Source organism: Monodon monoceros, unplaced genomic scaffold (genome assembly GCF_005190385.1).
Source record: "Monodon monoceros isolate NGI ecotype Baffin Bay Population unplaced genomic scaffold, NGI_Narwhal_1 Super_Scaffold_6, whole genome shotgun sequence".
Lineage (NCBI taxonomy): Eukaryota > Metazoa > Chordata > Mammalia > Artiodactyla > Monodontidae > Monodon > Monodon monoceros.
Window position 1 is genome coordinate 89,402,913 of NW_021703783.1, and position 69,811 is coordinate 89,472,723.

Genomic DNA, 69,811 nt, shown 5'->3' on the forward strand with positions numbered 1-69,811 from the left:
GATGTCCTTGGATTAAATACTTGGGCAAAAGCACCTCATATATTTGTCCATCAACTTCACTTTGTAGCAGATTTACATTCCGTCTGGGATGCCGGATTGACTTCAATGCTTTTTTAAAGCCTACAGCCTAACAAAAATCTTTCCCCAGTCAGCATTTTTACCGTATTTAAAAATATAAGTGTTTGCAGTGAAATGATGCAGGCTCTGGTTTCTTTTCTAGGGAAGAATCTAACTTGGCTTTGGGGGATGATGTTGTAATTGGTCAGAGAACTGAGGATCCTAACTGAGGCTGAAGCCTCATCAGGGCTGATACTCTAGACTCCAGAGCTTTCCTCTTCTCATCTTGAGTCATCCCACCCTACCTGTATCACAAGACATCTGGTTTGGTGGAGTGGATTAATACACTTTTTGAGGGTACCTTTTGTGGAATCAGCATCTCAATGCTTCTCTGCCTTCCTGTGGGAACCACACACTTTCTTAGGTTTGGCAATTGCTTGGTCTCTTAATTTCTTGTAACCCAGTGTTCACATGAAGGAAATTCATAGAGATGGTGGTGAGGAGATGGTTGCTTTAATGGTTTAATATTTAGAGGATGGCTCAAAGGAGGTGGATTTTCAAAACGCCACACCACTGACTTGCTGTGTCATCGTTTTCAGCCTCAAGTTCCTCATCTGTAAAACGGGGAGAGTAATATCTAGTACCTCTTAGGGTTGTGGTGATAATTAACGTAGGCAAGATATTTCATGCATGTATTAGTTATCTATTGCTGTGTAACAAATAACCCCCCAAATTCAGCAGCTCAAAACAACAAATTTATCTCGAAGTTTCTGTGGATCATGAATCAGGGAGCTGCTTTGCTGGGTGGCTCTGGCTCAGAGTCTCTCATGAGGCTGTGTGTGAGGTGGTGACCAGAGCTGCAGTTATTCAAAGGCTGGACTGGAATACAATCTGCTTCCAGGCTCACTCCCATGGCTGGTGGCAGGGCTTAGTTCCTTGCCATGTGGGCCTCTCCATACTGGATGTCCTTTCAAATTCAGCATGACAGGTGGCCTCCCCCAGAGTGAGGGACTCCAGAGAGAGAGAGAGAGGGAATGCACAGCCTCTTGATAGATGAATGCCACAGTCTTTTTTATACCCTAATCTTGAAAATGACATCCTGTCACTTCTGCCGTATTTTACTTGCTAGAAGTGAATCACTAAGTCCAACCCACACCTAACAGGAGGGGGATTAAACTCCACGTCTTTGTGGGGGAAGTATCCAAGAATTTGTGGACATATCTTTAAAACGACCACAGCACAGTTCTGGGCACGTAGTAGATACTCAATCAATGATTAGATGTTACGATGAGCTTAGCAGACAAATTCACATCTTGGTGAGTTGATTTCCAGGCAGACTTTAGGGACACCCCACTTTTATCAAGCAAAAGGAATTTGGGGCTCATATTAACCCTGAGATGACATTCACTTTCTTGTCACTTGGGAGGGAAGACTCTTCCGGAGATCTCTGTTGTACTGGGTCCGTCAGCCCAAAGAGTCTAGGAGAGGAACACACACTACTTAAAAAATTCACTTCTCAGGATCAAGCACATTTTCTCCCCTGACACTCAATGCAGTGTCTCCCCAGCTGGGGCCAACGGACGATGCCACGGGGACCACCTGGACCAAGGAGGCAGAGCGTACCCTCTGGGAAGGGCTCCCAGGCCCTCTTGCCCCCAGTGACTTTACATTCCAAAAACAGATGATTTTTAAAAATAAAGGAATTTATTTCACCATAGAGCATAAACCCAAATTTAGGCAAAAGAGGAAAAAGAAAAAAAAAAAGACCTCTACAAACCTAATACTACCACATTTTATGATATTCTCTTTTCAGTTTCCCTTGTATATGATTTTCCATTTTTATATAGTTATAAGCAGTTGCAACTACAATTTTATATCCTGACTGTTTCCACTTAACTGTCACACATGTATTTGTATTATACAGTCCTTTACCACTTTTTAGAGTTCTTGAGGGCTGTATAATATTCACTGGCTGAATGTACCATAGTTTACTTAACTATTCTCCATTTTTCTCATTTATTTCAATCAGTTCTTAATATAATAGATATTTGCTTATTTATTATTTTTATGTGTGTTGTATTCTGCCATAATTATTTTACCTTTTGCCTTTTAATTTTTACCATTTTCTTTAAAATAGACACATTAGTCATTAATTTGGTACAGGCTAGATGGTGTACCTAGAAATATTAAAACTTTTCTCCTGGGGAATTACTCTGTTGCTTCTAAACTTGGAAAGCCCTTTCTTTTTTTTTTTTTTTTATAACACCCCCTCTTCACCTCCAGTTTCTATATAGCTTTGAAAAATTCACCTGGAATTAATGTTGAAGTATAGTATGAAATAGGGGTCTAAAATGAGATTTATTTTCTTTCGCACAATTACTAACCCATTGGTCCAACATCACGTATTGCACGGTCCTGTACAATCTTTCCTACTGGTTTGTGATTCCCTTTTTTAAACTTAAAAATTTTTTTACATCATTCTTTTTTTAAAAAATTAATTTATTTATGTATTTATTTTTGGCTGTGTTGGATCTTCGTTGCTGCGTGCGGGCTTTCTCTAGTTGCGGTGAGCGGGGGCTACTCTTTGTTGCAGTGCACGGGCTTCTCATTGTGGTGGCTTCTCTTGTTGCGGAGCACGAGCTCTAGGCACGCAGGCTTCAGTAGCTGTGGGACGTGAGCTCAGTAGTCGTGGCTCCCAGGCTGTAGAGCACAGGCTGAGTAGTTGTGGTGCACAGGCTTAGTTGCTCCACGGCATGTGGGATCTTCCCGGACCAGGACTCAAACCCGCGTCTCCTGCACTGGCAGGCAATTCTTAACCACTGCGCCACCAGGGCAGTCCTGTGATTCCCTTTTAAAATCACCTCCATCTTACTTAGAATAGGCTCTACTTCTGGCCTATTGTTTCACTGATTTGTCTGTTTTGCATGAGTAGCTTTATAATATTGAAAAAAGAAGGAATGAATGAAGTCAGGCCTTGGCTAGAAGAAGAACTTGTTCTGGCTGGAAACAGCTAGATCTGCTAGAAGGCTGTCCCGACTTGACAAGAAAAGGAACTGAGGCAATGAAGTAGGAAATGTGAGTTCATACAACACAGTGGGGAGACAGCAGACACCAAAGATGGCATGTGTAAGGCCACCGCAGGGGGCCAGGATTTACGAAAGAGGCCGGGGGTGGGGCAGTTGCTAGAAGGGAAGCTCTAGACAGGACAGGACTCCAGCAAATGCAGCAACGATCTTCACAGGAAAAAGTAGTTCTTTGTTTGAAGCCATCTATTCATTTGCAGGAAGAATACCAGGGAATGTGTATCTCTCATCAGCTGGGCAAGAGCTGAGTCATGTCATATTAAGCACGATAAGGCTGGTGATATGTTGATGGAAGTAACAATTTGGCACATGACGGGGAAAGCAGCAGATGCCACGTGGTTAGGCGTCAGTAAACTATTTGTTACAGCACCTCGAAAGTTTATTGGAACCAGGGGGTCAGCCAGCCTTCAGTAACTGGGTAGGTGAGATGTGTGTAACAGGGTTTGATATTATGGGTATGGTCCTAATTAAGAGATTTATTTATTTATTTTTAAAATTTTATTTATTTTAATTTTGGCTGTGTTGGGTCTTCGTTGCTGCACGCGGGCTTTCTCTGAGCTGACGAGCCACAACTACTGAAGCCTGCGCGCCTGGAGCCCGTGCTCCGCAACAAGAGAAGACACTGCCATGAGAAGCCCACACACCACAACAAAGAGTAGCCCGCACTCGCCGCAACTAGAGAAAAGCCCGCGCAGCAAAGAAGACCCAACACAGTCAGAAAAAAAAAAAGGATCAGTGAGAAAGCAGTCACCTGTGATCCTGGGCTTTGAAAAACCACCATGATTATTTTATGTACAACTGCTTTCCCATGGCTTACTCATCAGTGGGACTAAAATGTCTGATGGGAGAGTAAGAAGGGACAGATTGCTCGTGAGGAAGGACAATAAAAGAGCCAGAACAGCTCAGGGAGCCAGAAACTAAATTCATCACTGTTATCTTACAAATGCATTTATAAATGATTCCTTATACATGCTGAGCCGGGCTCCGTACGAACAGTGGCGTGAATCACCTCCGAAAGAATGCCCCACTGAAAGACAGCACGGTGACAATTTTACAAAACTTGATCGGGCAGGGCAGAGGCGAGGCGCTGTGCAGGATGCCAGAGGAAAGGGGAGTAGGATGAAAGAGAAGAGAACACGGAGGTGGAAGGCAAGTGAGCGAGGGCAGTCCTGGGGAGACAGCAGCTTGCGAGAGACCTGATTAGATAAGACAGCCCTGCAGGGAGCTGTCCTATCTCGGCCTGACAACAGCCCGAGGGCCTAGGACAACCCCGCTGCCTCACTGGGATTCTGAAAGCAGAGATGGGGGCAGGGAGAGGCAGTGTGGTGAAGCCGGACAGGCTTTAGGGCTACCCGGATGGGGACTCCTGGCTGGGACCCTTGTAGCAGCAAAAATAGAAATGAGAGTTTTCTTTCCTGATAAACAGAGAAAACAAGGGAACAGTGAACAGGCTAGGGAAGCAACTTAAACAGACCTGAAAGAGTTAAGCAATCTTGGTTAGTTTTTAGCTGTTAGAGTAAGAAACACTTGTCCTTCGCAAAGCTAATTACTCCGTATGAATTACACTCTGCGCCTGGCATTCTTGTCCCTCTGCTCTCCCTTGTAACATTCTTCATTTCAGAAAGGTCACGGGCAGATAACCTCAGGGACACCAGACCCGGTTGCTGAGCCGCCTGACGCCAGCTTTGGCCGTAAATTTGCAGAAAAAAAGAAAGAAATGCAAAACCTTAATTACTTTGAGCCTTATCACCTACCTCAGACCACGAGTCCCAGCTCTACAACCTTGCCCTATTCCCCAGAGAAGGGGGGCACAGTTCTTGAGGCACTAGCCTGCTGTGTTTTCCCCTTTGCCTGGCAAAGAATATAAAGCGCTCTTTCTTTTTCTTCCATAAACTCTGTCTCTGTATTTCTGTTTGGCACTGGTGCAGAGAGCCAAGGTGGTTTTTTTTTGGCAACAAAATTTGGGGGCTCATCCAGGATATGCTCGCGGGCAGGCAGCCCCGCAGGGCCCCTTGGCTTGATTGGATGCTCGGGGATCTCTCTCCATGCCAGCCTGCCAGCCTCCTTCAGGAGAGCAGACGGTTGGGGGTTTCTCTGAGGCCAGATCGCCAGGGACTCCTTGCTGCAGGGCCGTGTCCCACCTCACCCGATCCGCCGTCAAGGCTGCAGATCTCCAAAGCTGTGGCGGAGAACAGGGGGGACGTTGCCCTAGCAGCTGCCGAGGCTTTTTTTTTTTTTTTTTTTTGCCTTAAGGACACCTTCTCTTCCCTTCCCCGCACCAGCCAGCCCGGACTTCTACTCCGAGAAGACTTTGATCCTCTTGGAGGATCAGAAAGATTCTCACAATTACATTTGTTATGTCGCGACACACCCGCCAGCATATGTGCCCCAGGGCGCATAACTGAGGCCTTTTGACTCTGTCCATTTGGGGAACTTTGGTTCTAAGTTGGGGAATTCTTGCTGTGAAGGGAAATTCTGTTTGTAAGGCACCGTTTTGGACAAACGTCACTTGGAAGTCATGTTTGGGGCATTTTGCCGTTTGGCTTTTGATTTCTGGGCATCTCTTTGCCATCCTTTTGGGGTGTCCCTTTGCTCTTTGTTTTACTTTGTGACTTCCCGCTGGCGAGGTTTTGGTTTGGTTTGTTTACTTTGGTTTGAGCGCACAGACATCTGGTACTAACTTTTTGAGCTAAAATGGGAAGCGCTTCCTCTAAGGTTCCACACCCACCTGGGAACACTTGGAGAAAAATTTAAATGACTGGTCGACCTATAGCTATGATCCAATGGGGAAAAAAAATGGGTCTCTTATAATTAGATCTTTATTGCCACAGGATGGGGAAAATGGACCGAGGTTCCCTTATGTTCAGGACTTTTCCCCTTTATTATAATCCTGCTCTAGGTGGCTCCACAATCAAAAGCCTGAGGGATCAAAAAAAAATCTCTCCTAACATTCTAAATGATCCCCTTCCAACTTCAACCAACTCTCAGGAGGGAACGAAGCTTCCCCAACTCCTGCAAGTTCCCTCACTCCTCCAGAATCTTCTCATCAAACTAAGACCCCACCTCCCCAGAGAAAAAAAGCCCTGCTAGGACATTTAATCAGCCAGTCTGCCCCTGTTATTAGGGTCAATTTGAGCACTATTTGGTCTATATTTTAGCTATGAAACTATGACTACAGAAAGAGAAAGATGATTTTTGACAGTTTGGCCACAATATTCTTTAGACTCCAGAGAAAATTGGTTAAAATAAACTTTTTTTGAAATTGCAAAACCAGTTCTTTTTGCATGTGCAATGAGAAAAAGCTAGCTTGTTGAAATATTTTTTTTTTTCAGAATCCTGACCCTGAGAGAACACAAATATGCCTAGGAGAAAGCTTGAAGTGAATTCTTATCATGTCCTTGAGATACAAACACAGCCCACTTTGCCTGAGACTTCAGCTTTGGGTTAATTAGTAGAACTTCAAGCGAGGGGAAAGAAAGGGGCAGAGACATTTTAAGCCCCAAGTGGAAAACTATGAGATCTGTGTTCGTCTTGATACATGTGTGTATCTCAGTATGTGTCTTTGTCTTTGGTTAATGTTGCTGACGTTAATTTGTAAATGAGCTCGATTTCATTGACTTAAAAGTAAGCGCTTACAAATCAAACAATTCTAAATACAAGGGAAATTAAGCTAACCGAATTCTAGGTTCTCGTGAACTGGGAAATATTCAGTATTAAATTAATACCTGGTATTAACGTTTCTTGAACAAATTAATACAGATATGTCTTTAGAGTCATCAAGTATAATAGTTTTATTGTGCCTAGGTTTAATATAAACTAAATAAGATCCTATTATATCTGTTGCAAATTTGTCAGCAATGAAAGTAACTTGATGTGAAGAAATTTTTAAGACAAGAAAATACAAATGAGATAAGAGCTCTGGGTAAACTTTTTAGGAATAAGTATGTTTTAGGAATGTCAACTTAAGAATAATCCTTCCAGATGCTCGAAAACTTGAAAATTTAGAGTTGTGCTAAATTAAGTTAAATGATGGAAGTTTATTGAATAACTAGGCCATTTCCAAATAAAATAAGATACTAAAACATCCCAAGGAGAGATATTAAACTAATTAGGTTCATTGGGTATGTTAAATTACACGGGAAGTATTGTCAAATGAGTAATAAATCTTCTTAGGTTATATTATATGGTAAATGTTACTAATATAGATACTCTAGAAATTATATGGGATTCCTAAAGTTCTGATATGTGCCGGTAAAATGTTATCAGTCATAAATCCAGTTATTATCTTAAGGTGTTGTATGTCACAGCAGTAGCCAAGTTACTTTGTCAAATTACATTACATTGTAATCAGATTTTAAATGTGTCTTCTTAAGTCTTTTATCATTATAGACAGTTATGGTTTTATTCTGATGCCTTTGCAAAAACACTTCCTCTTCAAGAAGATTTATAGAAAGGGCTTTTGATAAATACAAGTTTCTGACTTGTACTGAACTGGGTAAGAAATTGAAGAATTCTAGAAAAAACCTGATGGCTTCATAAAAAGTTAACAAAAGAACTAAATGAACTGGTGAATATGGTTATAATTTTATGGTTTCTATCTGAAAAATTACTGGTTTGAATCTATGTTTTCCAGGTGTGAGGAAAACCTTCCCATCAAGCAAATTATGGCTTACAGTAATTTGGTAAATTATACTTTTGTAAGCAGAATTGAAACATTTATATTTTCTCTCTGCCTGCTCCCTCCAGAGATTGGAAACTCTTAGGTTCCCAACAGCTTTATCAGATAAATTAGGAAGGCTACATCACTAACAGGTACAGAAATCTCAAGTTATTTTGGGGACCTTGAAAAGGAAGGAATTCACCTAAATCTGGTAAGCGAAATCTGTGACAAGCCCTTGGTGTGACTTTCCTGGTCCTGAGAGGTCTTTTAACAGTTTAATCTGAGACTCCTTATAAAAATTTCAGTGAGCAAAAAGACTGTATGATCGATTACAATTATATAAACCATCAGGCCATGTTAATTGAGAGTAGACTGAAATTTGATTCTCTCTCTCTGTTAAGAGAACAAAATTTTCTTGGAATGCTGCTTTAATAACAGACTATGTAAATTTCTTTGCCTTTAAGTGATTTGTATTTGCTTTTAAAATCTTTTGTTACTTTGGTAAAGTAAATAAGTATTATTTCACAATGATCTATGAAGATTTTGGCACATGTAGATAAAGTTCATCCTGCTTCTACAAAAATTAACCCCCCATTGTCAGACTTTTGCTATCCTGATGTCTTTGTAACGTGGCAACGGTCTACTCCTAAGTCAGAGAATTTAAAATGAGTTAAAAATTGCTGTAAATCAAAGAGTCAGGGCTATGGAAAATCCAAGACGGCTGCTTGGCTTTTTCCAGCTCCATGACAAACCTCATTTTTATGTGATGGGTTAAAGCCTTCCCTGGCTGCAGGGTTAATGCCCTCACAATGCAAACAAAAAAATTATGCTTCAATGAATATTAAATTCTAGTTTTGTTAATTAAGGTCTGTGTTTACCAAGACTCACTTTCTGATAGTTCCTTGCTGTTATGTTATACTGCTAAAAAGTGTAATAGAATTATTAAAGGACACTCTAAGTTTGTTTCTAAAGCTTATCTCAGTAATCTGTCTTTGGATGAAGATCAGATGCCCCAGACCTATAACCAGGGGATTATGCATATTGGAAAAGACATAATTTTTTTTTTTTTTTTTGCGGTATGTGCTCCGGACGCGCAGTCCCAGCGGCCATGGCTCACAGGCCCAGCCGCCCCACGGCATGCGGAATCCTCCCTGACCGGGGCACGAACCCATGTCCCCTGCATCGGCAGGCGGACTCTCAACCACTGCGCCACCAGGGAAGCCCTGGGAAAGACATAATTTAAAGGACTATCTCCAACCTGGATGGAAGGACCCTTATCAGGTAGTCTTAACTAGCTCATTCACAGTGTAACTAAAGGGAATTAACTCTTGGATTAATTTTCACTCACAAAGTGCCCCTGTACTGGACTGACCTTTAGAGAGGTTGCCTGATCTAAAAATCACCTTAAAACAATGCTCAAACAAGGAAACTGTACTCACACCAGGATGAAAAGATGACAATCAGAGTAGACAGACCAGGGCTTCCCTGGTGGCGCAGTGGTTGAGAGTCCGCCTGCCGATGCAGGGGACGTGGGTTCGTGCCCCGGTCCGGGAGGATCCCACATGCCACGGAGCGGCTGGGCCCGTGAGCCATGGCCACTGATCCTGTGCGTCCGGAGCCTGTGCTCTGCAACGGGAGAGGCCACAGCAGTGAGAGGCCCGCGTACTGCAAAAAACAAAACAAAACAAGAAAACGATGATATATAGTTCCATATGAGATCAATGATTGAAATAGTGTAACTCTAAATATGGGAAGAAGCTACAAGAGGGAATATTGTCCTGGACCATAAGAGACTATGAAGACAGGTGGTCCAGAGACTTTGGGATGCTAGTAAAGGCCTAGTCCCGTGATAGCACATTGAGTGGCCTATCAGAAAAATCTTCGCCATACCTGGGAATGAGCATTCCTAGCACAGTGAGATGAAATGGTCATGAAATGCTGCCCCAAAACCATGGTCAAATTTATTACCATGAAGGGGGCCCTGCTGACTAGAAACTAGCACTTGCCACCTACCTCTACAAAGATTAAATCATGGCCACTGCAGCTGGTGACCTTCAACACCCCCTGAAAGCAGTTCAGGGTGGAGATCAGGAATGAGGCCCTCTGTGCTCTGGGAAAAACTGGCAGAGCGGGCCTTCAGATAGATATTTTCAGAAAAATTTTCATGAGCCCAAATTCTTGCATCTTCTCATAGCTAGAAAAACACTAAAATTGTTAACGGTGACCACTGCTTTGGTTTATGTGTTAATACCACATCAAAGGTTAAAACCTAGTTGGATAAACCTAGACAACTGGCTACCTGGCTTAAGTGATCTGTATTTTTTTTAAATCTTTTTGTGACTTTGGTTAAATGAGTAAGTACTGAGTCACAGTGACCTGTGATCCTGTTGTGTTTTAAAACATTTTTGATATTTTTAACAAACTTCCCCAATATTAAAATCCAACTAAAGCTCTTTTAGCCTACAGCTGACTCTGGGATGTTTTGAAGGAACATCCTGAGACATCTCAGAGATGAATGTTAAACTAATTAAGTTTATCGGGTATGTTTAATTACTTCAGAGACGTTGTCAAGTGATTGGAGATGAACCTTAGGTTACAGTGTATGGATAAATGTCATTAATATAGATATTCCAAAATTTATATGGAATCCCTAACATCTGATATGCCCTGATATAATGTTATCAGTCATAATTCTAGTTATTATCCTAAAATGTTATGTCACAGAAATATCCAAGTTTCCTGCCAATTGCATTGTACTCAGATCTTTAACCATGCTATTTTAAGTTTTGTCCTGATGCTTTTACAAAATGAAGATTTTTAAGAAGACTCATAAAAAACAAATACAAGTTTCTTTTTTTTAAAAAATTAATTTATTTTTGGCTGCATTGGGTCTTCGTTGCTGCACGTGGGTTTCCCTAGTTATGGCAAGCAGGGGCTATTCTTCGTTGCGGTGCGCAGGCTTCTCATTGCAGTGGCTTCTCTTGTTGCAGAGCATGGGCTCTAGGTGCACAGGCTTCAGTAGTTGGTGGCACGTAGGCTCAGTAGTTGTGGCTCGCGGGCTCTAGAGCACAGGCTCAGTAGTTGTGGTGCATGGGCTTAGCTGCTCTGCAGCATGTGGGATCTTCCTGGACCAGGGTTCGAACCCATGTCCCCGGCATTGGCAGGCGTATTCTTAACCACTGCGCCACCAGGGAGGGAAGTCCCCAAATATAAGTTTCTGATTGCCTTTAGATAATACCACTGAACTCTGTAACAAGACCTGATCACTTCATCCAGACCAACAGGGATCAGTTACATGGGCTGAAGGACTGATGAACATGATTTATAACTTTATGACTTTGGGAAATATACTAGCTTTAATCTTTGTTTTTCAGAAAAAACCCTTTTCTCTTATGCTATGATGTACAACAAGTTGATAAGGTATACCTTTGTAAACAAAGATGAAACATTTATCTTTTTCTCTCTACCTGTTCCTGCCAAAATTTGGCCTCTCCAGCTGGCCCTCCTGTGGACTTGATGGTTTATTGCAACTGGATTACAACTCGTTATACTAATAATTGTTTTAATTTGTTCTTTGTTTCCAAATTGTTTGTACTTCGTGTCTCCCTGCTGCACTAAGACTTTGTCAATATTACCAGCTGCATTACTTATATCCTGTCTATTTTATAAGATTGTCGTCTCTCACAGTACCCAGTGTGTAACCAGGCCTCCAACAAAATTGATGATGGCTAAACATCTTGAGGAAACAGATCACATTTATGACTCTTATAGAATAACTGTAATAGTGTGATTCTAGGTACGGGAAGGAGCAAAAAGGGAAAACATTTCCTGGATCATAGTAGACTAGTAAGACAGACGATCCAGAGAATCTTTAGTTATCAACAGGGCCTAATCTGGAAACTAGCACCTGGAGTGACACATCAACAAAAATGTTCACCCGATCTGGGATGCGCCTCCCAGTGCCGTGAGACAAAATTTGGTCATGAAATGTCTCCCAAATATTGGTCAAATTTCCAACCAAGAGGAGGATCTGAGAAATGCGGTATTTCCCGCTACATCAGTAAACAAAGGATGCCACACTCGTCAGTGATTGCAGCCACCACTGATGTGAGCTGGTGAGCCCTGAGGGAGCTCAGGAAGGAAAGAATACCTGCCTTTGAGCAGCCATCAGACTGCAGCCACTCCCCACGGTGAGCCCCGAGGAAACTCAGGATGTGAAAACGTAGGATATTGGCCCCAGACAGCTGAGGTGCATATCAAAAGAAAGATTTCAGTGAGCCCAGACTCTTGCATCTTCCCATACACAGAAAGGCACTAAGTTCCTAAACTTGGGATATCTGGTTTTCTTTAATTAACAATAATCTTTTGATGTTCAGACCACCTGCCCTTGGTTGCAAAACTTCTGTATAACCTGGCTCCCCGCTCACCTTGTCGGAGCAGTTCTTTCAGGGTTATTTGACATGCTGCCTCCTGGGTTTGAAGTCTTAAGAATTCCCGCTGAATAAAACATAACTCTCAACTTTTAGGTTGTGAATATTTTTTAAGTCGACAACTGGAAGGAAAAGGAACCACTGGGCACTTGATGGGGACAGAACTGAGGCCAGCCTGGTGCTCCGTGACAGCTCATTTGCAGACAAGTCCGGTGTGGAAGGCAGCTCCCTTCCATCTGGCAGAAGATGCTTTCTCTGGTCCCCACTTCCCAGGCACCTCTGAACCGAACAGGAGGGGAGACCACCGAGTGGCCGCCCTTCAGCCCTTACGTGCCCTCCGTGTGGCTTTGGTGCGGTCACTGCGATGATCTGAGGTGTCTCTGGCAGTCACGTCGGTGGGAGCACTGAACCGTGGGGAAAGGGCAGGGCCGACTGTGGGCCTGGGCGGGAGAAGCCTGGCCATCAGAGCTCCTCTTTGTTGCTGTCGAAGGGTGAGACCGGAGGCCCTGGAGCCAGAGGGTGCTGTCCTGGCCCGTGGTCGCCAGGTTGCTGGCCGCTGTCCCCCCGGCCCACAGTGGCATAGTCCCACAGGAGCCCGCTCTCCACGCCGTGCTGGCGGAGGCTCTCAGTTCCCACGAGCCCCTGTGTTCTCAGGTATCCCTGCTGGCAAAAGGGTGGCAGCTTCTGGCGTGTTAGGGCGAATAGGAAACAGGACTCTGCACAAAAGCAAGAGGAGACCGGGCTGAGAGGTGTGGGGAGAGGTGCAAGGGGAGGGGGTGCCAATGCCCCAGGGGCCTCACCCGGTTCCCTCCATCCGCTGAGCCTGGGAGCTGACTTTTCTGGGTATCTCACGTCTGACCTGGGTAGCCGTGGATCTCATCCCTCCCTGAGGTTCCAAGACTGGGAGGCTGCCTCAACATTTTGGAAAAACAAGGCTCCAAAGGAAAGGAAAGCAAACCAAAGAGACGGCTCAGCTCCCAGAGGTGGGAGGCCCGCATGCTGCTGTGCGTGGCGCCAGCGGGGTGGGAGCTCGGCCACCCAGGAGCAGCCCCTCAGCCTTCTCTTCCAGGAGCCACCCCGGGGGGGGCTGGGAACTTGGTGGTCAGTTCCACTTTGAGCTCCGAGTTCCCTGCAAAGATTTATCCCCTCAACGATGTCTGAGCTGCAGATACTGTACGTAAGCACGATTGTAAGCACTGTGGGGGACGTAAAGACAAAACTGCTGGACCCTCGTCTGTGCCACAGCAGAAAGTTGGTGTGTAGGTCAAATCTGATCAATGAAGAAAGAGCTGTGGATATGTGTTATTTAGAAATATTAAGAGACAACCAGAAGAACTAGAACTCATTCCTTCTGGGGAATGGGAATGGAAGTGGGTAAAAAAGCCTTTTAGCCAAGTACTTATATAACTTTGACTTAAAGAACAGAAAGGATGAAACAGAGGCGGGCTCAATCTTCTAAGGGATTTAGAGACAGGATGGGAAGATAGAGTGAGTGTCAGAAAACCATCTTGAGTCTCTTGCCTCAGTGAATGGGCACATTACCAAAGGACACTGTAAGGCTCACACGAGTGATGAGGCTGTGAGGTGCCACAGGAAAACTATTTCCTACTTCACCTCTGACTTGTAGTACAGAGGGCCCCTGCCAGAAGGGTCCATGACCATCCTCTCTGAGCAGGGACGGCAGCAGATGTGGGAGAGGATGGAGAGGGGCAGTAAGGTGGCCTTTCAGCAAGCACCTCCTCCTATGACATACGTCACCCCTTCTGCAGGGGCCGGGGGTGGAGAAGCCCAGCACATCTGGGTCCAGAACTAGCGGCTGCACATCCACTAACCGGGTGGAGGGAAAGCCCCCCCTCTGCCAGCTGGCCCTTTGTGGGGAGGATTCCTTCAAGTTCAAGGCAGTGACACTCAGTGGCCTGTACTGTTGAGTCTATCTAGGGGGGAGGAGCCAGGAGGCTGCAGGGCCTGTGATGATGGGTTGGCAGGAGCCATAACTCAGGGTAGGAATACACTCCCTAACAGGCACTGGCATCTCTGTGTACTCCTGAAACCTCGAGAAACAGACAGAGGTTTTGCAGCTGAGGTCTCCAGATCTATAGTGGGTAATTTCATGTGTAAGTGTATGGTCAGAGTTTATGTCTGCAGAATGCTAGTACTTCAAAGCTGCTTAGCTCTGCTCTATGAACTACCCCTGTTTGAGCATCTACACGCATTTAGACTATTAACTTAAAGTATTGTTTTAAGCCATCCCCCGTAACATATACATTTTTATTTCAAGGTAGACTGAGGGATGAAAGAAGGACACTTGCTCTCTGACCCGTAGGCCAAGGACTGACCTTCTCTAACCTGGTTTGATATGAATAGTGCGTGAAATACAATCACTGTTCAACAGATGTTTGCTGGACAGAAAAAAGGAGTGGGTATCCTGGTAATTCAGGGGGTTAAAAAAAAAAGACAAAAATTTGTCTTGTTTTTGTCAGTTCTTCCTGTGGATCGTGAGACTTCTCTCTCCCCAAGTCCCTCTCTGGGTTTGACTGTCAGAGCTATCTTCCATCCAGTTCACCAATTTTCCCTTCATCTCTGTCTAATGTGCTACTAACCTTGACGTTGAGTTTCCAATTACAAATTTGTATTTTCATTTGCAGAAGTTCTATTTGGACCTTTCTCAAATCTGCCCAGTCAATTCTGGTAGTCCTACCCTTTCATTCTATTTTCAGTAATCTCTTTTATTTACTTACAGATTTTGGACATACTTTACATCCTCTCTCTGACCATTCCATTTCCCACAGTCTTTGTAGGTTTCATCCTACAGTGTGTTGCTTCTGCTGACACTCCCTCATGGTAGTTCGTATCCTTATGTGTAAGTGATTTCTGCTTGGGAGTTCATGTTCCTGGGAACTTTATCTGGGGGAATTCTTTGAGGCCTAGTTTTAAGGTATGTGTCCTCACAGAAGACTCACACTGACTTCTGTGATTTCTGCACCACAACGATAGTGTGAACTTTGGCCCCAAACTCACATGAGTGAGGCCTAGTGGATGGAAATTCTCAGGGGAGATTTTCCCCCCACTCTACCCAGAGCCAAAAAGCGTGCGTCTCCTCTCTCTCTCGGGAGTGCTTTCTGCCTTCTACTTTACCTACTGAGATCCCAGCTCTATTTAAAGGTCTCTGTACGGACATCCTACCCTGCTCCAGCCTCGTCTTCCCAGCTCCAAGTGCTGGTCAGTTACCCGGGCTCTAGGCCACTGACAACCAGCAGGTATCTCTCATCCAGCGGTGGGTTTGTGCTTTTCTTGGTGTTTGGCCTCTGGGGTGTTCCCTTATTTTCCTGCCGGTTTTTAAAAAAAGACATTTTATTCAGTGTTTGCAGGTGTGCTGTACTGGGAGGGGGTTTCTGTGAACACCGAGTCCTCCCGTCGTAGGAGATGGAAGTCTTGGGTCTGGGTTTCTAGACGCACATCCTAAAGTTCCACAGGGCACGGATCTACCTGGTCTTCTTCACCCTCCAGCTCAGCCCCTTTGTCCTTCGGGAAACTTAAGTTACCTGCATAGAAGCTCCGGAGATCGGTGTCTAAGCAGTTCTCCAGGAAGCGCCTCAGGGGCAGAATGTGCCCCACCGGGGCCGTCCAGTCCGTCAGGAAATCTTCCACGATGTGGTGGATGGCCGTGGGCCGCGGCAGAGGCCAGCCTGCAGGGCGGAACCTCACCTCCTGCTCTGTGGGGAGGAGAAAGGGCACCACGTCAGAGCCGAGCGCGGGGCTTCCGTTCCCAGGGCCACATCCCAGGTGCCTGCCCCCCAGCCCCTGGCGCTCAGCCTTCCTGATGCACCTCTGCATGGGCCATGGTCATGAGCCTGTTCAGCTGTCCTTCCAAATGTCTGGAAGGTGGACGTGAGGGAGAGGGACTCGACTAGACTCACCCCCGCACTGTCAACGGGCAGAGCTAGGACCAGTCACCTGAACTTGGTTTGCTTCTAAGACTTACGTGAGCTGAGGTCTATTGTGGCTGCTTTGAAACTGGCCTTTCTGTGAGGAGACTCGGGGTCCTGCATCCAAGGGGTCTTAGGGCCCCTCTAGTCCAGTTTCCTACCTGGTGCGTGCCCTTCTGTGTGTCCCTGCCACAGGGCACCAAGCCATGGCCATCCCTGCATCGGGAGACTCTGGGAGGTGGCCCATCCCACCCTCGGCAGCTTTCACGATGCGCTGCTCCTTTAGAGTGAACGTCAACCTGCGCTCCTGTCATTTCTACCTGTTGACACTACCTCCGCCCTTTGGAACGACCTCTAGTTTTAGATCATCCTCTTCCAGGGGACATCCCTTAAAGTTTGGAAGCAGGAGTCGTGTTCCCCAGGTTGGTCATCATTCGGTAGCTACTCCGTGCTGGGCACCACGCTGGCGTTGTGCTGTATCATCTCATTAACCCTCATCCTACAAGGAGGGTACCATGGCCACCCCCATTTCACACCCGAGCAAGCGGAGGCTCAGCGGGGTTAAGTAATGGTCCAAGGCCCCACAGCGAGGAAGGGACAGCCTGGGAACACTGCCCAGCCCTCCCACTCCCCTCCTGTGCTAACCAGTTCCCCTTCCCTTTCCTGTTCCTTCTAAGAGTCAGTCCCCAGAGCCCCGCTCCCCACTCCACGGTCAGCCTCCTCTGGAGACAGCAACAACAGTGTCCCTCTGACGACGTGGTGCCTGGAGGTGATCACGCCGCTCCACACGTGGCGTACCCAGGTCGACGTGTGGGCCAGAATTTGGGAATAGCATTTATCGTTCTTGGGCCCATTTAGGCTCTAGGCAGAGCCCCTAGAGGCCCCCCTTCTGTCAGCTGAGGGTGCTGCATGACAGCTTAATGGCGCTGGGGTGGTCCGAGGAGTGCCCTCACTCGGGGGACAGTGGAGACCCAGCTCACCGGTGGGGAGGTGCCTATAGTAGTAGATGACAGGATGGAGGAAGTTAGACAGCCAGGCGTCTTCCGTGTGCCCCACAGAGCGGTCATAGAAGAAGACGTCCTTGTCGGGCCCAGAGAAATTCCGGCCATACTCCATATTGATGACGAAGAGCCCGTGCCTTGCCCTTCTTCCCGTGATTGTCTCCAGCTGGGCCAGCGCCTGCATGGGGAACTCCTCCAGGTACTCAAAAGCAGTGGCATTCCTGGGGACAGGGGCAACACGGCGTGGGTAAGACCCTCAGTGCTGCGGCAGAAGTACCAGACGTGGGCGTGCGTGCATGTGGTGTGTGCGTGCGCCTGCCTCTCCTGCCTAGAAGCGCCCGTCAAACAGCGTACAGACACTGATCAGGCCTGCGCGTCTCACTTGAATATTACTGTTACAGCGGAGCCCTGACTTACACTGGGGAGAGAAGACAGAAGACGCTGAGTAACCTGAGTGGGTATCTAGGGAGAGGGTGAGCCAGGCTGAGAGACCAGTGATGGAGAAGCCCTAGGAGTGAGTGAACACCTTGGCATGTTCAAGGGACAGGAAGGCGGCCAGTGTGGCTGGAGTGGAGCGAGGGGGAGGGGAGGGGAAGTCGGCGGGGGCAGGTCAAGGAGGGCCGTGTGTGCCACGATGGGAATGTCGGGTGTCATCTGGGCTGGGAAGGGAAGCTGTGGGCCTTGGGAAGATAGTGAACAGAACTGAGTTCTAGTGATTCAAGTTTTAAAAGAATCACTCTGGATCTTCCCTGGTGACAGAGTGGTTAAGAATCCGCCTGCCAATGCAGGGGACACGGGTTCGAGCCCTGGTCCGGGAAGACTCCACACGCCGCAGAGCAACTAAGCCCGTGCGCCACAACTACTGAGCCTGTGCTCTACAGCCCACGAGCCACAACTACTGAGCCTGCGTGCCACAAGTACTGAAGCCTGCAAGCCGAGAGCCCGTGCTCCGCAACAAAGAGTAGCCCCAACTCGCCGCAACTAGAAAAAGCCTGCACGCACCAGCAGCCAAAAAAAAAAAAAAAAAAAGAATCACTCCGGCCACCATGTTGAGAGCAGACCACGGGGTCAAAGGTGAGAGGCCGCTGTATCAGTGCAGGTGAGAGATGCTCATGGACCAGACCAAGGTGGCAGTGGGGGGGCTAGTGAGAGGCAGATTCTAGACACAGTTGGAAGGTAGAGCTGATGGGACCTACGGATGCTGTGAATGGGTATGAATGAGAGAGGAGTCGAGGGTGATGGGGGTTTTGCTCTGAGCACCGCTGAGTTTCCTGCAGGTCCCCGAACCCGATGTGCTGCTGCACTCACTGGCTTTGGAGCAGGCTGTTCCCTCTGAGGCGTCTCACCTGCCCCGTGTCCTTTCAGAACCAGCCCCACTGCTCACTGCCCCCAGCTCTTCTTCCTTCCCTGCTCTGCGTGGTTTCTTCCTCAGGGAGCGTCCTCTGTGATCTGCTACTCATCACGTGATTGACAAGGAGCCGACATGGTCTGGCCCAAGGAGCTCTTAAATCCACGCAGGTGGTGATCCGTCATCACTGCCGTTCACTGCTCATCTGTTTGGTACCAGATGCTTTTCTACCAGTTATCTTTACTCCTTCCTACAGTCCTGCGAGGTAGGTATTATTAGCTCTATATTGCAGGTGAGAGAAAGGCTCAGAGAGGCTAAGTAACTTGCCCCAGACCACACTGGTGGAAAGTGGCAAAGCTGCAGTCACACTCACTTCTTGTCTGTCTCTCTGTCAGCGGAGCTTGTGGTGTTGTCGTCACTGGTTTCCCCAGAACAGACTGATCCCCAGCCTCCCTGCCCACCCCACCAGCCATCTTCATCTTAGGAAAGAACCTCTGGGCTCTTCCACACATGCAACAGGAAGAGAGGAGCACGACGGCGTGGGAGGGGGAGGGGCAGTGGGAAGGCGAGGGCTGACTACTTACTCCTCCAACAGGACCACGTCGGCCAGCACACTGAACATCTGGTAGAGCCCAGAAGCCTCGTTGACGCGCCGGATAATGGCACTGGCCAGCTGTGTGATGGGGTGCTCGGTGGAGGGCCAGGTGACGCCGTGATGGCGCTGCTCCAGCAGCCGGTGGACGGCACGCACTGAAATGGCCAGATGGAGGAATGGCATGCTGCCCTTAAGATGTTATCTTTCACCTCCGGGGCGGGGCGGGGGGAGGGACGCAGAGCCCCACCAGCTCTGCACTCAGGACACGCTTGTATTGCGCGGCTCCAAGAAGGTGCCTTTAGAGCAGGGTCCTCACGTGTGTTCTGAAAGGGGCTGGGTGGGAAGTGTTTCTGGCTTTGCAGCCCAGACGATCTCTCTCACTTGACTCAATTCTGCCTCTGGTGGGAAAGCAGTCATAGAGGACCGCGAAATGAACGGGCACGGCTGGATTTGGTCCCCAGGTCCGAGACTGCCCACTTCTGCTTTAGGCCATCTGCATATGGAAGTCCTGCCACTGTCACCTCACATGTGACGCGTCCAAACCAGACCCAGAGCCTTCCACTGCAATCTCTCCCCACCCCACAGTCCCCACGTCTATGGGAGACTCCCAAATGGAAAGCCTCTGACTGCTCCCTCTTGTTCACAGCCGAAACCCACGTCTGTTACTAAGTTCTACTTTGAGATGCTCTGTATATTTCTGGAAGGATAGAAAAGCAACAGCTATCTCACACAACAGGGGGACATTTTCTGTGTACCTGGGGCTGCCCTTACACAGCGGTGACACTGGGGCACCACACACAGGTGCCTGCTCCTCGAAATGAACCAACACAACACCCAAATCCAGTACCAGCGAGGACACAGACAGACAGTTCACGTGATGGGAGACTGGGTCGACCAACGGTCACAGGAAAGGATGTTCAGCCTCACGAGACAGACAGACAGACATCTGGTTCTCTGAAGGAAACAAGGTTATGCTGCGTTTTGTGAAAGGATGAGGAATTACACAGCTCGGGAAGGGTGGGAAGGGGGCCTGACAAAATAAGCATCGGTGCAAAGACATAAAACCTCGAGAAACTGGCACATTCTGAAAAGGAGGCGAGGGCCAGGCTGGGCAGGCGAGCTGGTGCCAGCTGCACGAAACTCTGGATACCATGCCGAGGACCTGGCTGGGGAGCCCCTGGAGGTTTTCCTGTTTAAAGAACAGTGTTCTGGTGGGTACCGGAGTGGCTGGATGGGAAGCCAGAGGGACCAATGGCAGGAAGACCAGTGAGGAGAGACCAAGAGGTCCCAAGTCAGGCAAGTGAGGCTGGGATGGACTGGAGAGAGACAGGAGGGGGAGGGGCAGGGTTCCCAGCAGGCCCTACCTTCTGAGGTTACCATCTTTCATCTTGCTTTCCTCTGCCTTCCTGTTTTCTACTTGTCTCCCTTGGGGGCCTTTTCTTCAGCTGAATGATGAGCAAGGTCGGGCAGGATGTACTGTGTACAGCCACACTGCCCCTCCCTCTAGTGGGGTCCCCAGCTAGTAGGAGTGATCACAGCTCTTGGTGGCCTGTCCATCCAGGATTGTTTCCCATTTGCCTGAAGCTTAGTGGTCAGCTGGGAGCCTCAAAGTCAGACAGGTGTGGATTCAAATGCCACCTCTGCCATCCACTGGCTGGGTGACTTTGGGTAAGTGACTTAACTTCTCTGTGCCCCAGTTTCCTTCTACGAAAAATGGAGTTGAAATAACAAGATGTCTCTTATGGGGCTGTTGGGAGAATTAAGAACGTGAGCTGGGGAAAGATGAGAGGACAGAGGGAAGCAAGAGGGATGGGGCAGTACCTGTCAGGACAGCAGGTGCAGGAAGGGTGACATGCACGGGAACGTGAGGAGGGTTTCTTGCTGGGGACACAGCAAGAGAAACAGACTCTTCCCATTCTGTGTAAGTGTGTGTGTTCCATTTGCAAATATTTTGGTAAACAGACAGCTGACATTCTCGGTTTCTTTCCCTGACAACGTGCAAAGGGTATGAAACATATCGCCCGGAAATCAACAGTAAAGCATGATTATCTTTCCCTGTCAAACTGGAAGGAGAGTGAAATGCAAAAAGTAGCATTAAGGCAAGTGAGGCATCACATTAAATATAGAAACATCAGGATGAAGGATCCTTATAGTGTTTTTTTTTGCGGTACGCGGGCCTCTCACTGTTGTGGCCTCTCCCGTTGCGGAGCGCAGGCTCCGGACACGCAGGCTCAGCGGCCATGGCTCACGGGCCTAGCCGCTCCGTGGCACGTGGGATCCTCCCGGACCGGGGCACGAACCCGTGTCCCCTGCATCGGCAGGCGGATTCTCAACCACTGTGCCACCAGGGAAGCCCCCTTATGGTGTTTTTATGGTCAAGTTAACTGGCCCATGTAACACTCGTCATGCAATAAAGCACCCATCCAATGGGCTACCCAGAGCGCAGAAAATTGGTGCCCTTAGTACTGAGAGTTTTGAAAAAGAGCTGATATAATCTAGTTGCAACTTTTATTGAAATTTGTTGGTACCCAAAGAGTCTACGTGTACGTAATGCTTCACAGCTCCACAGTCTCCAGATATTACCTTATTTAGTCCTTACAACAGTTCTATGGGATGAAGAATTCACCTCATTTACAACTCTGACATCTGAGAGGGGCAACAGAGGCTTAGGGAGGTTATGAAGCCTCACCCCTGAGACCACGCAGCTGCTTCCCCAGGTTAGCAGTCCTTGCCAATCATGGTGATGCGGGTAACACGCCACCCCCAGACGTACTTACTTTTACACCTTAACTGGTACTTCTCTAGATGTGTCCTCGGAACGCGAAAGCCCACTGCTGCCTGCCCCGCAGGGAATTTATGACCATCAGCTACTGTTAAGCCTGCTTTAAGGGAATCAGGCGTCTCTTTACAAACCCTGGGCACAGCGGCCCTCTCTGCCGGGCTCACCTGTGTATCGGAATCCATGGATGAAGCCCCCAGCAGATTTCCGGTAATCCACGGAGTGGCTGGCAGTCCCCAGGACAAAGAGGCCCCGGCTCCCTTTGGACTCATAGCTGGCTTTCACCAGGGGGTACTTCTTGCTGAGCTCACCCCCTGCAGAGAGTCGGAGGGACCTGTGAGTGGAAAGGGCTGTGAATAAAAATCGCTGCTATGTATGAAACACTTTTTACAGGCTTGGCACTGAGCTAAGTGCTAACATTCCTGCTCAAATTTAAACCACACCGTGACCCTAGGAGGCAGGTATGATGATGTCCATTTAACAGACAGAGTAACTGAGGTTCACGTTAAAGACGTGGTGGGTCAGGGACAGAGCCAGGATTCAAGCCGCACTGGAGGCCGGGCTCTGGGTCCCTGTGTGACCTGATGGCACAGGAGGTCTGTTCAAGCCCTCTGGCGTCTCCTTGTCCACCTGGGCCTTGACCAGAGGGCTTTGCTGAGAGATCCAGCTCCTCCCCTCTGTTCGGACTCACTTGCTGAAAATGGAGAAGTCGAAGCTCCAGCCCAGGCAGCGGATGACCCGGTCGTAGGCCACGCGCAAGGCGAAGTTGTCGTTATCGTCCTGGGGGAGGGGGACGGCGTCGGCACTCCGGTCGCCTTCCTCCAGGAAGAACTTCAGGGTGACGTGGAATTTGCCCTCGTGGTCCTTCACAATGGCCAGATCCGTCAGGTCAGACTCGAGCAGCCCGTCCAGGGACTTCAGTTGGTAGGTGTCCAACAGGCCATTGTTGATGGCCCTGGGGCCCAAGGGGAATGTCAGGAGAGAGAAAGACGTCTGTGCCGGGTAAGGAAGCCTCAGGGGCCAGGGTGGTTAGTCGGGTGGGGGTCAGGGGCTGGTAGCACAGCACACACAGTACCTGCCCAGCATACCTGAGGTCGCCGACGTAGTGGGTGGCCCAGGAGAGCCGGACCCGGGAGCGGCTCAGCATGTGGATGAAGTTGGTGACGCCCAAGATGTTCTCCGCCGTCTCAAAGGCCGAGTTCCCCCGGCCCAGGATCAGCACATTCTGACCCACGAAGTCCTCGGGGTCCACGGACACGGACTCATAACCATCCACGTATTCGGAGCCAGGGAAGTCAACCTGGTTGGGGACTGACAAGCCAGTGGCCACGAGAAGGACGCTGCAGGTGGGGGACAGAGGGAGGATGGCTTAGCCTCTTAGCTATGAGACCACGAAGTGAAAAATCCCTCTTTGGACCTGCCGCCTGGCTCGCCCGCCTCACCCAGACTGCTGGCTCCTAAAAGAAAGCAGGTTGTTCATTTATTCACCCACCTCCTGACCTGTCCCAGTGCATCTGAGACCTTACCCTGGCCTCTCACTGAGTGATCCAGTGGGTGCAGTTTCCTTTACACCTTCCTGGGATTATACCAAACGTGAGAATTAGTTCTACTTTCTGACTTTGGAGAGGGTGACGCCATGAGAAATGGATTAATTCACTTAGTTTTGAACATGGCAGCCTCACCAAGTACCACCCTAGTCATGAAAATGAAACTAGACGTTCTGCTTCCCCCTCTCGTACTTGCGTGGCAGAAGCAGAATCTGCTGAGCGGTGATTCTGTACGAGGCCCTGTACTAAGTGCTTTCTGCCTCATCTTACTGCTCAAAGCAGCTCTGCATTGGTGTTATTCGGCCTGCTCTACAGGCGAGGAGATGCAGGCTCCACGTGGGCCCACGACCTCCATAGCTCCTTAGACAGCAGAGCCAGAATCTGACCACAGGTCAGCCTAATTCCAGAGTCCTGCTCTTTCCACTGGTGGGGATTACAATCCCGTGGTGGACAGGCTGGGAGCCGGACCCTGCCGGCCTGCAGAGGAATGGTTTGATCACAAGGTAGTTTAGAAAACAGGACCGGGTGGCCTGGAGAAGGGGCCTGGGCAGCCTCTGTGGCCCCTTGCTTTTTGGCCTGTCCATTTGTTCACATCTGAATCCCCTACACTGTAGCACTGCTGCCTAAGATGCGAGGGTCCAAATTGACCCAACCCTTCTCTCCTTGGGCTGTAACAAGCAAGGAGCAAGGCTGAGCCTCTGGCAAAAGGCATGAGAAAATGAACCGTGATCGAGCACCTGCCTGGAGCCAGGTGCTAGGCTGACGGCCGGGAACGGAGAGGCAGTCGGGCACGGCGTTAAGAACACAGGCTTCGGAGTCAGGAAGATGTGAGCTCAAGTGGCAGGTGCACCCCTTATTAGCCGTGTGACACGGCACTGGTTACTTAACTTCTCTGAGCCTCAGTTCTTCATCCGTAAAATGGGCATCAGTGAACCTCCCTCAAAGGATCCTTGTGAGGATTAGACAAGCACGGTATAACATATAACTCTGAATCTGGGTTCTCTAGACTATGCTAAGCTTTCTCCCAAGTCAAAGCGAGCTAAAACTGAATCCTGGCAGCACCGCCTATTGGCCCTCCCTCTCATTCAGTTCAGAAGTCCTACTGAGCCTGTCTAACACTTGCTGGACACTTGCCAGTGTTTCTCAGAATGTATTTTGGGGAACACAAGTTCTAGGAGATGCTCTACAAAAAGGGTCTTGTGGGTGCATAAGCTCAGACAATGCTCAACACCCAATGCTGGAGTCCTTCAGTGAATGTGAAGATACTGAAGTCTGAAAAATCCTGGAGGAAAGAAATGGTCAGAATTTTCAAGTATCTCTGAGTACATACATTTCTAGGAAACACTTGGGAAATGATGGCTGAACTGAACCTCTTAGCACTGGATTTCAGTGGGAGCAAGGATGGGCAGAAATGCCTCCTTTCTCCCACATCTACGGGCCAACCAATGGGTGTCCTTCTTCCAGGGAAGGCACTGGCTTCAGCAGGTGAGCTCTGGAGCCCGGTTCCTTACCTACACTGGTATGCCTGGCCCTTCTGGTCGGTCAGGATGAAGTAATGGCCATTCCAGGCCCGTTGATCCTTGTTCAGAGTGACGTGGGCAATGGTTGTGTTGTACAGCACGTGGAGCCCCAGCCGGTCTGCGAAGTCGCCCAGGTAGCGCACCATGTCGCCGGCATCGGGGAAGTAGGCGTTGGAGTAGTGTCTGAAGAGCAGCCGGGGATCGTGGCTGAGCAGAGAGTTCCAGTCATGGCGGAGGTTGAACTCGGCGTTGGCCTTGCCTGTGTACCGCTTGTTGATGCTGATGAGCTTGCGGTGCCGCGGGTAGCGCGTGAAGAAGCTGCCCGGTCCCGGGGCGCGTTCGAACACGGCGTAGTCCCTGCCGGCCCGCTGCAGGAAGTAGGCCATCTGCAGCCCAGCGGGCCCGGCACCCAGGACACAGTAGTCCCGGTGCGCGGGCACCGAGGCCTGGGCGGGGCACGGGGAGAAAGCCGGGTGCAGGGCGATGATCAGGAGAAGCCCTGGGAGGCCCCACAGCAGGGCCGCGGCGGAGAGGCCCATCCTACGGCAGACCAGAGAGGTGAGGCCTCGGACCACGAAGGCCCCTCGACGCCCGCGGAGGTGAGCCAGGAACTGGGGGCCCAGAAAGGCAGGGGCTTGCCGGAGCGCTCACTGCGACCTGGGGTGCAGCCAGGACCAGAACCCAAGGACCTCTGAACTCATTTGCCCCGACTCCATCGTTTCAAGCTCGGATCTGGGCTCCCCCCAGGAGTCCCGAGCCCCTCCATCTCCCTCAGGACCTTAGCTCCCAAGGGCGCCAGACTCCTTATTGCCATGGTAATAAGAGGCTGGGTGTTTTCTCCAATTTCCCCTAATTCCAGGGATGCCCAACACCCCCCTAGGGCCTCCCAAGGCCAGACCCTCGAGGGTCACGTCTTTTTGGCCACGCCCCCGCGCTCCGGCCTCCAGCCTGAAGGAGGTGTGGTCTGCAGGCCCCCGTCCCACACCCGGGTCTCTTCGGTCACGTGACAGGGAAGCCCCGGCACACCTGCCCGCGGAGCAGCGCGAGGCCGCCCTCCTTCGGGCGCGCTGAATACGGGAGCCGCTCCCCACGCGTGCGCGGTGCCCACGCCCGCAGCTCCCGCCTCCCCGGCCCGCCAGCCCACCCCCCGCACAGAGCTCGAACCTCCCAGCCGCTCCGTAGACAGCCCGCAGCCAAGTCAGGCCGCACTCGGCCTGCCCGCGCCACCGCGGCGGCCCCGCCCATGGCAGGGGGCGGGGTCACGTGGCGGCGCGCGTCATGAGGGGCTGGGCTGTCGGGTTCTGGGCTCCGGGTCGCTCGCGAGAGCCGCGCACGTGCTGCTCCGCCGGCCGGCGCGTGCCGGCGCGTGGTGGCCCGACTGAAGATCAAATCTGGCAAGTGGCTTGGGGCTCTTTAAAGCTGTGTCTTTCCACGTGTAAGGGAGGCACGGGAGCAGACGACTTTTGGAGATAATCGCAGCTGTTCCACTCCATTACTGTAGCCAAAGACTAGTTGGGTACTCAGTACTTTGGGACCGGAAACCAGGTTGATGAAGCCAGGACGGATAAACAAATTAACTGGTGTGTTCGCTACAATGATTCAGTCTGTTGTTTACTAAGAAACAGGACTGACTGGATCTTCCACCACAAGAGGAAGGCCAGGGATTGTTTCCAATATAATGTAAATAGCTGACTGGCCGAATGGAATTTAGGGGTGATTTGCTTAAGGTCACACAGTTAAGAAGTGGAGTGTGACATTAAAACCCATTTATACTCCAAATTATGAGCTCTTCCAGAAAGCTCGAGGACTGTAACGAAGCTAGGGGAGGCCAGCATATCTGTGATTTTGATGAAGGGGATGTGCAATCAAGCACACATCTTGGTAGAAGGTTGCTGCTGTTCACAAGGAATTAATAGCTTAGTTAATGGTTTTAGTTCTTCTCTGAGTATGGGAAAACGCAAGAAACTGGGTTCAGAAGACTTTCTCTTGAAAATATGTCTGAGGGCTGGTTCTGCCACTTTTAGAGCAAAAAGCTCCTCCTCATTCTCAATTCCTTCAGGGTATACTGTAGGTCAGCAACTGCAGTGGCTAATGACTTGATTCTTGTAGAGCTGGGCGGTAGGTTACATTCTTTATTTGACAATTGCTTCCCTTTCAGTCTTAATTTCGACCAAGGTTTGGGAGGCATTCTGTGACTGACTTGTCACCTGGTGCTAGGAATGCTCATTCCCAGGCCAGGCAAAATTTACTGATAGGCCCCTCCACGTGCTGCTGCTGGACTAGGCCCTGTTAACAGTAGCCAAAAGCCTCCGGACCACCTGTCTTACTAGTCTGTTATGGTTCAGGAAATGGTTCCCGCCTGTTGTTTCTTCCCATATCTAGAGTCAGACTATTACAATCATTGATCTTATAGAATTGTATGTTTGTAATTGTTTCAAGTCGCCTAGTCATCATTATTTTTATTGGAGGCTCTGTCACACATTTGGTAGTGCAAGAAACAATACTCTTATAAAACAGGCAGAATATGTGTAATATAGCTAGCAACATGAATACGGTCATAAGTAAGTATTTAAGCTAAGAACTTTGATTAGGTGCAGGCCGTTATCTCCCCAGGTCACCTGACCAGTCTGTTCTGCCCCCATCACTGCCTTTAAGGGAAATGGCATATTGGCATTGTACATAAAGTTCACCAAAGATGTCTGTCTGCCAGTACAGGGCGAGTGGAGGGTCACTGTGACCCCTTACAGGATTGAGAAATGAATGTTTTCTTCCAAGGACTTGCTGGCACCAGAAGAAAAATTGATCTTACGGTTGAGCAGGCATTTCTGCCGTACGGGAGATCTGGTCAATGCATAATGTGGGTGCACAATGCACACTAGAGGGGAGCAGGAGGTTGAAAGACAGAGAAAAGGTTTTATGTTGAAATTTTTCTTGTCTTGCCTTAAAATGTGAATTTTTATTTCATCATTGGTAATATAAACAAAGTGGCCTACGACAGTTCAGTGTAAAGACACTGAAACACAAATCCACTGCTCATGCCCAGCAACGGTGGCCAAAGTAGAGGCAACATGGAGGATGACAGGATGACCCTGAACTGCCATTCAAGTGAACTGGATGACCAGGGCTGGCTTTCCAGAGGTGGGATGTGGATCCTGCATGAGATTTACATGGGTAGAACACAGCGCAAGTACAGGAAACCTCAAGGGGGTGTTAAAGTAGTCCTGTAAGACGGGGCTGAGGGTTCTGGTGGTAAGGCAGCCGTGACTAGTGTGGAAAAACCCTGTGATCTTCCAGCTTTGCATGGCTGGAGCTTCTTCTCATTCAAAGTCATCACTGGGACTTCTCTAGAAAAGTCCTCCTTGAGCTCTCAGACCTAAGTACCCCCTAAGGAATGCCATTTATCTGTTTTTTTCCTAGCCTATATCAGCAACAGAGAAAAGCTCCATTAGAGCAGAAATGATCTTATTCACTATAGTGGCCTCAAAGCTTCCATCAGCATCTGGCATACAGGAGGCCCTTAATAATCTGTTGAATAAACATTGAAACCAGACAGACCAAAAATGAAGTTAGGGAGGTCTACTTAATAGTTGTGAAGATTATGAGAATGGGTGTGGGCAGTTAATTAAGTACTTAAAACAGCTGCTGGTTGTATTTTGTATTGGGAAATTAGGGCTGATAAAATACGGCAGGGCCTTCAGACTAGGCTGAGCCTGGACTGTAGGCCGCAGGATGCGAGTGAAAGTTTAGAGTCAGGACTATTTACAGCAGCCAACTTGGTGGCCCCAAGCAAGGCCAGATGGAAGTAGGGGATAGATGAAAGACATGAGGCATGTGGAGGCTGACAGAAGATATTTTTAGAGAATGAGACTGAAATTAACTTCCACCTGCCCACTTGCTCCAGCTAATCCTGCTGGGTTGCATCATGGGTCTGCAGGAGGCAGCTCGGGGAGTACCAGCCCGAACTTGAAACCCCATGACACTTGTCACACTACTTTAGAGTGAATTTTGTAACGGTCCACCTACAATGAAAGGTCCCCAAGAAGCACATCTTATGCTCTATTTTCCTAGTAACTCTGACAAACACAGTCCAGTAAGTTTTTGCTTGCTTTCTGAGGCTCAATTATTTTGACTGAAATTGTTAACTTTAGGACCGTTACCCAAGAGCTGAGCCAGTTTTCTCATCTGTATAATGGTGTGACTTCCATCAGCATTACAGTTCTGTGTCAGGGTCCGGTGAGATATTTCTAGAACATGCAGTATAACATGTGGCACGGTGTATCACTTCACAGTGCTCTGTACATTGGACAGAACACTGTCCGCTTATAAAAAGCTTACAAGTACTAACTAAACATCCGTAGCCCTGCTCTGATTTGTTCGTGACACAGCTCTCTGAGGGTCCCAGCTTGAGATCCCGTCACCAGCCCAAGGCAAGCTTGAAAACAATTTACGAGCCGTTACGATCACCACAGCCTCCCGCACCTGCAGCCTTCCCACCTCAACCTTCAAAGACTGCCCTGCTTCACGTTTCATCAGTGATGTGTGTCTCTGAAGGCGGCAGCTGGGTCTGGCACGCAGCCAGCAGGCACTCGTGCTTGTGGAAATGGACTTCCTACGGGGACCTCACAATGGACAACACTCCCCAGGAAAGGATAATTTCAAGGGGTTTCAAGAACAAAAAAAATTCAGGGCATTCACCTCCTAACAGGAATGTAAAACTACTAATGCTCAAGAACAAAGGACGGAACCCAGATTATGAACTCCGGAGAGACTCTGCTGTATCTCACCCTCCCTCTCCCAAGGGCTACTCGGAGAAGGGCTGTCAATCATAACATAGGCACGCGATGAAGGTAAGAGACTAGACAGACTTATACTTTACTCCAGCTGTCAAGCTGCAGAGAGCAACAATCAGACAAACATTCCACCAGGTATCCAAGGCCCTCCTAGGCTCGGCAGAATCACAGAATCCAGCCCCACATCACTGTCTGGTTTAGGTTTCTTCCTCTGAAAGATACAAAAGCCACATCAAACTGGTGAATTGCTTATGATTTTCAACACCTCCACTCAGAAGTGAAACCTTTCAGATGCTCACATTTCCTTCAGTCACCTACTGGTGAAGCAGGTGAGAGAGAGCTTAAAGCCCGTGTAACTCACCTGGAGCATCTTTCCTCCCTCAGACCACTGGCTAACATCAGGGACTTCCGGTGCCTTCCTCTAGATGCTTCTTCCTTGCCCTAGCCTCTAAAAGACCACTCTCCTCCCTGACCCCGTCCTGTGATCTAAAGGCTCTGGAAGCAGCTTCTGGAGCCAGACTGAATGCTACTCCAAGTGACATCTCAGGGAACTCCCAGAGGTTTCCATCGAGGTTAGGACTGTGCGTACAGCTTGGGCCCCAGCCGGCACACGCTCACGCCAGACTTCGGAGGGAGGCTTGCTACAAACCTTCTTCTTCCTCCTCTTCCTCCTCCTCCTCCTCGTCGTCCTCATCCGAGCTGAAGGTGCCGTCGGGCAGGCTGTAGACGCGGATGACCTGCTTGTTGGGGTCCTTGAGGATGAGGTACTTGCCCTCCTCCAGCCTCATGCAGATGTCGACGACACAGCGCAGGATGCCCCAGGCGTTCTCCACGCTCAGGTTGATCTGGCTGGCGAACTCATTGGGCTTGAACTGCTGGGTGCCCAGGATGACGTGGCGTGACGAGTCTTTCACGTGGTACCGGGACACGTAACTATTGAGGGGAAGAGGAGTATTATGGGGGGGGGGCAGGCGGGCACAGAGACACAGCGACGCCTGGGGTCGAGTATCAGTTAAATGGTGACACCTGGCCTGACGCTTGTCCCAAGAAAAAGGAGAAAAGGCCAGCCCTCGTCTCCCAACCTGCAGACGCCCCCTTCCAAAGATGAGCTCCCGGCCAGGAATCTCACCCAAGCTTGAGGTACTCAGATCCGGCCAGCAAAGCACAGCAGGTCCAGCGGGCCAACTTGTAGCTGTTGTTCTTCAGCTCGGTGGCAATGACGGCCCCTCGCTGAGAATCCAGCTTCTGACGCCAGTCAACGCCATTACAGTGCTGCAGGAGGGGAGCCCCGGTTACAGGGGCCAAGGCGGGCTCCCACTGCCCACGGCCTGCTGCCACTTCTGGCAGAGAAGCAACTCCTAAGTGGGCCTGACTGGGGAGGGGCGAGCCCACAGGTAAAGCAGAGGTCAGGCTTATCTTTTAAGAGGCAGGGACTTGGTCCCTCCCTTGCGCAGCAGGTGCTCAACAGAGCGCAACTCCTCCCTTCACAAGAGCTCATCCAGACCAGGACACGCACGCACACAAGTTAAAAAAACAAGCGCCACACAAGTGGTGAGAGCATGTGTTTATCACATGCTGGGCGGAGAGGAAGGGTTTTGCATGGGAGCCTCGCAGCTCCCCCATGGAGGATATTGGCAGAAGCTGGAGGTGGAGTGATCTGAGAGGGATGTGGGGAGAGACGGGCCGGTTTAGCCCCGGTGGGCGTGGAGGCCCACAGAGAGCGAGGTCAGGGTCTGGTGCTGTGCACACACACAGAGACAGACAAAAAAAAGCAGAGAGACCCCGGAGACCACCTTCTCCAACCACCTCTTCTGCAGATGTGGGAACCTGGCCTCAGAGTGAAGTGACGGCTGAAGGGCACACGGCAGAGACTCCTAAACTTTCTTGGTTCCTGGCAACCTAGGCCAGAAGAAATACTAAAGAGTTCCTTTTATTAAGTAGTTAGGTCCAAACCACTTAGGGGCAGTATTCTGACAGATGTCTCTGGGCTTTCTTCAAAAATTAAAACTATCCTGCAGCAGCCCTGTGAGTTTGCTGTGGCATTTTAAGGGCCTTTCCTCAAATCTGTGCTTCCTCAAGGAAGCAGTGTTTCGGACCATTAACTGGCAGAGATACTGAAGGGAGGGAGGAGAGAGTTAGGGAGGTCAGCTAACAATAGGCATCACGGAGAGGAGGGCCCTAAACTAGGGGGATGATGTCAGTGAGACCCAGAGCTGAGCAAGAAGACAGACTGCACCTGACAGCAGAATTCAGGAGTGCAAAGGAGGAGATGTTTGAGGCTCTGAGCCGAAGAGAGCAGGAGAGACAAAGCTGACGGACGGCCAAGCCAGAGGGAACGACAAAGAAGGACGTTGGAAGGACAAGGTATTTTAGAAAAAAGAAAAAAAACCAACAATGGAATGGGAGTCAGAACAGATTTCGGGAATCATTTTTAGAGTTCAAGGATGAGGCTCGGGGTAGGCAGAATTCTAAGTTGACCCCCGGTGACCCTGCTCTTGCAGAATCTGCTACCACGGAGTCTGGATGGAACGTGTGAGTATGATGAAATACCCACGATCACGCTATCTCACGTCAAAAGGGATTCTGCAGATGGAGTTAAGGTCCCTTAAGACAGGAAGACCATCTGGGTGGGCCTCACCTAACCATGCGAGTCTCTTAAATCTGGGTGTAGAGGTCGGACACAGAGGAAGCCAGAGATTTCAAGCACGAAAAGAATCTTATGTTGCTGGTTTGAAGGTGGAGGGGACCACATGGAAAGAAATGTGGGTGGCCTCTAGGAGCTGAGCGGCCCCAGCTGACATCTGGTAAGAGAACGGGGGACCTCAATCTGACAACTGCAAGGAACTGAATTCTACCAAAATGAGCTTGGAAGTGGATTTTCTTCCAGAAACTCTAGCTGAGAACTCAGTTCTGCTGAAATCTTAACTTTAGTTCTTGGATATTCTGAGCAGAGAACCAAGCCACACGATGCTAGACTTCTGACCTACCAAACTATGAGCTAATGGACGTCATTTTAAGCCTCCAAGTTTCCGTTACTTTGTTATGGAGCCAAAGAAGATGAATACGTGCTATATAAAGAAGTGATTATGGCAAAATGACTTGCAAAGGGGACTGACCCTAAGAGAAGGCTCCACTGGGGGTCAAAAAGGAGGGGAACCAGCAAAGGAAACACGTGAAGGAAGTTGAGAAACGTGTAAGACTAGATTAAGGTACTAACACAGAGGGAACAGCCATACAAATACGACGACACCATATGCTACAGGGAGGGCATGGTGGGAAGTCTAAGAAAAGGCCATTGGCCCAGAGCTAAGTTCGCAGCAAACCTTCCGGTGCGCTCTCAGCAGGTGATGGAGGCTGAGGAGCATCTGGGGGTGAGACTCAGCAGCCTGGAATGCGAATCCCTTGGCTCTAATGAAAGCAGAGCACAACGGCCCCCAAACTCCATCTCACTGGACCCTCGTTCAACACAGGCCCGGCCTTCCTGTCCTTGCACCAAGAATCCTTTATTCTACGCAGCAGCACCGAGGAGCTCTGCCACCCATTTCAAATTCAGGCACGTAGCCCAGGTACTTTCAGAAAGGATGACAACCCACTAATCACGGCGAACCAGCCTGAGAGAGAACAGAAAGAGGAGGAAAAGCGAAGGACAAGTGATTCTTTCTAGATGCCCCCTGAAGAGCGAAATCTGGGCTTATCTGAGAATCTCTGACTTCAGGAAGTGAAGGAGTTGGAAAAAGGGCGTCCGAAGGTTGAAGACCAGGTAGGGGCTGCAGTAAGCGAAAGAACAGGTCAAAAAGAAGAGCTGCGTGGCGTACAGGAAACCTGCCAGCCCGGCTCATAAGGAAAGATCAAAATCACACTTGCAAAGAGCAGAAATCAACAGGAAGTGGGAATGGAACAGAGGGACAGAAAGCACTGGAAGAAGGTAATTACCTCAAACACATGATCTCTTTCAGTAAGTAGGGGAAAAACTCAGAAGACAAAAAAAATCTCGGTAGCTCTCTAAGTGAGGTGAGGGGCAGACAGACATAGGATGGTACTCACCCTGGAGTCCCACTCGTTGAGGGTCTTGATGTTGATGAACGACACCTCCCCGTTGGCGCCAGTCATGACGCCGTCGTGCTCACAGCGGACGATGAGGTCAATGTCGTCTCCGAGCTTCCACCTGCGGTAACTGCAAGGAAGGAGGAGCTCCTTCGGTCAGCTGAGACCCTGGATCTCAGACGCACCACCCACACAGGGCACGGGCACCAGGGAGGTGACATACCGGTAGGCCACAGAGGCAATCTCATTCTTATCCATGTCATCCTCCACAAACGGGTTTGGGTTGGGGAAGTTGTATCTTTCCTTCCCCTGCAAGGATGACAGAGGTGTCACGAGACGGCAGCAACTTGTCACCAAGGCAATCAGCCAGACCCTGCACCTCTGCTTTGTCACAGCCCTGACTAGGTCCCTAGCTCCTGAGGGGGCTCTGGGATCACTACGTGCTGTGCATCCCTTTACCCAAGCAAGCAGCCCGCGGACCACAACAGATGGAACAGCTCGCGTTCACCCCGCGCTTATGTTTGTCGCCCACGTGCTTTAGGTGTCTCATTTAAATAGCAATCTCGTCCCTCCTGTTTTGTTTTTCTCCATGGCACGCACAGCCACTTGTCACAACATATGTGTACTCAGGGTTTACTGTCTTTCCTCCTCCGTTGTAACAAAGCTTCTGAAGGCTTGCAACTTTGGCTGGTTGCTGTATCCCCAGCTGGGAAACAGCGAGTGCACTTGTACACAGATATTTGAAGAAAAGGTCACAATGTATCTAAGTGCAACAAGTATTATTGGTATTCTAATTTTACAGAGAAGACACATGCCCAACACCACAAAGCTAAAAACTGGTGGATCTAGGGTTCAAAGTCAGGCTGTCTGATCTTAAAGCCCAAGCTCGGATCTCCTCTGTGACAGGCAGGGACCCCGTCTATCCTCACCAATCCCACAACCCCGGGGCTGACGACACGGCAGGTGCTCAGACAGCAGCTGGAGTCGACAAGCTAAAACTGGACGCCCAGATGTTCCCAGGGCCTCACCATCCTCAAGCACTGCTGGGAGAAGTTGTGGTTGATGTAGGTTGCTTCCATGGCCAGGTTGCGGGGTGAGTTGAAGGAGTTGCCTTCATCTTGCGGGGGCTCGTTGGCTGTCTCACTCACCGTCAGGAGGTCTGCAAGGGCGTGACACAGCCAACCACTCAGGAAACAGAGTCACCGCAGAGGTGCATGGCCCTTTGGGGAGCAGTGGCGATCCAGACACACACCCTTCCTCCAAAGAACTGCCATCTGCTAACGTGGGTCCCCTGAGTGTGGGACACACTGGGGAGGAGCAGGGTGCGCTTCTGGATAACTTGAGACACTAACGTTAAATTCAGTCACGATCACGTGGAAGAAAGCCATACCTTTTCCTTCTTTTTGGATTCCTCAAGAGAATGTTTGATTTTATTAGTTTTTCAACAAAGAGAAGCAACATAATCACGTTTGGCTTCACTCTGCTATTTCTGAGTGGTTTTCGTTCATTGTGTGTGTGCACATACACACACGTATGGTGTAAGATATACGCGTACGTATTTTTTCCTGCGTAAACATGCTGAAGTAAAAAAGGCATCAATCTAAAGGAAAACATTAAGTATGTACTAAAGGTGGTATAGAGAGATGACAGAAGTCAGGAAAGTGCTATTCATATGAGTAAAAACTAGAAGCACGGTATTTGGGCACCATGAGGCCTCCGAAGGCTGACGCCCCCCGAGGGACTGCAGTGACAGTCCCTTCCCCTGTCGCTGAGGAGGCTGAGTGGGATTCTGACATGGCTGTTGACGCCTGTGAGGAGCCAGACCCTCTTCTACCCATTCTCTAGACCAGGGAATGGCTCTGAACCAACAAGGACACTCAGCACCTCTGTGTTGTTCCCGAACAGGCTTCTTACCAAAGTCAGAGTTGTCCCTCTTGTCAAAGAAGAGCTTGGACCCGACCCTCTGGACGACGATGTCCCAGGAATACACGGAGCGGGTGCAGCTCATCAGCGTGGCCAGAATGGCATCGGTGGCAAACACGTTCCCCTGAGTTTTTGCCAGCTGCAGAGGACAGAAGAGAGATGAGGCTACTTCAGGGTTGAACTGAACATTCACAGCAGGGGAAGGACTCCTCTGTAAGGCGCGTTCACACCCACACCCTTGTCTGAGCAAGGCCGCAGCAAGCCAGCCAGCAAACTTGTGTCCTGGGGTCCAAGGAACTGCAGCTCCCTGAGCACCTGCTGTATCCCAGGAAAGCACTGCCCGATGCTGCCATCCTCACCCCAGCGGCACGTGGTAAGTACATTTACCCCGATTTACAGGTAAGAAAGCTAAGGCCTCAGAGAGGTGAAGCCAGGAAGCGCGGCAGAGCTGGGACCCGGGCCCAGCTTCACCTAACTGGCCAGCAAAGTGCTCTTATTTTCATCTAATCCTAAGTCGATATCTACAGGGGCTTCCGAGGCCCGATCGATTCACATGCATCCCCGCATCTCTGTCCTGAGGCCTCAACACTCCCCGTGGGCGGGCAGGTGCGGGGCAGGGGGCGCCCACCTTCCGGATGACAGGGTCGTCCGTGGTGGTGACAGTGTGGAAGATGCGCTTGATGCTCCGCAGCGGCTTCTCGCTCCTTGTGGTGATGCGGTCGAAGGCTTTGTCGTAGTATTCCAGGGCCCCGCAGCACTCGCTGAGGGGAGAGCAGGCAACACGCGCTAAGTGAAGGGGAAGAAGACCACCTACTTCTTTTCTGTTAAGGCACGGATCCAAAGTCTAGAGTATGAGAGATGAAAACATTCTCTGACTCGACTCTCACTCAGTGCCTGCTCCGGGCCCTGCCCCCTCAGCTCCTGATGTGGCTCCACAGAACAGTGAGGACACAACTGATTCTGCTCTGCCTCCCCATTTTAAAGACAGGGAGGCTGAGGCCAAGACAGGGAGAGCGGCAGTTACAGAGCCCGCAGCAGGCACGCTGACTCGGTCTGGTGCCCCAGCTCCCCGCTAAGTTATTTCCATCTACTGGCCCTTTGAGGTAAGGAGCTCTTTGAAATGTAAGCAAAAGCTTCATGACTCTTGAAGAACTGCTATCTTTCTCTTTCTGCCCTCAGAGCTATAGAACTTAATTTTTCCTTTTGCTCAGGATTTCAGGAAGTGGAAAGAAATCTGGAGTTTAACAGCAAATTTCTTTCTGCCAACAAGAGCTCTATAACTTAATTCTTCTTTTTATAAATTTATTTATTTTTGGCTGTGTTGGGTCTTCGTTTCTGTGCAAAGGCTTTCTCTAGTTGTGGTGCGCAGGCCTCTCACTATCGCGGCCTCTCCCGTTGCGGAGCACAGGCTCCATACGCGCAGGCTCAGTAGTTGTGGCTCACGGGCCCAGCTGCTCTGCGGCACGTGGGACCTTTCCAGACCAGGGTTCGAACCCGTGCCCCCTGCATTGGCAGGCAGATTCTCAACCACTGCGCCACCAGGGAAGCCCACTTAATTCTTCTTTTGCTCACAATGCCAGGAAGTTCAAAAAGAGCTGAAGTTTTTTTTTCTTTTTGGCCGTGCCGTACAGCCTGTGGGATTCTAGTCCCCCGACTAGGGATTGAACCCGTACCCTTGGCACTGAAAGTGTGGAGTCCTAACCACTGGACCGCCAGGGAATTCCCGAGGAGATGAAGTTTTAATATCAGTAAACTTCTTTCTGCTTTCCCCCTCTTGGCATTGCTTTTTAAAACCTGTTTGTCAATCTTATGCACCTTTGGAAATACTAGGGCTTAGGCCAACAGTCATCACCAGCTGGTGCACACACACAAGAGTGTGGTGGACAGTAGTAAAAGACGTCACCTACATGTCCTGGGGCTCTGACACTTCCAAGTAGCGCATCTTCATTAACTGAGGAAAGTCCATCTCCTCCTTCACCTCCCAGTCACTGCGGACTTCCACCGAGGAGTCTCGGGGCTTCTGTTGGGGGAAACCATTGGAGGGGAAAAATGACAGCCAGTGCAAAATGTAAGCAAAAGGCAGGTTAACAGTACGAAGGCTTTTATTCAATAAATATATCCAGAACATTTACTACGTGCTGGCTGTTTTCCAGCAGCGTCCCTGACTCCTAGGAGCTTACAATCTAGAAGAGGACCGAAGGGACGAGAGCTCAGAAACAAATGGGAATTCTACTCCTCAGTAACGATGCCACCCTGGGAACATCAGCTCTTCTATATTCCTACATTTTATACAGGAGCTGTAACAGCTCCTTTATATTTCTCTCAGGGTATCAGCTGTTTATTCTTGCTGCTACGGCAAGCATCATGTCCAGCAAAATGTAACTTCCACAGTTGTACCTTCACGCTTGCTTACATGTCTTCTACTCTCACCACGCCCACACAAACACTTGTACAGGAATGCCCACGGGGGCATCATTCCTAATATGCCCCAGAGTAAAACCGCCCCAGTGCCCATCAGTGGTGAACGGATAAACAAAATGTGGTCTATCCATCTAACGGAATGTGGCGATAAAAAGGAATGAAGCGCTGACATGTGCTACATCATGGATTAGCCTTGAAAACATGATGCTTGGTGAAAGGAGCCAGTCACAAAAGATCATTCCGCTATGATTCATTTATATGAAATGTCTGGGGCAGGCAAATCTGGAGACAGAAAATAGATAAGGGGCAGCCGAGGGCTGGGGAGGAGAGGGGCTGACTGGCACAGGGTACCGGGCTTCTTTTTAGAGTGCTGAAAACCTTCTGACACGGACTGTAATGACGGCTGTAGCACTCTGTCAATGCACTACAAATCACCGAAATGTACACTGTAAATGGGTGACTTGTATAGTGTGTGCACTATACCAATAAAGCTGTTATAAAACCAAACAAACAAATAAACAAAATCAAATTCCTGGACAGAATTCTGATATGGATATACTACCTGTGATTTTTGGTCCCATTTCTGCCTCACTCCAAATTGTTTCTGGAATTTTTTCTGCAGTCGTATGCGTTCTCTGGAAAGACAGGAAAACTGTGCTTTCGGTGCAGATTTTTAAGGAAAACGGGGGCTTAAAAAAAAGAACAGACCAACAGGGCGCACACTAGACATGCTAGAGAGGCATACTGCCCCCACTACTGACCAGTATTACGCATATATTTTACTCCATCTATCCAGCTGTCCACTGGCAGCCCCAGCTTGGGCAGGACTACTATCCTACCCAGCTCCAGGGACTCACAGGCCCCAGCGTGAATGGGACTCCCCGGAGTTGTGCCACAGCAGACCCAAGCCTAGGTAAGCTCCAAAGTTGCCGCCTATCTGCCTCTGCTTCCCTTCAGTAGTCATACCCTCTGCAGGTTTCCTGCCCATGCTCTCTGCCGTTAACAGCTCTTCGAGAGTGACCCCAGGGCTGAGACAGTGGCTTAACTGGCCCTGGGAAGACTTTCTGGTTTTCCTGCAATGGTGGGGAAGACGACTATTCTGCTCTGGCCTCCTGCCATCAGAGTGCAGTCGGTCCTGGAAGAATATCTTGTTCTGCCAGGATGGGCACCTCACCTCTCCTTCTGCTTGGCGCTCTTAGGCAGGGTCTGCAGGTTGAACTGCAACATGTTCCGTCGATCCTTGTCTCTGCGGAGGTTCCGCTGGGAAGCAGGAAAAAACATCCATGTTAAAATCTTGGAGATCTGGCTTACAACTGGCAGTGCCTAATGGGAGGCCATTAAGAGTTAGTTTAGGATGCAAACCCAAATCGCACATTTTACTCTGCTTTTATAGAATCAACATCCGGGGGGTTACAAGTATGCACAGGCATACCTCGGAGATATTCTGGGTTTGGTTCCAGACCTCCACAATAAAGTATCACAATAAAGCGGGTCACACAACTCTTTTGCTTTACCAGCGCATATAAAAGTTATGCTATACGTATGGTTTACACTACACTGCAGGCTATTAGTGTGCGATACCACTATCTCTAAAAAAACCAATGTATACACCTTAATTAAAAAAACACTTTATTGCTAACAAACGTTAACCACCACCTGAGCCTTCAGTGAGCAGTAACAGTAGCCATCACAGATCACAGATCACCATAACAAATGTAATAATAATGAAAAAGTTTGAAATATTGTGAGAATTACTTAAATGTGACATAGAGACATGAAGTGAGCCAAATGCTGTTGGAAAAAAAGGCGCCAAAAGACTTGCTCGATTCAGGGTTGCCACAAACCTTCCATTTGTAAAAAAAAAAAAAAAAAAAAAAAAAATCTGCGAAGCACAACAAAATGACGTTACGTTTGTACTTGGAATTAGATTTATATCCACACGCAGTTTTTACTGAAGTAGGTTTACTGGCTCTTATTAGAGTTGTTGAGTTTGCCTCTTTATGTAAGAAGATGCAGCCCAGCTGGACGATCTACTTAATAAATCCTGGACATAGCAATTAAGTGAGGCAACAGACACAGATCACCTTGTTAATCCAGCGCTAACATCCATCCTTAGCACAGATGTCCTTGCTACTGGTCAACAGAAAGCTAAACTATTTAAATGCATCCCTGGACTTAGTACCCATTTATTTTAGCACAACTGTCACTGAATAGCTACTTGGAATTCACTAGAAGACCCACAATAACATGCTCTCCTCTCAGCAGTACTACACGGTAGCATTTTTAGCAGCAGGTGACAGCCCCAAGACGGTCAGATTGCTGGCTCTTGGCCTACCTGTGCAAATCGCATCCGATTCCGCTGGTAGGCAGTCTTCTGTGTGCGTGCGGTATCCACCAGCTGGAAACTAGTTTCATCCTCCTCATGGAAGTAAGCATACTGACTCCCACCTCCAAACTGAGAGGAGTACTTATCTGGAGGCAAAGGTGACAGCGTGTAACAACACTGCCTACAGATTTTACAAATACATGGTGGTCTAAAGGCCTGCTATTTAAAGTGTGGTCTCAGGACCTGACCCATCGGCTGGGATCATCTTAGATGTACAGACTCACAGCCTCACCCCAGACCCACGAATCAGAATCAGCATTTTAATAAGATCCCCAGCTGATTCATACACACATTCAAGTTTGAAAAGCTCTGGTCCAAAGAATTTTCTAAGTCAAGGCAGAGTCTGAGGAACTTAAGCCAAGCCCATTTGACTCTCTGCCTTAGTCTGTAAGAATATGAGTTAAAATCTGGTCTCAGGAGAGGCAAGGATGCGGTCTAGGTATCGTCACTGTCATCAGGTACCCAGGCAGACGTGGCTAATGGGCTACGACTGACTTTCCTGCTGCCCTCAGACCCAGATAATCTTAACTCAGTATCCCCGGGAGCCACTTCCAGCTCTCTCAACTGGCACAGAGGGAAGAAACCAATTTACTGTACCAGGATCTTAAAACCCAGAGTTTTAAAACTGGGATCCACTGACTGGCCTCGTAGGTTCAATAAATTGCAATGAAATGAAAAATGGGAACATGTTCACCAGATTTGTAAAAGGGGCCGTGGCTCCCCAAAAGTGGGGGGGGGAACCCACTATAATAGGCCTAACCTCTTTAATGAACAGTCTAAGTTGAGGCTATTTCCAAAAAGAATGTGGATTGTTTCCGCAGTCCAGAATATGCCCTGAAATACTATGAATTATTATCAGCCTTTTGTTCCCATCCTAGAATGCTTTCAGGTGGAGGTTACTAGAAAAACTAACAATCCCCCAAGGCCCTGATCCGGGCAGTCAGGCGGGGAACACTTACTTGTGTACCTCTTATCTTGGTACGTGGCCCCCGTCCAGTCTGCAACCTAGTAAGAGCAACAAGGGAAGAAGACATGGAGCATGGGTCAGCCAGGTGGGTTTCTGTTCACTCAGAAACCCCCCAAAGTGAGGACACAGTGTGCGGAAGTGTCAGGACTGGCTCAGGATGGCTTTTTAAGAGCCCAGCTCTCCTATGACCACTGGAAGTATCCAGATGGATACTATATATACTATATAATGGATACTTATAACCCTGATGCTTTTCAGAGAATAAAATTGAAACGAACTTGGAGGAGCAGCCACAGGTTAAGAGATTCAGACCCCCGCTGACAGGCAAGTACCTTTCCTAGCCGATCTCCTTTGCTGAATGGCTGGTAGGGCATATCCCGAAACTGCTCGGGAACCGCACAGGGACCCCAGCCTGAGGGGTTGTCCTGGATCACGGGTGTCATGAACTTTGCCATCTTCTAAAACCTTAAAAATACAAACAATATAAGCAGCCCCATGAAGAAAAGCCTCAAACTAAAAAAAAAGCCTTCCATTTGAGGTAAGCTAAGACATGAATGACAAAATTAAAAATGCAAAACAGAATCCTCAACTGTTGAGCTACTCCCCATTCAATGTCTTCTTGTAAATAATGTTGTGAATACTTAAAACTCAGAAGACTGCTAACAAAATTGATGTATCATATTTCATTGATTTTTTCTTCACTGTACCACCTCTGAAATGAGTCTGCACCTTCTGCTTGATGGGGTATCATATCGTAATTGGCAGTCTTTCTTTCTTGGTGTTACATGAAATAATTGTGCTTCTTAAAATGAGTGGTACCTCACATATTTGATGAAACGTAGTAACTTTTTTTCAAGTGTAATAAGTGTGTTGTAGTTCTCATTCTCACCTTCACCAGGCATACAATATTTCATCCCTAAGCCTCAGTCTCTTCATCTGTCAAATACATAAGATCCTTGTTTTATTTCTATCAGAGAATCATTGTGAAAGCCGTATGTATTAATTAACGTATTTGGAAATGATTCCATTGTAAAACGCTGCACAATTACTCCTGAGTCTTGCAAAAATACATTTACACACAGTGCTGAGAAGAAAACAAGGGTCCGTGAATATATCCTGAAATGTAACTTCCCTTTGTTGTTCTTCTGATTTTCTGTCAATGAAAATCCTTACGCAGAGCAAGCAGACACAGGGTCAGGCAAAAGGCCCGCCAGAAGGTTGAGGAGGCCACCAGAAACCTTGGTTCATAAAAGTGGCCATACAGCCAATGTTCATAAACATTATGAGTACCAGGCATGTTCTTAGTGCTTACCACACATAAATTCATTAACTCCTCCCAACAATCCCAAGGTAGGGCCAGTATTAGCCCCACTTTCCAGATAAAAAAACTGAAGCACAGAGAAATCAAGAAATTGCCTGAAGTCACAACACTAATGGACGAAAAATTTGAACACAGGCAAACTGGCTCCAGGGTCCACACTCTGCGTAAAAACCAGGGGCTCCAGACAGATGTTCGCCTGACAGGTCCTATCAAAAACTTACGCATTTATCATCCACTGTAATCCCCTGAAAATGCTCAGAAGCTGAGTTCCCAGGGGAAAATTCATTACACAAACATTTCTGGAGTCTGGACAGCAATCAAAGAGTGCAGGGTACTAAATTTAGGAAACTCTCTTAATTGTTCAACGATAGGGAGATTAAGGCTTCCTACAGAGGGGACACTTGGGTGACAGCAACAGGGAATGACCTGGGAGCTCCATCCTGCAGCTTGAACTTAAGTTACACTACAGGAAGCGGACTGAGGGAAGCAGTGGTGGTCTCAAAACAATTCACATTAAATATTTATCAGGCTCCTACACGTGTCAGATGCAACACCACTAACCCTCCCACCTCGCCCCCATTTTAGAGATAAAAATGTGCAGTTCAGCCAGATCAAGCAGTTGACTTGCCCATCATTTCAAAAAAGATTTGGTTTCCAGGGTCGTCTGCCCTAAGTCCAACACTCTTCCTATTATTTTATAAGCTGGGCAGCGGCCTGAAAAGATCTGGGGTTTCAGCCCCTACTGACAACACAGTAAGATATCTCCAAACACACTTAAAAAAATCGACTTGTTTTATCAGAGCTGGAGACAAACGGGCTCAAGGCTTGACATGCATTTCTCTGGGGGGGCAGCGGGAGGAAGTCACCTGGTTTCAACGCACGTAAAATAAGAGTGAGCACAATGGAACCAACAGGAGAAACTAAATCTTTCAGTTAAAACGGAGTGACAGCTGTACTGGCTACAGGGGCAGAATGAGGAGGCACCAACAGGGCAGTCAGAAGGGGCCTTCCGGCTGGCAGGCCACGGTACTGGGTATGTTACGGCAACCACTGCAGGTCGTTCCCCATCAATTCCTGGGGGGTAGAGTTTCAGATCAGAGATCAATCAACTCCATCCTGGCCTCCCATTTCACAGAAAAGGGAAGGAAACATTTGGACCGTGAACTCCTCAGGGAGGGCCGAACACCGCTCAGCTTGGAACCCCCAATACCTCTCTCAAAGCAGCTCAGGGAGCCGTGGGCCGCTTTAAAAAGACCCTGAGACCCAGCTGGGTTAAATGACATGATCACATTCGCCCAGCCCGTGGCCGCTAAACGGAGTCTAGGGCCAGAGACCTCAGCCACAAGGCTCTGCCCCGCACTGGGTCGGACCCGGGACCCCGAAGGCAGAGTCCTGCCCCGCCCAGCGGAGGAACAGCGACGGCAGGTGGGGGTGTACGGGGGTTTCTTCCGGTAGGCCCCCAAAGGCCAGGAGCCGCCCAACTCGGCTCCGGAGGTCCGCGAAACGCTACGAAACACACTGCTCACCTGCAACGGCCTGAACCGGGCCGGATGGCGAGAGATTGTCCAGGCCGGAGACCGCACCACCGCCTGTGGACCGATGACGTGGGAAAACAGGAAAAACGCGCGCGCAGCGGCCGGCGCCGTAAACACAACCGGCGCTGTCGTAAACTGCTCCCCAGCTTCCTTCCGGTTCGGCGGCAGAACGCACGAGTCGTAAAGCAAAGGCAACCCGGAAGTTCGTCACTGTTCTTTTCGAGCTGTTCCGATTAGCCTGCAAGACACCGGAGGATGTTTACAGTTACGTCATGGGACACCCGACGACGCTCCGAGAGGGTTTTCAAGTTTCTTGAAACGAGGCGGCCCTGCAGTCGAAGCTGGAGGCCGAGAGTGGCTAACAGCCCCCCCGGTGTCCCACAATGCCTTGCGGGCCGCTTCGGCACCTCTGTATCCCACAGTGCCCCGCGGCTCCTGCCTTCTTTAAGCGATCGTGTTGTTCGATTCTCACTGCTAGGGGAAGGTCGAGTGTTTTAGGCGTATATCGTCGCGACGCGCTGTTCTTCGGAAAGTGAGGCCAGGAGGTGCAAAGTGACCTGCGTAGATCAGACTACTAGTGTAGTGGGTGGTTGCCAGGGTTCAAACCATACCTCCACAGTTCTGAAACTTTATTATTTGACAGATTTCTGGAGCGCTAATTTGAAAAATGCAGATTCCGGGTCTCCTTTCCATAGATTGTTATACCAGCATGTCTTAGCTGGAGCCCAGAATCTGCATTTTAATGAGCAGCTGTGATTCTGAAGTGGCGACCAGGAAGCACTTTCCTACGATGGCAACTGTGCTGTCCTTTTCGAAACCCAGCCTACGGAGTTTGTCCTGGAGTCTTACTGGGGAATTTCAAAACATCGAAAGAGAATCTGAGCGCGCGATTTTTGTTCAAACCTCAGATTCTTTTCTACCTGGCTTCTTAGGTTTCCTTATCAGTCTCCCAGCGTGTCTCCTTTATTGGGAAATATATTTGCTGTTAGATCAGATATCTATTCTTGGCTCTGCCACTTTCTAGCTGTGTAGCCTTCACCTCCCTGGACCTCAGTTTCCTTATCTGTAAATTGGAGAAGATAAAAGGGGGGTGCCGTGAGGGTAAAGATAAATGTATGTGAAAATACTCAGGAATCCCACTTACCAGTTGGGCAAACTTAGGTTATTCGATCTCTCTGAAACCTTATTCATTTGTAAAATGAAAATGTTAACAGCAGCATCTGTTTTCATAAGTTCTCTCCTAATCCGCTCATCTTCCAGTTTTCCTACTTTTTGTTCATGCTATCCAGTGAATGGTGCTCATTGCAAAACCCTGTAGTCATTATTGGTAGCTCCTTTTCCCTTTTCCACCACATTCAATCCTTCAGTAACTCCTCTTTATTCTTCTTTCAAAAGATGTCTTGAGGGCTTCCCTGGTGGTGCAGTGGTTGAGAGTCCGCCTGCTGATGCAGGGGACGCGGGTTCGTGCCCCGGTCTGGGAAGATCCCACATGCCGCGGAGCGGCTGGGCCCGTGAGCCATGGCCGCTGAGCCTGCGCGTCCGGAGCCTGTGCTCCCCAACGGGAGAGGCCACAACAGGGAGAGGCCCGCGTACCGCAAATAAAAAAAAAAAGACAGACGTCTTGAGGAAATTCCCTGGTGGTCCAGTGGTTAGGACTCTGTGCTTTCACTACAGGGGGCACGGGTTTGATCCCTGGTCGGGGAACTAAGATCCCGCAAGCCTCAAGGCGTGGCCCCCCCCCCCCAAAAAACCCATCGTGAATGCCACCACTTTTCCCCCACCATCTCCAGCCTCATGCTTGGACTCCCAGTGTCCACTCTTGTCCTTCTAGGGTTCCTTCTCTGCATGATGATCAAAATAATCTCTTCACAGCCTTCTAGCAGCTTCCCATTACGTACTTGGAGTAAAATACAAATGTCTTCCTGTGGACTGTCTGGTCCTGGCTACCTATCATCTTTATATCCTGCCATTTTATACTCTCCGCTAGCTATCATGCTTTTTTTTTGGCCGCACTGCATGGCTTGCAGGATAGTTCTCCAAACAGGGATCAAGTTTGGGCCCCGGCAGTGAAAGTGCCGTGTCCTAACCGCTGGACCACCAGGGAGTTCCCAATCATGCTTTTCTTTTTATGCCACAGGGCTGTGGTGAGAATTGAATGAGTTAATGTAAGTTCTTGGAATGGTACCAGGAACATGGCGGGCGAGAATGAATGAGGACAGGGCAAGGCTACTCAGAGGGGTGGTTGGTTGAGGACACAGGCTAGTGAAGATCTAGGGAAGATGTATTCCCGGCACCAGAAAACAGCAGGTGACAAGGTCTCAAGGCAGGAAGGAACCTGGGTATGACCCAGAAAGAGGAAGTGGCCACGTAGAAATGTGCAGGCCATGGAACAGAGTATGGGATTTTATCCTCAGGATAAAGGTAAGCTACTGAAGGATTTTGAAGTGGGGAGGGAGGGAGGTCATGCCCTGATTTAATGTAAAGGAGGGTCATCCTGTGGAGACTGGATAGGCAGAAAGAGGCAGCAGAGGCCTCCATTGAGAAAGGAATGGAGGAAGGATCTTCCACCCAAGCCCAGGGACCCATAATTGAGAATGAGACAGACACTCCAAATCCTTCTCCATCTGGGGTGGGCAGAGACGTCACAGCCAAAATGGAAAAGACGATGAAACTTTGACACAAGAGAGAGACTGCAGCAGATGGCCTGTGGGCCCACGGCAAAAAAAAACACACCAAAAAACACCAAAAAACAAAAGACATGATCCGAGCAATTCAGCAAAAGTACATCTCCCCCTATATTTTAGCACATATTACAACTTACTATTGATATTGAGTACATTATCATTAATTGAGTCCCTATTTATGTGCCCAGGGTAATGTGCTAAATTCATTTTCTCATTTAATTCTCACAAAACCCCATCCATTCATTCATCAATTCCCCAAATATGTCTCACCAGGCACTGTTCTAGGTGAGACAGCAAAGCCTCTACCTCACAGAGCTGACACTCTAGAAGCAGAGATGGAGCCTAAACAAGGAAACAAAAATATTTCAGAGCACGAGGAGAACTAGGAAGAAAAGCAGAGTCGGAGGGCGAGGAGGGATGGAGAGAGAAGCAGCTGTTTTAGGAGTGGTGGTCGAAGATCTCATTGAGGAGATAACCCTTGAGCAGACACAGGGATGATGGGACCAGGCCAGCCGTGAGTAAATCTGGGTTCTTGTATGTTTCTTCTATCACATGGAGCACCCCGAGGGGGTGGGGGTAGGGCCTGTGTTCTCAGTTGCTAGAACAGTGTCTGACATAGAGCAGGTGACCAGTAAGCATTTGTTGACTAAATCAATGAATAAAGGGATCAAAATTGGTGTGAGATCATTTATTCAGCTTGCATTGGGACCCTGTGTATATAATGATCAATAGTGAGAGTCTTGCCTTCAAAGAGCTTCTGTTCTAGCCAAGGGAGTGACTGCAAAAGCATTTTCTAAACTAAAAAGGGGAGACCCATAGGTGCCTGCCAGGCCCTCCATATTCATACCCTTATGTTGTGTCTAGAAGCAAGAGGCACCATTACTACTGTTTTCTGATCAGCCCTTTGTGCTGTTCTGTTCTGTCCTGTCCCTTCCAGATAAAACAAATGCATTTTCTAATAGGAACCTCCAATGTTTTGAAAAGGGAACTAGCGTTTATTGAGTGCGTACTATATGCCAGGTGCTGTGCTAGTGCTTTACATAAATCGTCATCTCCTCAATTCTTTCTAAGAGTTCTCTGAGACATTCATGCAGGAGGGAGAAACAGGCTCAGCATGGTTGGGTACTTGGCCCAGTGAGTAAGTGGTTGCACTACGATATGAGAGCAGTTTTGTGCCCTTAAAAGCTCCCATCCCGGACTTCCCTGGTGGCGCAGTGGTTGAGAGTCCGCCTGCCGATGCAGGGGACACGGGTTCGTGCCCCAATCCGGGAAGATCCCACGTGCCGCGGAGCAGCTGGGCCCGTGAGCCATGGCCGCTGAGCCTGCACGTCCAGAGCCTGTGCTCCGCAACGGGAGAGGCCACAACGGTGAGAGGCCCGTGTACAAACCTCCTAAGCCCCTCCTAAGCCCACCCCAGCCTCCTAAGAGTCTTGTTTTGCCCCAGCAAAAAAAAAAAAAAGCTCCCATTCCTTCCAGGGTGGTGGAGAAGGGCTTTCCTGAAGTTTGGGTTTTCTTTTTCTCGCCACTCTTCTGTCTCTTGCCTCTGCTCTCTGATTTACTCAAACCCTTCTTATCCTGGATATCAGTGGCAGCTCCAGAATTTCCCCATGGGAAGGGCATAGTGAGAGCAATCTGGTGGAAAGGGGGAGCCCCGGGCTTGTCTTGAAGCTGTGTTTGCATAGCAGATATCCTGCGTTCACTGGGGTTGTATGTTTATTTGGGGAAGGCGCTCTGGAGATTGTGAGGGGGCTAAGCCTGCTCCTTAAGCCATCTCCTGGCAGAACTGCTGAGCATGCAGACAGGACAGAACTGGGAGAAGGGGAAGGGATGAGAGAACAGCACCGATTTCTCGAAGGCTTTCTATGTGTGTGGCATCTCATGTATTTTGATATTCTAGACTGTGAGGTGGAAGGTTGTTGCCAGCATCTGTAGTATGCTCTGAGAACTTGGCCAAATTCAGGGTTACCATATAATTTACCATCCAAATTGGGGCACTTTTTGGGAGAGAAGGGGTCACTATCAATAATTATGCCAGACAAAAGGTGTAAACAGGGACTGTTCCTCGCAAATTGGGAGGTATTGTCACCCTAGGCAGAAAGGAAATAAAATTGGCCTCTGTTCTGGTCATCTGCTGCTGTGTAACATCTCTCCAGAACTTGGTGGTTTACAACAATCTGTTTATTCTCTCTCTTGGTTTCTGTGGGTCAGGAATTTGGGAAGGGCTTGGCTGGGTGGTTCTGGCCTGGGGTCTCTCAGCCAATGGTAGGTAGATGTGGGGGGAGCTGGAGTAGCTGGGGGCTGGCCAGACCATTCTCTTTTTCTCTCTCTCCATTTCGTCTCAGGGTCTCTCTATGTGGTGAGTCCACATGGAGAGTTTGGGCTTCCTCACCACATGGTGGTCTCAGGACAGTCAGACTACTTATATGGGGGCTGAAGACTTCCAGAGGAAGTGTTCTGACTAGTAATCTGGGAGCTACATGGCCTTCTACGACCTGGCCTCAGAGGTAACACAACATCAATTCCACCCCTTCCCTGGGTTACCAGCGAGTCACAAGCCTGCCCATAGTCAAGGCACAAGGTTCTAGAAGAGAATGTGCAGTGGGAGATGCTATCGCATCTTGGTAGGAGCAGAAAATCTGCCGCAGATGTAAACTGGCCTTTTGTAAGAGTCACCAGTTGGTTGTCTGCAAACGTGTGGCTGCAGAGTTGGGGACACATCGAATGCCAGAGTTTCTGAGCGAGTCTGGCTGGAAGGAGTCCTGGAATGGTTTATCAAGGGAACCTGATCACAGGGATGGAGGAGGGACTGGAGATGCAGAAGGGGGAGGGTCCTGGAGCCAGAGCTGGCCTTGTCGAGGGGGCTGGAGTGTCACCCCCATTTCCTGGGCAAGAAGGTCCCCTCAAGCTCCCTCTGCTGATGAATGCTTCTTCAGAATAACACTGCCGCTTGTTCTGACTCCCTCCTATCACGACCGTGAATCCTCACAGAGCTTTTACTGAAGGGGGGTATGTGCTGGGCAGGCCAACAAAAGAGCCGGGTCCTGCTGGTGGCTGTATTTCTTGTGCTCTCTATTAACAGATGGATCATCTGTTTATGCGTCAGCCTTGCAAGCCCCTGCCTTGTGTGCAGACTTACCCCAAACTGCAATGGACTCACCAAGGCCTCCTCTGGGGACCTGTCAGTGTGGCCACCCCCTTCCAGTGCAGCAACCTTGTGTGCCTTCTAGGAACCAACACAGGGATTACCACCCCATTTTATAGATTTGAAAACAGAGGTGCAGTCAAGAGGAATGTCTTGCTCAAGGTCAGCCAGCTGCTAAAGGTGCAATTGGAATGGAAACCCAGGTGTGCCTGAAACCAAATTGGTTACAATTCCAAGGTCCGAAAAAGCTCTGAAAACCAAAAGCTTTCTCATGAGGTTGGGGCAAGCATTTGATAACAAACCCGATGTGAATTGGACGTGAGGTTATTTATAGTCTTTCTTTTATCCCACTTAGCATGAATATGTATACATTTTGCTGTATAGGAATATTAAAGAGTTTACACTGTGTATGAAAGGGTTTATGGAGTACTGCCCCAGAGATTGCTGGGCATGTTGTGTAATATACAGTAGACCCACCATAAAACCTTTCTGAAATCCAAAGAATTCTGTTAGCAAACACATTGAGCCCCAAGTGTTTCAGATAAGGAATCATGGACTTGTACCAAACTTTTCTGTCTCAGCGATGCAAAGGGCACTACCTCCATTTTATAGACGAGAAAGACTGACTATGGGGGAAGCGGTGCCCAGGCCAAGTCTGTGGAACCGCAGCATTTTATCATCCTGTAGGAGGGTGTGCCGGGAGGAAGGGAAGCCTTTGAATCACCAGCCCACTCCAGCCTCCTAAGAGCCTTGTTGCCCCAGCAAAATTTTAAAAATAGAAAACCTGGAAGGATTAAAGCATCCCAAAGGATGCTTTAAGTCCCATGGAAGAAAGGGAGGCTTGCTGTAGGTTCCGATGTTTGGCATTCAAATTTATTTTTTATCTCAGCTGGATGTACACTCACCCATCACAGGATCAGTTCTCAGAATAGAGAGGTACCTGTTGAATCATCCACCCCACTTCCTGTCTGGTGCGGGCATCTCTCCAAATGCTGAGCCATCCACTTCTCTGCTGTGGCCTGAGATATATCAGGATTTGCAGCCCTGGTGACAGGAGACAAAATAGACTCCCATTTCCTTCGGAACCATTTAGCTAGTTTAGAGAGTGCTTGACTGTTTCAATGGGATGAGCAAGAACCAGGCTTCTCCTGGCCCCTCCTCTCTGCCCTATACATTTTCCTTTGTTAGAAGCTGGGGTTCGTTGCTCTGGGGTAAACGGTAAACACTGACTTTGGCTTGATCTAGCTGTATAGTCTTGGACTAGTACATACCCCTCTCTGAACCTCAGGTCCACTTTCTGCAGTGCATGCGTTGTTCTCTGTTTCTGCCACATGCCCTGGCTCCCACTGTCCTTAAGACTGGAAACCGTACCTGGCAGCTTCCCAGAGAGCTTTATCGGGGCTAAGTGACTGCAGGTGATATTTAAGGGGGGGGGGCGTCTCATGGGGCAGTAAGGTATCACAGCAATGCAAGCAGAAATTTGTAGAGACAGACTGCCTGAATTTGCATCCTAGGTTATCACTAGCCACGTGACCTTGGGCAAGTTGTGCGGCTGAGCCTCGGCACCCTCATCTGTAAAATGGACAGAATCATAGCAGGTAGGTAACGGGAATTAAGTCGGATAATATGGAAAGCGCTTAAACAGTGTTTGGTGTGCAGTAAACCCTTAATCCACGCCAGCTGGATTGGCATCGTCACCAGAAACCTGTAGGGTTTTGACTGGGGCAAGATACTGCAGCATTTCAAAAGCAATCTCTTGTCGCTTGTAGGGAAGCAGTTCCTGGGCTGCCCACTCAGAGTTCAGAGAGAGAGACCCAGTTGTGCTCTCAAGTAGCCCAAAGTCTAGTGGGAAAGTAGGTGTGACTAATCCAGGGGCTGCAATACCTATGAAGTGCCTAATGAAATAGATTTTGAACTACCTTTAAAAAGCAGATTTCACATAAAAATCCAGAATTTTGGCTTCTCTTAAGATGAACAACACTGGGTTGGCTTTTCTGCCTGAGGATAAGAAGCTGGCACTGCATACGGGCTGCCCACAGACCAGGGGCTCTCTACCACAGTCCCCACTGTTCCTTATTGCATCGTATTTGACCCACTTCATGTTCATGAATGTGTGCTGCCTGGCCCCCTGGGAATTTGCAGATAAATTACAATGCGATGCTGTGAGTGCTGTGGGAACAGGATGAGGGATAATAATTCAGCCTTGGGCAGTCAGGAAGAGCTCCTCAAGGGAGGCGAAGTCACAGCTGCTTCTCTCTAAAACCTGCAGAAGCCGCTGAACACCCTCATCTTTATGGCTCAAGGACACTAATAGAGGACACAAAGGCAGAGCTGGCAGGGATCTCTGACATAACCAAAGCTAAGTGGCCTGGCTGAGGACGGCACGGCTAGGGCTAGAACCAGGACTGTCAACCAGAAATAGCTGGGGGCCTTGGGTGTCAGGAGAATTTGTACTCTGGAATCTTTTTTTTTTTTTTTTTTTACATTTGTTTATAGTAGGCCCTGAACTGATACAGTAGTTCATAGAAAAATTTAAACAATTGTGTGTTTTCAGGTTGTTTCTGTACTTTGGTTATTATGAATAATGCTACTGTGAACATTCATGTACAGGCTTTTGTGTGGACATACGGTTTCTTAGTTATATGCCTAGGAATGGAATTGCTGGGTCGTATGGTAACTCTATGTTTAAGTTTTTGGGAAACTGCCGACGTTTTCCAAAGTGGCTGCATTATTTAAAAAATCTCACTACCAGTGTAGAAGTTTCACCCTTCTCTCATGCCTTGCCAGCGTTTTGATATTGTCCATTATGTACTCTGGAGTCTTGAATTTGAGGCCTGTCTCTGCCACTTACTTGCAGCATGACCTTGGATAAGTTGTTTTACCTCCTGAAACCTCGGTTTCTTCATCTGTAAAAAGCTCTAAGGATTCTGACCTCAAAGGAGCGTCCTGAGGGCCAAATAATGAGAAAATGGATAGGGGGACACTCATAAACTCAAGAGGGCTCTCGACACGTGAGGGTCATTATAATTGTTGCAAATTAGCCACCTTCCCCTGACAGATTTGTCACCATCTCTTCGACAGAGACCTTGAAGGGGACCTGCCCCCCATCTGCCTTTGCCAGTGCCTTGTGGGAGCAGGCATGGCCTTTTTCCCGGTATGGACCCAGGAAGGGAATGTTTTGGGATTCTCTTACCTTGGCTGTGAGCAGGACTCTGGGTGCAGAGCCCAAGGGCTCCCCTCTTCCAAGGTCAAAGGAGGTGCTGAGCGAGAGATGGGAAGGAAGCAGAATTTCCTGGGAAAAAGAGGAGAAATGTCAATAATTCCTTAATTTTCTTCAAGACCCCTACCCCTGCATATCAGGGGCTACCTTGAAACCCCTTGTCAGCCAGTGGCTGGAACTATTGAGGCAGTATAGTGTGTGGTTGACTATCTCGATTTGGGGGTCGCCTTGTCCTGAGGTCAGATCTTGGCTTTCCTCCTTACTAGTTGAGTGTGTGTTTTGGCAAAATTGTAAACATGTCTAAACCTCAGTGTTCTCATCTGTAAAATGGGATTCTTTTTATTTATTTATTTATTTTTATTGAAGTATAGTTGATTTATAATGTGTTAATTTCTAGTGTACAGCAAAGTGATTCAGTTATACATATATATACATTCTTTTTAAAATATCCTTTTCCATTATGGTTTATCACAGGATATTGAATATAGTTCCCTGTGCTATACAGTAGGACCTTGTTGTTTATCCATTCTCTGTATAAAAGCTTACATCTGCTAACCCCAGCCTCCCACTCCAGCCCTCCCCCAACCACCTCCACCTTAGCAACCACCAGTCTGTTCTCTCTGTCTGTGAGTCTGTTTCTGTTTCGTAGATAGATTCATTTGTGTCATATTTTAGATTCCACATATAAGTGATATCATATGGTATTTGTCTTTCTCTTCCTGACTTACTTCACTTAGTATGATAATCTCTCGTTGCATCCCCAAATGGGATTTGTAAAAGTACCTATCTTATAGAGTTTTGTGGAATTAAATGAGATTATACCATAAAGGGTTAAGCACAGTGAGAAGTTCAATAAGTGCCCATATTATTGGAAATAGTAATAACTATCATGTTTGTACATGATTTTACCATTTATGAACTAGTTGTGCTTTTCTTATCCCATTTGATCTTCACAAGAACTCTTTGAGGTGGCCAGTGTAGGGATTATGACCTCACTGCACAGATGAGAAAACTGGAGCCCAGAGAGGGCAGCAGTCTGCTCACGGTCACACAGCTTATGAGTGACAGAGTCAAGTTCAAGTCTTCTCAGATGAAGGAATGACAGTGTTGTTCACAGCGCCAGGCCAGTCCACCTGCAAAGGTGGCCGGGCTGCTCCTTGGGCACACCAATTTTCCCAGTGACCTCTTCACAGAGAAATAATCCAGTGTTGCTTCAGACCCTCGTTGCCCCTGTTTATACTCTGAGCCTGTACCACTTCTGAAGGTGAAGAAATTTCTCCTTGTTCTGTGTTGTCAGACTGATTTTTCCTTGCATTTGTCCTAAAACGACCTCCATGGGTTCCCAGCCATCCCTACCCAGCCTGATCCCTGTTGACCACCGGGAGGTCCCTGTGTTCTGAGTTCTGGCCACACGATGGCGCTGCTCCCCAAGGCATGAAGAGTCCTAACCAGCGCTTGGACTGCATTTCAATGCATTGACTCTCAATTAAACACCTACTATGTGCAAATCACTGTGGCTGCTGAGGAGAGGGCTTCAGTTATTTATTAATGTTATCATAAGCTATATAAATAACAACAACAGTAATAATAACATTGGTACAGATTTTCATAGTTCATTGAGCAATTCTCATACTTCCTTTTGCCAAATAATCCTGATATTTTAGGTGAGGTAGGTCTCCTCACCCCCACTTGGGGAGGAGACTGAGGCACAGAGAGGTGACAGGCCTTGCATAAAGGCACAGAGTGACACATGGCAGGCACTCGATGAATCATAGGTGGTGGATTGAATGGGGTGGACCCGGCAACCATCTTTTCCATGCCATTATTTGTCTGGGCGGGCAGGGACTGTCTTATCTGCCTTTCGGCCCCAGTCCTAGGACAGTGCCTGGTCGAGGGCTTCAGAAGAACTCTGCAGCAGGGAGAGGGGAAGCAGGGGGCTCCCTGCAGGTTGCTCAGTCTCCCTGAAGCCGCAGTGCTGAACAGCCAGCCAACTGCAGCTCCCAGGCCAGGCCTGGAAGGCTCTCTGGGTGCACTCAGGCTGAGAGATGCAGCCTCTGGCTTGGAGCTGGTGGAAGACACTGCAAAGAGAGGTCACTGCTTTCACCACAAGGCATGGGCAGGGCATGAGTGACTCACCATAATTTGACCCCTGACGGCTGCCAGGTGGCCGAGGGGACAGGAATTGCTCATTCGTTCATTCACTCATTTATTCATTCAACAAACATTTCCTAAGACCCTGCTAAACACTAGGGATACAGAAAATGTATCCATACATTTGAAGTGAAAAACACAGCCCCTGTCCTCTTGGAGCTTGCAGAGCAGCAGGGGAGACAGAGGGTAAATAGTGAACAATACAGATTGATAGGTGTTGCTCAGAGGTCTGTTCTAAGTGCCACGGGGGTGACTGAGTCCGCCAGGGGCAGGAGGACAGGCTGCACAGAGGAGGGAACTTTTGCAAGATCCTGAAGGATGAGATGAGTTTGCAGATTACCAGGCAAAGGGAGTGCAAAGGTGGAGGGAAGGAAAGAGTCAGGGGTGATGGCAAGTGCACGGAAACAAGCGCTGTCAAAGGCCGTTGGGCATTTGAGGATGGATAAGAGGTGCAGCCGAAAGACAGGGGGTCAGCCAGAGAGGGGCCATGAAAGCCATCCTCAGGACAGTGAAATGTGTCTCGTCAACGTCAGGGAATGTTTCAAGAGTTTTAATCATCATGCCAGGAGCTGTGCTAAACTCTGGGATCCAAAGTGGAACATTGTGGTTCTCACCGTCTCCCTGGCCGGGGAACTAAGATCCCACAAGCTGCGCTGTGCAGCCAAAAAAAAAAGGAGCTCAGCGTTTCATGGAGAAGGTGGACAAAGAGAAAACCATCACTCATGTTTCCCGAGCCCTGACTGTTTGCCATGCATGGCGCTAAGTGCTTCCTGAGCGCTGGTTTATCACCTACCTTGCAAGATAGATACTGTGATCACCCCCATTTTACAGATGAGTAAACTGAGGCTTGGAGTACTTAAGTACAGTTGTCCAAGGTCATGGTGGAGTCAAGGCTTGTCATTTTGGCCTTTGAATGGTCACCTTTACTAAAGTTAATTCATTCATGTTATATAGATTTTTTTATGTATATGGTTCCAAATTCAAAAGATGCCCAGTGAAGTTGCTTTCACTTACATCCCTGCTTCCGGCTCTCCCTCCCCAGAGGTGACCACTCTTACTAGTTTCTGGTGTTTCCTTCTAGAGATGTTCTATCCAGACTCAAGCACAAAAGGTAAGAAAAGACAAGTGCATGTGAGTCACAAGCGTGGGCTTTGGGAACAGCCTGCAGGGGGCCGAATCCTGACTTTCTTGTCTGAGCTTTAAGAGTGTTATCATTATTTGAGCAGGGGGACAGGAGGGCTTGGAGGGTGGGCAGGGGGTGGCAGGGTGTGTGTGTGTGACGGTGCCGGACTGGACTTGGGGGGACGGTGTGGTGATGGGATGGAGATGAGGGAGGGAGGACCGTGGGACCTGGAGAGAGACTGAATGGGGGCCCAGCAGGGAACAGAGGCTGCAGAGGGGTTGTCATGCCAGGCAGGTGTCTGGCAGGGCTGGAGGTACGCTAAGAGGGACAGAGATGGGCCCTGGGGCCGGAACAGTCTGTGTCTGAGGCCTCATGTGAACTCCTGGAACAGTTCCAACTCATCAGGCCACGCACCAGAGCTGAGATGTTGGCAGTGGACTGACAGGGAGGCCGTGGGCTCTGGAGCCTGGAGGTCTGGCCCAAGTGGCCCACGGGGGAATCTGGGCAAATCCTTTCCCTCCCCAGGAGTCAGTGCCAGTGAGCGCTTCACAGAAGTTTATCTCCCCTACTATTTTTCACTATGGAGGGAAAGGTGGGCTCGGGGATGGGGAGTAGAAGAGTTTGGGAGAGGCTCAGCCTGGGATAGGCTGTGGGCTCAGCATCCTGTTCTGGAAGTTTCCAGGCTGCATCTGAATGAGTGTCCACAGTGCCTAGAGCTCTCCTAGGCAGGGTAGGAAGGCTACCTATAGATAGAATATTACACGTTATGCTAATGTGTATGTAATATGTTAATAGCATGTCATGCATGTGGATTTTATTTTGTTTGATCATCACCTCTCCTCTTCTGGAGCCCCATCTAGTTGGATAGTGAGCCTTGTGACCCAGCCCTCAGGAGTCTCTGGTAACTCGCTGGCTTTCTGGAAGAACAAGATGTTCCAGACTCATCTTGTGCTTTCCCTCCCCCAGTCCTGGAATCAGCCTTTTCTCCAAGGAGCCCTGGTTCCCTCCCGTGAGGAGTGCTCTTTGGGGGCTACGGCCCCGGGGGGAGAGACGGAGGGAAGTGGCAAGTTCTGGGGGGAAGAGCCTCTGATCTGGGCAGCCCCTTAGCTCTGAACAAGTCCCTCCCGCTCCCCCTGGGGTGGGGGATTAGAAGACCAGTTAAGTCCTTTCCCAGGCTCGACTGAGGCTGAGAACCAGACGTGGGAAATACTCACACTGTGTGCCTTTGGGCGGCAGTGGCACCGTGGAAGCCCACGGACCTAGATTCAAGCCCTAGCTCTGCTGCCATGTGTCTGAGTGACTCTGCATGCATTACTTAACCTCTCTGAGCCTCGGGGTCCTCGTCTGTGACATGGGGATAATGGCACCTACCTCGCAGGACATCCAGGGGGATTACATGGGACGACACGTGTAGATTTCTGACTTATCTCGCCTAGAGCACGTGCTCAGTGGATGCAGATTCCCTTCCTCAGTCACGTGACTTCAGCAGCCCAGGAAATGAGGACTGGATTACTGGACGGTCTGGGAGAGGGGAAGAGGGGAGGCTAGGGAAGAGGAGGAGATGGGAAATAGAAGTCCATGGACAAATAAAGAGGAGGGAAGGTTAGCTCAGAATAGGGAAGATGATTCATTGTCAAATCTATCCAACAAAGAAGGCTCTCATTGCTTGGGGGAGGTGGAGAGCCTCCTGTCACCAGAGGTGTGCAAATAGAGGCTGAGCGACCATGCGCCATAGAGATATTTCTGTGAGGACTCCTGCATTGGCCAGGAGGTTGATTCATCCACTCAGTAAACTTCTGGAGAGGGCTGTCCTTGTCCGGCCCTATAATGGGACAGGGGATGCCAAGGTGAATGGGACATCACCCCTGGCCCAAGGAGTGCCCAGTCCAGGGAATGAGCTGGCCTTGAGGGTCCCTTCTACTCTGCAGTTCAGTCCTTTAAAGCATCCATGCCTTGGAGGGAGTTGGCTGAGGATTTTCAATATATGCCTTTTGGTATTGATCCACTGGAGCTGAAGCTGGCCGGGGAGCGGCAGGAGAACGCCGCAGTGTTATTAGTGTGGAGGACACGCTGTAATCTGTCAGTGTCACCCTGGTCGCAGCTGGCCGGGGAGCCATCCTGCTGTTAACTCCTCCTTTCCCAGCAGCCACCAAGCACACAACCTGCACAGCACCCTCGTCAGTGCCTCCATCTGTTCCTGTAGGAGGCGGAATGTGGGTGTTTACTCTTTTTCTATTTTCTCTGGCATGAGCCCTCTGCCCCAGTCACAATGATTTATTCAGTGTTTTCCAAACATACCTGGGACATTCCTACCTCTGTACCTTCAGTTACCAGCTTTCCCTACCAGCTACGGTCACTGAATTTACTTTCCATCCATCCATCCATCCATCCATCATTTTAATATCTAAAAAAATCTATCCATTTTTCCACTTCTCAAACCAGCTCTCCATCATCCAACAATCCATTCAATCATCCATCTTTCCACCTATCCATGAATCTATCCATCCAGCCAGCCAGCTATCCACCCACCACCCACCCTCCATCCATTCAACCTTGCAATTTAGTTCAGTCCAGTTCAGTTCAACTCAGCTCAGTTCAATTCGGCTCACCTTTATTCAGTTCATAAGATTCCTAGGTCTTGCCATGTGCCAAGCAAGTGAAAAGTGAGTCGTGTCTCTGCTGTCAAGGAGCCCAGGGCAGAGACCTCCTCATCCGTCATGGCCAGCTTTGTGTCTCACTTCTGTTAACCCTTTGCCAGTCCCCTAAGCAGAAGCAATTTACTCTAAAGGGCTGTTCTGTGGAAGAAAGTTTAGTCTGGTTTTCACAAACTCCACAGGACAGAGCTAAGGCAAGGAGAGAGGCAAAGTGTGGGAAGGAGGTGAGAGTGAGGTGAGCCAGTGGGGCAAGGATTTTGGCTCCGTGGAGGGAGGAGCTTCCATTCAGTGGTGAACAATCTAGCAGACAGAGTGGTTGTGTACTGGGGGATGGAGGTAAAGAGAAGGGGGCGAGGAGATCACTATTGGAGAAGTAAGTTCACGTAGGGGTGAAGACATGAGCTCTGGAGTCGACGGACTGCTGGGCTTACTGTCTAGACTCTACCGTATTGTTGCTGTGTGTCCTAGGGCACATATCTTAATCTCTCTGAGCTTCAATGTCCTCATTTATAAAATGGAGATAATAATAGGACCTAGCTCATCATGTGGCTGTTATGGTTATCATGGAAAATGCTTAAATTAAAGCCTGGCACAAAGGGAAAGCTCAACAGATTCTAGCTATGATTATTATCACTCTTTGTTGAGTACCAGCTACATCAGGGCACTGTACTAGGAGCTTTCACATTCAGTGCCTCCTCAGAGCATCCCAGCCACTAATCCTACATAGAAATCATTGAACCCATTTTTCAGATGAGGAAATGAAGGTTCAGGGAGGCTGTTTATTTTTAATTTTTTTAATTTTATTTTTTAAATTTTTGGTTGTGCTGCTCGGCATGGGGGATCTTAGTTCCCCGACAAGGGATCGAACGTGCATCCCCTGCGTTGGAAGCGTGGAGTCTTAACCACTGGACAGCCAGGGAAGTCCAAGGCTGTTTCTTGTTCACGTCACACAGCTGGTTAAGGATGGAGCTGGGCTTCAAATATAGGCTTTTCTAACTCTACTAATGCTCTCCTGCCGGCCCTTTTCTGCTGCCTTTCAAGGGGTGCGTGCTCTCAGATGCCAGGATTCAAAGACTTTCATCTCAGTTTCTGTTTGGGACACTCTTTTGGCCTTCCGTACTTTTAGCCTTGATTGTTAATTATTGTTTCATGTATGTTTTCTCTCTTTTCCAGAGAGTGTGAGATCAAGAAAAAAATTTTCTTTTCTACAGCAACTGAAGTGTTGACTTTGACCATGAAAGCTACGGAATTTATGATGTTTCTCTTTTTGCCTTGCTTGCCAGGAAGCTTGTACTTTTGTCACGTTGCTTCCTTCTCCTTTCCATGGTTTGGGTTTCTACTTTTAACATCCTTTTTCTTTATGTGTCTTTTGCTGTAAGCTCTTTCACCCTTGGGAGGAGCTTTTCATAAATAGACATTAATTGAATGGAAAAGGGCAGATTACAAATCACAAGTAAATAACTCAAACAAAACGATGAACTTCAGGAAAGGGATGTGTTTTACTTATATCTGTCCCTCCCACTGTGTCTAGCCATGGCTCTGGCTTGGTGAATTTTGCATGGAAACCTCAGTGGTGATTTTTCATGTCATTTCTGGGTCAGGGGCTGTCTTTGTACTTGGAATAAAATTCAAAGGCCTGCCCCATGAGGACCAACCCCTGCCCACTTCTTGCACCTCCTCCTGTGTCACTTGTCCCTTGCTCACCTAGGATAAAGATTGGATCATCTTTTAGATCTACTCACAGGCCAAGTTCTTTCCTGCCTTAAGAAACGAGTATTTGCACATGCTGTTCCCTCTGCCTGGAACCTCCCGCTCTCTTCCATCCCGTTTTCCTGGTCCTCCCTCTTTACCCTTCAAATTTCAGCTGAAAGCCAGTGTCTCAGAGAGATTTGTGATTATATAATTATTTGATTCTTAACTTGCTAATTTTTCCTCTTCCCTGCTTGAACGTGAGTTGCAGGAGGCTGGGACCGTGTCTTTCTTTTTTTTTTTGCGGTACGCGGGCCTCTCACCGCCGCGGCCTCTCCCATTGCGGAGCACAGGCTCCGGACGCTCAGGCTCAGTGGCCATGGCTCACGGGCCCAGCCGCTCCGCGGCATGTGGGATCCTCCCGGACCGGGCAGACTCCCAACCACTGTGCCACCAGGGAAGCCGTGTTCTAATGCTTTTTATTCATTAACTTCCTAACATAACTTAACCTTAACATAATTTAACCTTATATGTTAGGTGCTATTATTGTTTCCCTTTTGCAGATGTGGAAACTGAGGCATAGATACCTTGCCCAAGGTTGTGCTGCTAGTAAGTGGCTAGAGCCTGGTTTGAGCCCGGGCAATGTGACTCCAGAGCCCACCCTCTTAACCCCCAGAACTTTCCGCCTCTCTGAGCCTCAGTTTCCACATCTGTGAAGGGGGTGACAATACTTGCTTGCTAACCTATAATAGTATGTGGTTTGGTAGTGCCTGGCACATTGTAGGCTCCCCCAAATTCCAGTTTGCTGTGGCAAGACAGATAACCAGGGGTCTGGCCAGGGAGGGCATTAAAGCCTTTATTGTGAGGGCACTGGGGAGCCACTGAAGGTTTTCGAGTGAGGGAGTGACATAAAGAAGCAGTGGTTTAGCTCAAGTCCTACCCTTTCCCTCCCCTGGCTTCCTCCCTCCTCTCTCCCAGGAATCGCCCTCTGACAGCTAACTACATCCTGCCTGGCGTTGCTGTCTGAATTTCACATCCTTATGTCTTTTCACCCCCATGAGATCTTGAACTGTTTAAGGGCCATGACAGGTCATCCCAGACTTCCTGACTTGAATTGGATGGGAAGGGCTACTCCCCTCCCTCTCATGACAGACATTCTTGCTCCTGTTGGGCTCATCTCAGAGGGCTGCCTCAGAGAGCACACCTGTGGGCCTCTTTCCTTCTCCTCTTTGAGTAGTAGAGGCGGAGAGAGGTGCCTGGGGGTGATCTTACCATTTGCTTCTTATTCCCTTGGGATCCTTTGCATAACAGTGTGGGTGAGGTGAGACAGACGGGTAACTCAGTGGGAGAGGAAGGAGGGAGAGAAAGCAAGGGAGACTTGGGGGAGGAGAGCCAGAGCAAGAGAGAGAGGGAGGCTGAAAGAGAGAGGAGGAGGAAGGCTGGGCTTATTGCTTCAGGGCTGGGTACTCCTGGTGACAAAAATGGGCCATCTCACCTAGCGTGGCGTTCCTTTGTTCTGACCGATGTTTTGAGCACTTATAGACACACGAACATACACACATGCTACATGTGTCCATATAGATGCAAGTGCTTACCTGTGCCTGTAAATGCACAGATGGGTCTACAGGTGCATGTAGATTGAGTACGTAGAGACATACGTGCGGCGGGCAGCACGTCACGCTGAAGTACCACCTGCTCTGTGCGCCCACCCATGTTAGCTCACCCTTCTCGCCACGCCTTTGTGCAGCTTATCACATTTCTCAGCAAGCCTCTGTTTCCCTGTCCATGGTCCTGTCTCTACTGAGTGCTTCCTGCAGGAAAGTCTGTGTCCTTGTCACGTCTGTACACTTGGGACCAAGATCAAGACCTGGTGGGGACGTGGTCAAGAAAATTTGACAGACTGAATGGATATGTTTGTGTGAGTGGATCTAATTCCATAAGTGCGTGTTTGTGCACACTTGCACACACAGGCATGCATGCACATAAGAATATGTACATGCACACATGCTCACAGGCACACCCACTTTAGGGGCTATGAATGTGCCTCAGAGGTGTGCATGAGTGAACATATATGCACACACCATAGCTACAGCCTTATGCAGTGATATGTTGGTGTTTGACAATCAGCTCTCTATTAAAAAAGAATTGCCTGATTTGTAGCATTTGCCCATTTCTGTGGTGTAAACATTCCCATCACAGCCAATTTCAGGGTGCCAGTGTGTTGTCACTGAACTCAGAGTGGAGAGGAGATGCACGTGGTGGGTTCGTGTGAGCTTGTAAGAGGCAGCCCTTGCACACGCTGGATTTCTGTCTGTGATAGAGTGGTGGAGAGGGCAGGCAAGGCCAAGTTCCTCTGGCCTGGCCTGGGGGAAGCTGCAAGCTGGCCCACAGACAGTTCTTTCCAGAGCCTGTGCACCGGGGAGCGAGGCAGTCGTTGGCTACCAGCCAGCTTTCTCAGCATCGGCTTGGAGGCCGGTCCAAACTGATGCTCCTTGTTAGGCAGGTCTAGACACTCAACAAAACAGCAGGCTTCTCTCACCCCCGGCAGACACGCTCAGAGCTTTCGGAGTTTGGTGAGGTCAGCACTCCTGCGAGGAGCTTGGAGCATGAACGGAGGAGGGGGAAGGAAAGCTTCAAACCTTCATCAGACGGGGTGGCTGGGGATGCTGGAGGTCAGGTTCTGGGACCAGCAGCCTGCTTGAAGCCAATTCATTTTGCAAGTCTGGTTTGCGAGTTGCTTGACTTTTCTGGGCTCTAAATAGTACCTTTTCCCCATGAAGGGATAGGTCTTCTGAGCTCTACATCCCCTTATCTGACCCTCCGGGAGTAGAAGCCCTTGGATTGTACCCTGAGATCTATATTCAAAAGCCAGAGAGAGGATAAGCTGCCCCCAGACATGGACGAGAGGGGCCCTGGGCTTCAGGGGACCTTGCTCTGGCCCTCCTCCCACCATGCCCCTCCCTGTGGGGGGAAGAGTCCACAGGCCAACGCAATGTGCTCACCCTGAGCCCACACCTCTCTTGTAGCCCTTTCTCTCTGGCGCCTGCTTTTCAGAATTTCTGCCCAAAGTCTCCTGAGCCAGCTTCCAGGGCTGGCCACCATCTGTCTTGAGGTTGGACTGGCCTGAACAGTGGCTGAGGAGTCGCTGTTTCAGGCGGCTGTAGCTGGAACTTGGACGTGCAGGCTGGGATGGGCATCCCCTTTGCAGGAGAGGCCCCGCATGTGCTGGGTGGAGCTGGAGATGGGAAGGGAAGGGGGCTGGGCGGTGGGCTCCAAGCCAGGGTGGACTTACCCTGTGCCATTTTTGGGAACAGAATTCAGAGGGGGGTGAGAATTCTAAATTCAAACCTCGTATTTTAGGTCATAAGGAGACAGATTTGTCAGGATAGAACATATTTTAAAGTCGGTTAGTTTGATTTGTAGCAGTTAAATATTTAGATTGATGGTATGGGGGCCCCCATTTGACTCTTGCCCTTGGACCAGCAAATTAAAAAAAAAAAAAATTATTTATTTATTTATTTATTTATGGCCTCTCCATGTGGCATGCGGGATCCTAGTTCCATGACCAGGGATCGAACCCACACCTCCTGCATTGGAAGCATAGAGTCTTAATCACTGGACTGCCAGGGAAGTCCTGCGACCAGCAAATGTTAGGGGTGAGCTTGGAGGAAGAGATGCTTGAGGTTGATGGGAAGCTTGGCAGTGTGGCCCAAAGGCTGAATTGAGCAGGGAGTTGTGAATGTTGGCCAATTCTAGAGGGGAGTCTTCTGGGGGCTCCGGGGTGTAGGGCTGGCCTTCTCTTAGGTCTGTGTCACTCAGGTCTCCTCTGCATGCCATCTCCTTTCTCTTGAGCTCCAAGGAGAGCTGTACAATGACTAAGCTTCCTGCCCTGAATCTTAGACAATGTCTTGTCCCCAGAGACCCTACCTCCTGGAGCTCATGAAGATGCCCTGGTCTGTGTCAGGACTGGGGTTGTGACGTCTGGGACCCTCCCTGGTCCCCATCACTGTGAGTTGTTATGGCTGTATCTAAGGTGACCTGGTTACCCCTCATAGATCACACTTCTGGCTCTCCAGATGAAAATATTAAAATAACCAGGGCAGTGTGGCCTCTCCCGTCGCGGAGCACAGGCTCCGGACACGCAGGCTCAGCGGCCATGGCTCACGGGCCCAGCCGCTCCGCGGCATGTGGGATCTTCCCCGACCGGGGCACGAACCCGTGTCCACTGCATCGGCAGGCGGACTCTCAACCACTGCACCACCAGGGAAGCCCCTCCATGCTTTTTTTGGTCTGCAATGGTAGATGTTAGGAGGACAAAATGAAGGTTTTTTCTCTTTTCAGAGTGATGTATCATAATGTTTTCATTTTAAACAAGCTTTGGTCAGCTTTTCTTTTTCCTGTTTGTCATGGCATTTACATCCTTCTGAGTCAAAGATAACAAATTCAGTAAGGGTGGTGGTGGGCATTTGGGCACAGAAAGTCCCTGTTAGGAGGAGGAGGAAGAGAAGCATTTTATAATTTGCCAACAGATGAGTACTTTTGTGTCTGCTTTTAAAATCTTGGTTTCATTTTGAAACACCTTCCTTCCACCCATCCTATTCAATATGACAGTTTTTAAAGTCCAAATGAACTAAATTAAATGTATTTAATGCATTTTGAGAGGAGCAGGGAGTTGTGAATGTTGGCCAATTCTACAGGGGAGCTTTCCAGGGCCCCGGGCTGTGGGGCTGGCCTTCTCTTAGGTCTGTGTCACTCAGGTCCGCTCTGTGTGCCATCTCTTCTACAGCCTTCCTTCAAATAACTGACCCTGGCAGTTTGCCCAGAACAGGGCTGGGTATTGGTGGGTTAGTCCTTTAGCTGCCTTCAAATGGGGCCTTTCTCTCATGTCAAGGGTCAGATCCTCCTGAAAGGTTAGCCGCCTTTAAAGGCTGAATGTTTGTGTCCCCCCAAAATACATATATTGAAACCCTAACCCACAATGTGATGGTATTTGGAGGCAGGGCTTTGGGGAGGTAATTAGGTTTCAGATGAGGTCATGAGGGTGGGGCTTCCACGGTGGGATTTGTGTCTTTATAATAAAAGAAGAAAGACCAGAGCTCGCTCTCTGCCGTGTGAGGAGAACACAGTGAGAAAGTGGCCGTCTGCAAGCAGGAAGATTGTTTTCGCCAGGAATGGAATCTGCCGACACCTTGATCTTAGACTTTCCAGTCTAAGAAAGTCTAAGAAATAAATGAGAAGTAAGTGTCTGTTGTTTAAACCACCCAGTCTGTGGTACTTTGTTACAGCAGCTTGAGCAGACTAAGACACATTTCATCTTGCCTTTCACATTAGGAGAGTCCCAAGGCCCCCTGCTAGACCCTCCCCATTTGTCTCCCAATCCACAGTCCCCTCCAAGGAGCACCTCTGTACGGGGGCCCTCTAAGTACAGCGGCAGGGTCATGTCCATTACAGGCTGCACACTTTCACGGGGAAAACTGAAACCCTGGAGTGTCACCAGAATGTTGATGGGGGCTGATTTATTCTAAAACTGAAAACTCAAGGATGTCATGCTCATGGCTTTCAAATATCGGAGGGACTGTTGTGCTAAAAAGGGAAGGGATTCATTCATTGTTGCTGGAGTCAAAGGAAGAGGTGGATTGAAATTCATTGTGGGGAGGAGACTTTTACCAATGAGCACTACCCTGCACGGGCTGGGGCTGCCTAAGGAGGGAATGAGCCCCCTGTCACTGGAGGTGTGCAAATATCAGTAAGGGATATTTAAGAGGAAACTCATGACCTGGGGACTAGGGTTATTCTACTGCCTGGCTTCTAAGCCTCCCATCCCTCAATTGAAATCTGAGAATGTGAGTTCTCAGATTTCGGCTTTAGGATGGTTCTAAATGAGATGTCAGAAGTTGGGAAAGCAATGAAAGAAATCCACCAAAGTGAGGACCAAGCTATAAAAAAAATCTTTATTTCATGTACCAGGATTTTTTTCTTTTTTTTTTCTTTTTTTAGTTTTCAGCTTTTTAAAATTTTTTTCTGTTAACAGTTTGAAAAAAAAAAAGGACCCACCAACAAAATAAAATGGAGGTTGGTTTCTTGGACTGGTTTGAGCTGGACATGAGCAATCGTCCACCCTGGCAAACGGCGCCTTTGCAGTCCTGAACACAGCTCCTTCCCTCCAGGCCCCCTAGCCCTTTCACCCCACACCTGGTTGGCCTTCTTCAAGGGTACCCAGGCCCCGGGTCTCATGGCCTGGGAAGAAGCGCTGATTGCCATCCCAGACACTCTGCCAGAACTCAGAGAACTGGGACCAATTTTCCTCTTTGGACCATGCCCGTGCGTTTGCTGTTTTCTTTCTTTCTCCCTTCTCTCTAGTCCTTGATCCTTTCAGGTTTGGGATCTGATGGGGGCAGTGGGCAAGGTTGAAGTGGGGAGGGAGAGATTGTGATTTCTGCCCAGACTGAGAAATACTGGGTGGCCACCACACCTGGCATTGGCCGCCATGGCTCTGTCCTGGGGCTCCCGGGGCCCCCCGTGCACTTCTGGGCTGGCAGACAGATGTTCTGTCTTGTGGCTCAGGCTGGATTTAGGGTCCCAGCTGCTACTGACCTGAGAAAAGAGCTTTCCTTTCCCAGACAAGAGATGGAAAGGGCAGCTGAGAGAGGGCAAGCCCCCAAAACTTTTCCAGCCACTCCCCCCGACTCCCCAGACCTCAACCTAAGAAGCTTCAGGACAGGCCAGTGTTGAGAAAGAGACCAACCGAGCCGTGCTGATGGGGACAGCAGGGGCCCCACCTTCGGCAGAGTGACCGGCAGGCTGGGCTGAAACCTGAGCTTGGGAAAGTGATTGGCTTTCTTTCATTCTGAAGTGGACTTGCGGCTCTGGGAAGAAAGGGGAGCAACATGGGATGCCCCCAAACTTGAGTCCGTGGTCTAAGTTTAACTTTGGGGGTTGGTCCTCATGCTGGGACCAAACTTTGTGAATCTCTGCTCTCCATCCCTCAGCCTTCACCCCTCCCAGCAAACCTTGGAGGACCCTCCTTTTCCCTGACCTCTAAAGACAGTGGGGGAAGCCTGGTGGCTCATCTTCTCCCAAGGAAGTCCCCTCTGCTCCCTGTGACCGGGTTATGGCATTCAAGGAAGGGGACACAAAGTCAAGAGTGGCTTTGGGGACTTCTGGTACCTTTCCCTCTCTGAACGGCAGAAGACGTTTGCTCACATGCGTGTATTTTTGCTTTGACACTGGGTGCGGGGGCAGAGGGTTGGGAGCACAGTGAGGAGGCATATGGTGTGTGTATGTGTGTGTGTGGTGTGTGTGTGTGTGGTGTGTGTGTGTGGTGTGCATGGTGTGTGTGTGTGTGGTGTGTGTGGTGTGTGTGGTGTGTTTGTGTGGCGTGTGTGTGTGGTGTGTGTATGGGTGTGTGTGTGGTGTGTGTGTGGTGTGTGTGTGGTGTGTGTGTGTGGTGTGTATGTGTGTGGTGTGTTTGTAGTGTGTGTGGTGTGTGTGGTGTGTGTGTGTGGTGTGTGTGGTGTGTGTGTGTGGTGTGTTTGTAGTGTGTGTATGTGTGTGTGGTGTGTGTGTGTGTGGTGTGTGTGTGTGTGTGGTGTGTTTGTGGTGTGTGTGGTGTGTGTGGTGTGTGTGGTGTGTGTGTGGTGTGTGTGTGTGTGTGTGTGTGTCTGAGTGTCTGACTGATGTTTTGGGAATGTTCTCAATGTCTGGGGGCTGGATGGCAGCCATTTTGGTCATTCCTTGGCATCTTCCTCTGGGCAGGTGGCAGATCTTAAGAGTCATCGACACCAAGAAGATGAATGGGCCTTTGGAGTTCCGTCTGGGTCAATCCACATGCTTACACAGGGGGAAACTGAGGCCCAGGGAAGCCACACAGCCAGGGATTCCAGAATCCAGAGCTGGATTCTAGACTGGTGCCCTTTCCTTGCATGCGAGCGGTGTGTGTGTGTTTGTGTGCGCGCGCGTGTGCACGTGTGCATGTGTGACCGTGGTGTGGTGGGAGTGCGCATGTAAGCATAAAGGCCAATATAGAGCTTTGTCGTCAATGGCTTTGGTGGGCATGAGTCAGTCTTCTCTGAATCCTGCCTCTGGTTGGGGAAGGGGATGGAAGGATATGGACTGAGTGTGTGTCCCCATGAGTGATTCCAGTGCTGGGCTTCGAGGACTGTGCATGCGTGTGTGTGTGTGTGTGTGTGTGTGTGCGTGTGTGTGTGTATGCGTGTGTGTGTGTGAGAGAGTGGGGTGTGCGATCTCACTTGTGTAGACCGATTCTCTCTCTTTCACTTTAGTAGCACTTTCCTGGAGTAAGGAAGAGATCTTTTCTATCAGCCCCGTGCAGCTCCCTGGGGCCTTTCTCCTCTCCCTCCTGCTTGAAGCCCAGCTCTCATCTCTCACAGCAGCTTGTTTCTTAAAATGGATTTGTATATTTGTTTTCTGTTTTCTCTTTACAAGTTCCCTGCTAAATTTTAAGCCCCCCACCCCACCCCATTTTTTTTGTTTGTTTTCACAGTTTAAAGCTGGAAAAGAATTAAAAGAAAAATACTATCTGATTTTCTTGCAAGTAAATCCACTTATTATATATTTACATTTATTTATAGTCTGTGGTTTTTTATTAAAAAAAATCACCACTTGTTTTTCCTTTTTCTTTTGTAAAAAGAAACCTTTTTGCAGTGTCATTGTTGGACCCGCTGGGCCCTGAGGGGGCTTCAGTGAGTCCAAGGACCCCCAAAGGGTCTGTGAACCCCCCTCCCAAGGGGCTGGGGGCTTATGAGTCTGGGGGTCCACCATCGCCCCAGGGTCATCGCATGGCCCTGAGGTGAGG

The 69,811-nt window shown here is 49.1% G+C and overlaps 2 protein-coding genes across 4 annotated transcripts; both read right to left on the reverse strand.

Moving 5' to 3' along the window:
• Window positions 1-855: 855 nt before the first annotated feature.
• FOXRED2 (FAD dependent oxidoreductase domain containing 2) lies at window positions 856-26,140 on the reverse strand. 3 transcript variants are annotated; one of them, XM_029206598.1, is made up of 9 exons: window positions 24,938-26,134; window positions 22,968-23,219; window positions 22,571-22,834; window positions 22,047-22,213; window positions 19,090-19,255; window positions 17,137-17,378; window positions 15,773-15,943; window positions 9,240-9,465; window positions 856-1,535 (listed from the first exon to the last, which is right to left on the reverse strand). In XM_029206598.1, the coding sequence occupies exons 1-9, from the start codon at window positions 25,483-25,485 to the stop codon at window positions 1,439-1,441; spliced, it is 2,133 nt and encodes a 710-aa protein (XP_029062431.1). In that variant the 5' UTR covers window positions 25,486-26,134; the 3' UTR covers window positions 856-1,438. The 3 variants fall into 3 exon arrangements, with proteins under 3 accessions (XP_029062431.1, XP_029062429.1, XP_029062432.1); XM_029206596.1 differs by lacking the exon at window positions 856-1,535 and adding an exon at window positions 4,604-4,823; XM_029206599.1 differs by lacking the exons at window positions 856-1,535; window positions 9,240-9,465 and adding an exon at window positions 10,901-12,946 and having other exon boundaries at window positions 24,938-26,140.
• Window positions 26,141-29,794: 3,654 nt separating this feature from the next.
• Window positions 29,795-44,791, reverse strand: EIF3D (eukaryotic translation initiation factor 3 subunit D). Its single transcript, XM_029206311.1, has 15 exons — window positions 44,325-44,791; window positions 41,810-41,942; window positions 41,470-41,515; window positions 40,460-40,596; window positions 39,299-39,384; window positions 38,687-38,759; window positions 37,611-37,723; window positions 36,332-36,464; window positions 35,695-35,842; window positions 34,809-34,939; window positions 34,004-34,089; window positions 33,781-33,910; window positions 30,866-31,008; window positions 30,386-30,669; window positions 29,795-29,947 (listed from the first exon to the last, which is right to left on the reverse strand). The coding sequence occupies exons 2-15, from the start codon at window positions 41,930-41,932 to the stop codon at window positions 29,934-29,936; spliced, it is 1,647 nt and encodes a 548-aa protein (XP_029062144.1). The 5' UTR covers window positions 41,933-41,942; window positions 44,325-44,791; the 3' UTR covers window positions 29,795-29,933.
• Window positions 44,792-69,811: the final 25,020 nt, after the last annotated feature.

Bases quoted from the DNA above. Each gene is read 5' to 3' on its own strand.
- FOXRED2 (XM_029206596.1), bottom strand. From the start codon at position 25,485: ATGGGCCTCTCCGCCGCGGCCCTGCTGTGGGGCCTCCCAGGGCTTCTC. The intron at 15,944-17,136 runs GTGAGCTGGGTC...TCCTCCCCACAG, and splicing joins CTATAGGCACCTCCCCACCG to AGCAGGAGGTGAGGTTCCGC. The intron at 4,824-9,239 runs GTGAGTACAGTT...TTACGGCCAAAG, and splicing joins TGTCATCTTTTCATCCTGGT to CTGGCGTCAGGCGGCTCAGC.
- EIF3D (XM_029206311.1), bottom strand. From the start codon at position 41,932: ATGGCAAAGTTCATGACACCCGTGATCCAGGACAACCCCTCAGGCTGG. The intron at 40,597-41,469 runs GTAAGTGTTCCC...CTTTGCCTCCAG, and splicing joins CCAAGATAAGAGGTACACAA to ATAAGTACTCCTCTCAGTTT. The intron at 35,843-36,331 runs GTGGGCGCCCCC...TGTCCTCTGCAG, and splicing joins ACGACCCTGTCATCCGGAAG to CTGGCAAAAACTCAGGGGAA.